The sequence below is a fragment of the Agelaius phoeniceus genome, chromosome 2, assembly GCF_051311805.1.
Source record: "Agelaius phoeniceus isolate bAgePho1 chromosome 2, bAgePho1.hap1, whole genome shotgun sequence".
Taxonomy (NCBI): domain Eukaryota; kingdom Metazoa; phylum Chordata; class Aves; order Passeriformes; family Icteridae; genus Agelaius; species Agelaius phoeniceus.
In genome coordinates, this window is record NC_135266.1 from 103,174,953 (window position 1) to 103,246,552 (window position 71,600).

General features: G+C 42.7%; 2 protein-coding genes across 2 annotated transcripts in view; one reads left to right on the forward strand and one right to left on the reverse strand.

The window, feature by feature from the left end:
• LOC129134761 (somatotropin-like) overlaps positions 1-5,774 on the reverse strand; it is an 8,182-nt gene extending 2,408 nt beyond the window's left edge. The window contains exons 1-4 of the mRNA XM_054654420.2: positions 5,726-5,774; positions 1,622-1,785; positions 884-1,000; positions 355-516 (exon numbers count right to left, since the gene is read on the reverse strand). Of these exons, the coding sequence (XP_054510395.1) occupies positions 355-516; positions 884-1,000; positions 1,622-1,785; positions 5,726-5,774 (492 nt within the window). The remainder of the gene's footprint in view (positions 1-354; positions 517-883; positions 1,001-1,621; positions 1,786-5,725) is intronic.
• A 12,509-nt stretch (positions 5,775-18,283) lies between these two features.
• Positions 18,284-47,879, forward strand: CYYR1 (cysteine and tyrosine rich 1). The gene is made up of 6 exons (XM_077174682.1): positions 18,284-18,374; positions 18,437-18,490; positions 19,515-19,628; positions 20,759-20,864; positions 41,684-41,841; positions 46,370-47,879. Exons 1-6 carry the CDS (start codon positions 18,284-18,286, stop codon positions 46,501-46,503), a joined length of 657 nt encoding a protein of 218 aa, XP_077030797.1. The 3' UTR covers positions 46,504-47,879.
• Positions 47,880-71,600: the final 23,721 nt, after the last annotated feature.

A 71,600-nucleotide genomic window follows, 5' to 3' on the forward strand; every position in this document is an offset into this window, starting at 1 on the left:
TCACCAAATTTGCCACATTTTGAAGTATTTTACATGGAGATGTAGCAAACATTATTTTGCTGTTAGTACAACTGAATATTTTTTTGTTGCTGGGTTTGGGAAGACTTTATGTGTGAATTGTTCTGATTCCTGAGCAGTAGTGCTTTGTGATGGGTGTTTTCTTATCCTCCCTAGTGATGAAACCCAATGTGCAGTATCATGATCTCATTATCTAAAGGTAAACAAAGTCCTAAGGATGCCACTGGTCTTCAGAGTTGGAAGGTGGTGAGATATCTCAAGGATGTGTGAGAGCTGAGTGCCCTCTGTCTAGGAGATCTCTGCAATTCTATAGTCATGCTACATGCTGCAACTTACCCTCATCAGAGCTTGGATCCCTTCTTCCAGGTCCTTTAGTTTTTCATACACTCTGTCTGAGGTGCCAAAAACCAGATTGTTTGTGAACATCTTGCTTAGGTACTGCACCGGGGTCAGCCAGGACTGGATGAGAACCAGGGAAAACTGAAGAAGCTCCATGTCCTGAAATTAGGGCAAGAAAGGGTCAGAGCTGTGCAGGGGTATTTGATAGCATGTCCTGCTCCCTCTGGAACATGTGCTACCACTCCTACTGCTTCAGCAGACACAAATTTTTCTGGCTGAAGAGCACCACCCAGACCTATGTCCTGTGCAGACAATGGTTTTTCTCATGCTTAGGGTGGGAATGTTATTTACAGTGTAGCCCAGAAAAGGATTTCTTTCTTTATGCAGGGTTTAAGTAATCAAAAAGGGAGGAGAGGGATGAAGCACACTCTAGTGTTCACAGATGAAAACACTCTGTTCCTGCAGTGAAGCACAGCTGGGCTCTTCAGGCAGGCCTGTGCTTGTCCTGAGAGTGAAAAAAACTTACTGATTTCTGCTGAGCATCATCCTTCTTCATGGGAGCAGGGATGGTTTCCGAGTAACAAAATGCTACCTGGGAATTCTTGTTTGTGTGTCTTTGGTCCTCTGGAATATAGGTGCGTTCCTATGGAGACATCCCAAATACACACAGATCTATTGCCCATGTTCTGAAGAAGATCTCCAACACTTCCCAAGCTGTTCTGAATGGTTACTCTTTGCAAGAAATAAATTATGAGGTGCCTTTGGACAGGCTTGGCAGGTAGGAATATTGTGTTGGCACGATACCTACTGGGCCTAAAGGTCTTCCTGAGTCAAGATGTTGAGGTGAACAGAAACCACATCTAAATTAGGTTCTCCCAAGGAGTAAATGACCCCAAAGGACAGCTCATGCCAGCTCCTGTCAGCAGAAGAAACTAGATAGAGTTTTAAGCACTCAGACTCTCCCAGGGCCAGAGGTGACCAAGACAGGAAATTTTTGTCACATATCTGTGCCATGTCCCAGCTGATCTTGTGCAGCCATAGTCCTGGGAAGGGGGGATGAGCAGGATCAGAGTAGGGGGGCAGAGGGCTAAGAGGAGGAAACAGGGTCCAGTCTGATGGGACATAACCTGTGCTATCCTGTTTACACCCTCTCTCCTCATCAAAAGAGGACAAAGCAGACAACAGTAGTTGAAAGGTGTCTGTTACACAGTCCTGAAGCCATCAGACTAAAGCAGAGGAGATGACCAAAGACCACAGCACTTACAAACTCCTTGTATGTCTCGGCAGCCAGGAGGTGAAGGTGCTGAGCCCTCAGCACAGCGTTGGCAAACAGGCTGGAAAGGGGCACGGTCGGGAAGGCGGCAGCTTGCTGTGGCCACTGCAGTCCCAGAGTCATCATGGCAATGGTGAGAGGAGAGAACCATGACCCTGCAGCAAAGCACAGCAAAAGGTGTTAGCCATCCTCAGGAAACTGGGTTGAGGAGGGAGTGGCACCTGGGAATTAATTCCCAGTCTCTTCTGTCCATGCTGTCTGAAGGCTCGTCTTCCTTGGTGCCTCTTGGCACCAAGAGTAGGCTTAGCCTTCTCCAAAATTCTTTGAAACCTTTTCACCAAGACCTGCCCCCACCAAGAGCCTGTGCTTCTCCTAGTGTTACCAGCACTGTATTCCTGGGTGGAGTCATGGTTGCTCCATGAAAACTAGTATGTGTCCCAGTGTTTTTCCCTGATACAGTCATGGTTTTCCTTTTCTCATGAAAAGAGCATGGTGCACTCTGGTTACTCGAGCAAGCAGGGGATGATGAGTGCCAGGTGAAGGCCTGGGAGCACCTCGCTGTAGCCATGGTTTATGCTGTACTGCTGATGGGATGCTGGCTGTCTGCCTCGCTGGGGTGAGAGATGGTGGCACAGGATTACCTGTGCTCTGACTGGCTCTCTGGGATATGACTGCAGAATTTGGTGCTCTTTGTCAGCCTGAAATGTTTTCAGCCTTTGACACCTGACTCACACTAGTGTCTGTCTGCTCTGAAGACCACAAACTTAATCTCAGACAAATACCCCTTGGAGGAGAAATGCCCTGGAGCCTGTAGGACTTGGCCTATTCAGACTAAAGATTAATTCATGAATTAAAGTCACATTGCAGGGAAAGGTATTCTTTTTCATTGGTTTATAAATTGCTACATTTAAGTTAGGGCTGTCACAGAGTGTGTGTATCCCACCACATACCACCCCATCATCATCTCCTCTCACCCTACACACATGGCAGCACTGACAAATCCATTAAAACTGTAATAAAAAGTACCTGGAGCCATTTCTGCCTGGTGAGTTGTTCGGGTGTTGCTTGACAGTGAATATTTCCTCCTTTCACCTGTCAAGGGGAACTGTTGAGCCACCCTTTATATAGCAGGGAGTCTGTTTAAAATGGATCTGTGTGTCTACGACCACAACAACTGTGCATCTTCTCCGTGCATAAATGCACAGCTGTTGACAGTGGTGTTGCCTCATTGCAGTAATTTATACACAAATGTACAAGTTGGGAAGGTTGTTTGCCTCAGGATAAAGTCAGTGCTCAATGATTTTGTCATATCCTACTGTTTATCGCAAATAGAAGTTTTCTGGTCATTGGAGTACCCATCCCAAGTCACATCAATGCTTTTTTATGGTGGAATTTGCTTTGTCCACCTGCTCTTTCCTGTCTGGCTCTGCAGCCTTGGCTCACAGTTCACAGGCCTGACTGACCATTTTGGGAGATTTCTGACTTAAAGCAAGTGGCTAGTTGTGCCAGGGGAGGTTCAGGTTGGATATGAGGGAAAATGACTCCTCAAAAGGGTTGTACAGCCCTGGCACAGGCTGTCATGGGCAGTGGTGGAGTCCCCATTACTGGAGGGATTCAGAAGCTTTGTGGATGTGGCACTTGGGGACATAGGTTAGTGGTGTGCTTAGCAGTGCTGGGGGATGGAACAGTTTGTCTCAGTGGGGCTTTTCCAACCTAAACAATTCTGTGATCCTGTCTTTTCCCCTTTATTGTTAGTGGGGATAGAGCTGGATGGATGTTGTCAGATTAATCCTATTTCTTTCAATTTCTACAAAAATATCAAATATTCAGCGAATAGTATTGTTGAGCTGGTTTGCTGTGGGTGTGACAAAGAGCTGCCATGCCTAGGCACTTGTTTGGGTTCCAGCCTACCCACTGCAAATCCAACTGCCAGAGCTCTGGGAAGTTTCCCTCATTCTCAGTCTGTGAGGAGATCTGGTTGTGAACATCTTCCTGCTCCTGAACAGACTAAGCAGAGGCTTGCTGTGGAAAGGAGGTAGAAGAGATAGGGAAGAAAAGGTGGGGAAGAGAATCATAGAATCATGGGATAGTTTGGGTTGAAAGAAACCTTAAAGCTCATCTCATTCCTAGCCCCTGCCATGGCATACCTTCCACTAGACCAGGTTGCTCCAAGCCCAGTCCAGCCTGGCCCCACAGCACACCTACACTTTCTTTTGAGCAAAATGAAACAGAACCTCACGTGGGCAACTACAGGGGGGTCTTAAAGGCCTTTTATTCCTCATAAGGCACTGATTACCCCAAACCACACTGATTTGAACTTTTATTGGGAGTTCAGGGTCTGTTTCTTTCTGGTCAAGTGGTGATTTGTTTTCTCCAGACCCTGTGTTTGCCATGCCTCCCCCAGACCCTGTGTTTGTCATGCCTCCCACTGTGGGTCCAGTTTCCAAGAGGCAGCATCATCCCTGGTGCAGCTGGAGCATAGGGTGGAGAGGTGGTTAATAAACATGCTGTGGAGAGCATGGTCTGTTCTGAAAAGCCCCTGGGGTGGAGATGTGGTGGTGTCACAAGGTAAATGTCAGTCCTTGCACAAGTGGGAATGGCTATCAGGTATCCCGTCACCCAAGAGCCAGCAACATCTGGTTGTGTTTTTCTAGTCCAGGATATGTTTAAATAGATCAGTATTTGTCAGAGATGAGCAGAGCAGCAGCACCTCAGCACAACCCACGCCCTGCTGCCTGTGAATGATGATAATGTACCACTGCAGCACCTTGCACCCATGTTCTGCTGCCTCTCGCTGTCACTGGCTGGCTCTCTAGTTTTGTTAGTGAAAGCTTGGTGCTAAGTCAACGTTTTTTATGTTGTAGCCAAGCATGGAGATGCTGGGATGATCAGCCTGTGGAATTCCCCTGAGCCTTGGATTGTCCCCAATAATTTCTGGGCATTAAATGAGAAAGAAGCATTGTGGGGAAGGCAGTGTGACTGAAGTGTTGGGCTTGGGCACACCACTGGCAAAACTATAGTTGCATAAGCTCTTAAATATCAATTTAGCCTTTTTTTAGATTTCAGACACAGGCATTTGCAACCTAAAGGAGTATCTCTTAAAATCACGTGACATTTTCAAGTTCCTTTTCTTTTTTGAAAGAGAGAAAAACCCCACTTCTCTTCAGCATGTTCACACATCCACCCACCTTATCCTGAGCATCACCTACTCTAACAAGTTTCATTAAAGAAGTGAAACAATTCTCCTTGCAGGTTTACGTGCTCCCTGATTCCCAGAAGCCCCCCATTTTGGGATGGCTGTGTGGAGAAGACCTTCCCAGCCTGGCCTTACCTTCCTACCCCAACCTTCCTTACCTGGACCTTCCCAGATAAGCACAGCTGGTAAGTCCTGACCAAGGAGCCACTGCCAGCCCACAGCCTAGGCTCTATACATTGTAGGACAATGACATGAACTGACAGAGGATTGAAGTGGCAGTTGATACCTCTTCTAGCTCACTGCTCGGAAGGTAAATTCCTTCTGGAATTTATGGATTTTGCTTAATGGAGGTAGGACTGCACAATTTCCCGGAACCCATTTGGAAAGATTTTAGAAACATAAATTCATAGAATGACCAGGATTGAAGGGGACCTTAAAAATGATCTTGTTACAACTCTGTCCACTAGACCAGGTGGCTCCAAGCCCCATCCATTTCGGCCTGGAACACTTCCAAGCAACAGCTTCTCTGGGAAACCTCTGCCAGGGCCTCACCACCCTCACAGCCAAGAATTTCTTCTCAATGTCATCCAACTCATCCCTCTGTCAGTGTGAAACCATTCCCCCTTGTTCTGTCACTACACTGCCTTGTAAATAGTGTCTCTCCATCTTTCTTGTAGTTTCTTTTATGCTAAAGAGGTCCAGGACTGCAACTCAGTCTATGCAAAACCAGCCACCCTTGTTCAAGCAGCCCTGATTCCAGTTTCCAACATGTGGAAATGTATTTTGCAATTATTTTTTTCTGAAAACCCTCCTGTTTTCTGCATCCATAAATGTTGGCTGGAGTTTTTAGCCCGCTTCCTTACTAAACCAATCTAAACCATGCTGTTTTTCTGCCTTACCAGTCAGCCTGGAGGTCTGCTGCTCATGCTCATTTGCCACATGGACCATTACCTCCCTCCCCTGCTTCTGCAATTGTTTTTCCATAATAATTACCCATAAGAAAAATTATATACAGAGAAGTGTGCATAAGCAGTCATTAAGACTGCTATCTATGAAGTGCAATTTCCATGTGACTGGCTTGAGGTTAGGGTTAGATTAAAGGGGTTTCAGGCCCGAGGAATAATCCTACCCATGTCCTGGGGAATCTCACAGTCACTGCCTGTGCCTCAGTTTCTCCATTAGTAAAATGATGGTACTGACACTCATTAGCAACACAGCTGGAAAGCAGGTAATGACTGCATAGACACAGGTAAATTAAAAATAAATCTCGCTGCTTCTGCTGAAAACAAAGCAAAGTCAGTCAATTTTGCCCCTTTCCAGTGATTTTTTAATAAGTCTTTTAAATTGAAATGCAGCAACAGCAAGTTGTCCAGGAACAGGCAGCAGCAGGGAATAAATACAGACTCTGGGAAGAGTAATTCATTTCCATTTTTTAGTTTCTCTCTCCACCAGTGGATCTGACATCATCATGTGTCTCCCAGTATGAGCTGCCACTCAGGAACCTTCAGCCTTAACCCTCCTGGGCTGAATTTCTTGGTCAGTGCCTCTCCAAATGAATGCACTGTCCTAGGAGATGCCAGTGGGGCGGAGAGGGAAGGTGCTGAGGTCAGACCCCAGCTCTAGCTGTGCCACAGTCCCATGGAGATTCCCAAAACAGCTTCTGCTGAAGGGTTTTCTGTAGGGCGTGGAGAGAAGCCATCCCAAGGCACACAGTATGAGGAGGACTGGAGCCTCTCCACTCTGGGGATGGACTGTGAGAGGTGGAATTGTTCAGCCTGGAGAAGAGGAGGCTCTGGGGACAACTTATAGGCCCTTCCAGGGCCTAAGGGGGCTCCAAGAGACCTGGAGAAGCACTTTGGACAAGGCTATGGAGTGACAAGACAAGGGGGAATGGCTTCACACTGACAGAAGGCAGGGTTAGGTGGGATACTGGGGAGAAATTCCTGTCTGTCATGGTGGTGAGGCCCTGGCACAGATTTCCCAGAGGAACTGTGGCTGCCCCATCTCTGGAAGTGTTCCAGGCCAAACTGGATGGGGCTTGAAGTAATTCCAATAGTGAAAGGTGTCCCTGCCCGTGGCAGGAGTGTGGAAGATGTTTTTTAAGGTCTCTTCCAACCCAACCATTCTGTGATTCTATGGCTCAGGGTGTTCAGCACAAGATGTCACAGATCTGCTAACTGCTGGGTGCTCAGTTTTTGGCTTGATCTTGGCTTTCATTCCAAAAAAAGGCACTTTCTACTCCAGTGGTGCTACTGGGGGTGGTCAGCAAATACAGAAACTGCTGGCATGGTTCAACTGCAATTTTATAAGTCTGCAAGAGGGCCTGCTCAGTTTGTAATTTAATTTTGGAAAAGTCATCTTACTGCCTGCCTCAGTTTCCCCATGTATGAAAAGGGGTTTTGAAGAGGAGTCACTTTCAGAAACATTCCCCACTGGTTCAGCTCCCAGCTGGCAGAGTTAGGAAGAACCCTTTTCCTAGGATGCTCAAGAGGTGAATTGGACCAGCCCTGAGATGGGAAAGGATGTTGTGTGACCACGTACCTGACCTCTGTGCATTTCTCAACCCATTTACAACAACAAGCTCAGAGGTAGTCATATATTACCCATTTATTAAAATGTACATTTCTGGGGAAAACCCACAGAAGTCAAAGATTTGGTCCTTCAAACTGTGTTCTGGGTAGACTGCTTCTCAGGGTATTAGGGTTGTGATTCCTTCCTTTTTGTTGTTATGGTTCACTAATGCATGTTCATGGTCTAATATCTGCTTGGTTTTGTGCTCTGATTTTCTTCCTGCTTCCCTGCATCACTGTTTTCAATCTGACTCCATCTCATCAGACAAATTCAATCTGAAATGCTGGCAAATGTTTTCAAGTGAATTAAAAATTTGATTTATTTGGTGTTTCTGCTGCCTCAAGAAAGGCCATATATTCTCCTGATATTATGGGGAAATTGCTCTGAATTTATGAGAAAGCCAAGCTCAAATTATGGTTATTGAATATTTCCATTAGCAAGACTCTGCAACTATGAGATTTTTCTTCTTCTTTGCTTAAGGAGACGCTTGAATGAAAACCCTGGGCTGTTTAGAACTTGACATACTCAAAATTTGGCCCTTCCTGACTCCTCAGGGTTCTCATGCACCCAGCCAAGAGCTCTCAGTTACTCCTCTCTTAAGGCATTATTTATTTATTACATTTAAATCCTTAGCTGAGATTTCCAGGACCTTTAATTGTCTTTATTTTTGCTGAGGGTTTCAACCCAATGTTTAACCCATTCCCCAGGAAGAGGCAAGGAAAACACCCTCTTTTACTGCCTTACACTTCAACCACCATTTCCTGAGCCACTTTCCTCTCTCTTCCTTGCACATCAATATTTCAGTGTGCAGCTCTAATTTCAGTACTAAAATCTTGCAACTACAACCACTAGTCTCCACAGGGAAAAGCTATCTGAATTTGCATGACACTGGCAAATTCTTGGGGCAAACCCACAAGACTACATCACTCAGTGGGGAAACCTGGCTGCTAAATTCTTCTAAGATGCCATCTTTGAAGGAACCATGCAATCACAGAAAGGTTTGGGTGAGAAGGGACATGACAGTTGATCTCATTCCAGTCACTGCCATGGACTGGAGCACCTTCCATTAGACCAGGTTGCTCCTAGCCCTGACCAACCTGGTCATGAATACTTCCAGAGATGGGACATGTGCCATGGACATGTCCTACTCCCACTGTGAATCCCAAATGCATGGCTCATTTCCTCTGGACACGACAACTAAATTGCTTGTGGACTTCGTGCCACTGGCTTCTCTCACCTATTGATCCCTCTTTTAAGTCCTGACTGTGACACTCAGGCTGGGTGGAAGAAGGTGCTTCGTTCAAAAAGTTCTGTAAGGGCATTAGAGATTTCCCAGATGCTTTTCAATCTTAAGAGCATCCAAGCAATTTGGAGATACACTGCACTTTGTGTCTGCTGTTTGGCAATCAATGAAATAGTCTGGATGAATTTGAGGAGAATAAACAGAGTAGTCCCCCTTGGTGGAAATAAGCTTATTGCTATAGAAAAGCATAATTATACAGTGATGATTATTAAAAAATAATTAAATAAGGATAATTAGTACAATGCTACATTAGCTATCAGATACTGATGATAGCCAGGACCAGCTGTTGATGATGTCTCCAGACTTCAGCAATGTATTACTACACAAGACAGGTGGTTTCTGCTCTGTGAAACACCTCATGGTTTTATAGCTCACTAGTGGTCTATTGACCACAGGTTAACACTGGATCAGTGCAGCAGAGCCTGTGCTTCACCACATGAGACACTTCTGCTCACATCTGCTTATTTCTAGGGTAATTTCATTGATGATGTGTCAGAACAGAGTCATAAAGCCATCCAAATGCTATCAAGCACAGCTGACACCTTTATGATGCTTTTTGCAAGTTAATCACTCACAGCTTTAATGACTGAAATGGTCATTGCTTTTATAGTCTGGATTTCCTCTCCCTTTGAAGGAGAGTCTGAGTTGCTTCTACCACCACAAGAGAAGGCAAAAGGGAAGCATTGACCAAGCAGAGGCTTAGGGAAAACCAAGAATCTAATACCTAAATTTTTCCAGAAAAAAAATTACATGACAAAGCAGGGCAGGATTTTCCCAAAAGTGAACTTGGCCCTTGGGGCAACCCCAAGTTGGGAGCTGCTGGTGACTTGTTTGTGCATCCAACATCTTGTAAATGTCAGACAGTGAGCAAATGGAAAGGGAATGCCAACACACGCCCAGTGGCTGGAAAGTCAGGGTGAAACTGGATTGTGGTGTCTAAACATTTCCCCAAAGAGCCTGTATTTACAAGGTTTGTCTTTTTACAGCAACAACTATGAATAACCCTGTTCATTCGGAGTGGAAATTCATGTCACAAGCCCTCTGGTTTGGTTGTGGACTACATGGCCTTTCCATCCCTATCTCCTAATGTAAATCTATTCAGATTGTGTCAGCTGCTTAAGTAGTTGGTCAGTTCTGCTGACATAACTGTCTAATTGTCCTCATTTATCGTGGCTCTTCTGGATGGGATTGCATTGTGAATTTGTAATTCAGTGCATCTCTCAGAGACTGGGGGCAGATGAGTGTCAGATGGGGAATGGACAGACACATAACTGGCTGCAAAAGGAAGTCGTAATTCATTCCCATTACAGCTTCTTGGCTCCATCTAGGCTGGGAGTTTAGGCAGGCAAAAGATCTAGAAAGATTTCCCTTCTAGTAAAACCTGCCATTCCTCATCAGACAAATTACCTTGTTGGATTTAGCAATTTAAGCTTCATCATAAATTACATATGTTTTTCTAAAGGTATTTTATATAGGGTATTTAATAACATTTTATATGTGTTTTTTTAAATCCCATTTCTTAACTGTGCCATGCTTTATTTTTTTCACCTCACAACTTACCTCAATGAACATTGTCTTTCCATCCCATTTCTTTCATACAATTTCCCACAGAGTTAGTTTCAATCATAATGTTTCTCTCAAAATCATCCCTGCAGAAACACTGCCTGCAGGTGAAGGCAGATGCAAGTCAATCATAGAATGGTTTGGGTTGGAAGGGACCTTAAAGACCACCCAGTCCAGACCCATCAGCCTGGGTTACCTTGCGATCCCCTGAGAGGGCTGGTCTGGTGGTCACAGTAGGTCCCTGCCCGGGAGGGGATGGAGTTTAGTCCATCCTCATCATCTCCTTCCAGAAAATAATAATTTTCTGGAAGGAAAATAATAATTTTCTGGAAGGAAAATAATAATTCCAGAAAATAATAATTTATATTGCTCTTAGATGAACTAGTGGCATGAGAAACCAAAGCCTCTCTCACTTTTAGTTTCATTTTGCTGTCAGAGAGCACTAGCAAACTATCCCCATATCCTTTACTTGTCCAGAACAAATACATGAGCAACAAAAACTGTCATAAACAAAGTAAAAGCAAGTGGCTTTGAAAACATGCCATCAACAGTCTCTTTTCCCTTGTGTCATTTCTCAGCATACCCCTGCTACCAAACATGCTCACACACATCTCTTCCGCAGTGGGTTTCCCTGTGTAGGTGCTTCAGGATTCCCGGGTGTATTTGAGACCAATTCCATTTATCTTCCCCATCATAGTAAAACTGAGAGCAATCTGTACCTGGGATGGGGCTTAAACATTGATGAACTTGTGGGTTAAATAACTATTGGAGGTCATGGGTTTTTCCCTATTTGCTTTCCAAACTCATGTTTACATATGAGATACCTGTGCTTGTTCCTGGGTACAATTCGAACAGCCTGTGCAAGCTCAGAGATTAAACAGATGTGCAAGCTCCACCTTTTTAAAAAGTGTAATGCAGTAATTTGGTGGCTGAAAAGACCTTTGTAGACAGGTCCCAAAATTGCAGTCATGCCCATCATGTGAGGAGGAGGAGGCAGTATGTTCTCCCATGCATCCTTGAACCTCTTGGCAACTGCGTGGCTGCATCTTTCCCTTCTCTGTAGAAAAAAACAGCAGAGAGACAGCTTGGTTTCTGCCCAATGTTCTTGATTTTTTCAGGGAATGCTATGGCAAAGGTCTGGGATCTGAACTGGAAAAGCTCTGGAGATTCTTGGTGAAACAGAGCTGCTAAAGAAGGATGGAAATTCCCTCTCAGCTGCATCAGCACTTGGAGCCACCTACCGCAGCCACCCCTATGAGCTCTTCCCTCTCCTTTCTTGCCCCTCTGGTTTGATAGTCACAGGGAAAGGAGCCTTTTAATCTCTGTGTCTCACCCTGCCCATTCCCAAAACATGACTGCAAGTTTTCCTAGGCCATGCTGATGTTCTGTGCCATAACCAGGATATGTAACAGACCTTCACATGGAGGGCAGGTCCTAACTACCACCCCCTGCCTTAATCTTTTTCCTCATTCTGTATTTAGACTCCATAAAATTTTATATTTAATTTATATGGAGAAGTTAGGGAGATGGAAGGAAATAGTGATCAACTCTATAAATAAAGGGATAAAAACCACATGCACCATAAAGGAAGGGATAATCTGGACAGGAGAGGAGGCAATGCCCTAAGGGAAACTTACTAAAGGGAAAATCAAAGCAGAGCTAGCCAAGGCTAGGAGAAGGACTGTGGAGGGGGTTGTAATGAGATGATCCTGAAGTTCCCCTTCCAACCCAAACCATTCTGAGATTTTGTGAGGAAAAAGTAAGTTTTTTGCATTGCAGGAGCTGGCCTGGTTTTGATGTGGTACATAAAGTCCTAGATATTCCATAATGTCATTGCTGGCCAGATGAGAACCACAAAATAAATGATCCACAAAATTATGGCTTTAGCTTGAGGGTGAGATGTGCTGTGACTTCACTGAGGGGTGCCTACTGGGTGGGCACATGATTCACTAAAATTGTTTAGAAGAGAGCAAGTATTTTCTTCAAGGAAAAAAAGACACCACCTTATTCAGAAAGAGTTAAAAGGTTCTGCTGCTTAAGAAATTTAAATCCCTTCACAGTTGTCAAAAGTAAAAAAAAAAAAAAAAGTGGGGGGAAAGGGAGGGAAAATTACTGGTAGGTAGGTTCCTTCTCTTTGGCGTGACTGAGACCCAAGAGAAAGGCTAACACCAGAGTTGCAGAAAGTATCTTTTTCATGTCCAAAGAAATCCCTTCAAGACAGGATACACAACTCTTATGATACAGTTATTAAAGTTATTAGAAATGCCTTTGCCCAAATGAAGGTGCAAACGAGACCATATGCCAAAGTCAGTAGTATGGATTTTACCTGATACTAAATATGAGAGGACACCTGTCTGCACCTCTTGGGATGCAGCTAGAGAGGCTGGGGAGAAGCAGGCTGGCACAGCACCGATCAGGATGGGCTGCGACAGCACAGCATGTTCCCCTTGGCATTCCCTGGTAAAACACCTTCCTGCAAATTTGAGTCCTGTATTTGGTCCAGAAATCACCTCTTGGCTGCAAGAAACCAACATCTGCTTGCTTTCCTTGCCAGCTCCACACATCCTGCCAGGGCATCTTGGTTAGTGAAAGGAAAGACTTGGGCCTCACCAGTGAAGTACCTTTGGGTTGCAAGGCTCCTGAGATTTTGGATGGATGGGAGGTCTGTCAGATTTGCCCAAGATTTGCAGCTTTGGGTCCTTGTGAGGCAGATATCTGCTCAAACATGGTCTGAGCCAGCTCACAAGGGACACAAAACATGGTACAGCTTTCTTCCCCAGAGGGGAAGGATCCCTGTTGCATTTTTCCATTCAAGGACAAGGACATGCTTTTGTCCAAACCCAGTTGTGTTGTTTACTCCTTGCCCAGAGCTTGCTCTGTCATTACCTTTAAGAGAGGACCAGGCAAAAAATGTCCTGTTGTGGAGGAGGCTGGTGACTCAGACAACAGGCACAAGGACAAGGTGTGCAGCCTTTCCGCAGTGCAAATATCCTCATTAATCATCATTACAAAATCCAGGCAGTCACGAGGACCATTGAATGTGACAGAATAAGAGAAGGAAGGGGAGGGAAAGCACAAAGTCAAGGAGGATCCTTGCTCCAAGGCTTCCAAACATCCTTGGGCTGGCCTAGTGCTTTTCTAGTAATACTTGGGGAGTTTGAGGTAATACATGCCCTGATCTTCCTGTTTCATCTTCCTGTTTAATTTTTCCTTTTTCTGATCACTGTTTCTAGGTAGATGTGCTCAGGGCATCCTCTCTGTTTGAGGGATGGCACTGGAAGATCCACATTTTGCTATGGAGCACTTCTGAGCTTTCCTTGAATGCCAAAGGGTCAAAGAAGTAGAGAAGTATCCCATTTTTTTTTCTCTTTTTTTCCCCCAGGAGAGGGAGAAAAAGAGAAATTGTATATGTATTTGAGTATTTCCAACCATCTGCTCCTTCCAGGGACAGCAGTCCAACACATACCCATCTGCCCAGCATGCACTGCCTCACCTGCCTGCTCAGGGTCCTGGTTCAGCTGTTTCCATGACAAGAAACAGTGAGATGTAATTGGAGGCTCTTCCTTCCCAAGTCAGTGGGATGCTGATGAAAACAAATGCAGATGCCATGTTCTGAGATACCTCCCTGCCTCTCTGTCCTGTGATCTGTCCCACCTCAACTGTTAGGGGATTTATTATCATGAAACCTCTATCATAAACATAAATAAACTTGAGGCTTTTTTCAAGGAAAGAGTCTCTGTTGAGCTGTAGATCCTCTTCTCTGCGAGATGCCTACATGCTGCTGTGACAGTCTCTTTTTTGCATGTGAGGACCCATCTGTAATGAGGCTGAGAGTTTTGACCAAGGTGAGATTTGTAGTGGATCTGGGTGATGAGCTTCAGTGCTTCTCCTAGGGGCCCAAAAGCCACCCTTCCTCCTCTCCATGTACCCCTCGTGTTCACCTCTATGTATCTTTAGAAAGATGTAACCAGAGGCGAACTTGATTTGGTTTTGGGAAGGAATCTCGACCCATGTTTAATATTTGGGCTGTAATCAAACACCAGCTTTGACCCCTCTTTTTTCCCACAGTACATCCATGCTCTCATTGCATCCATCTGCTACAAAGCAGGGCCATAAGTCTGCTTCAAACTTTTCTGCTCAAGGTGCTAAAATGCTACAGAAAGAATTCTGTACAGAGAATTCTGTACAGACAGCACAGGGCACCCATGAAGGGTTTTTACATTCACATGTAAACCATTTTCCACCATCTAGTAATCTGGATTAAAACAGACTTGTCTTGGCCACTCTGATCTAAGTTTATTTAAAACAAACTTCATCTGGGATTAAAAAAAAAAAAAAAAGCCCCAAACACACTCTTTTCCCCAGCAGCCATTTCCAGACTTTTGCTGCCATTACCGTGAGTTTCACTGAATCACAGAATGGTTTGGGTTGGAAGGGACTTTTAAAGGTCCCCCAGTTCCAACCCCCCTGCAATGAGCAGGGACACCTCTAACTAGTTCAGAGTGCTCAGAGCCCCAGCCAACTTGACCTGAAATGTTTCCAGGGATGGGACAGCCACAGCTTCTCTGGGTAAACTGTGCCAGTGCCTCACCACCTTCAGAATGAAATAATTTCTTCCTCATGTCTAGTCTGAATATATCCTTTTGCAGTTGAAAACCATTCACACTTGTTCTATTACTGCAGGTCAAATAAAATCTCTGCCTCCATTTCTTACAAGCCTCCTTATTCCCATGCTCCATACTGTACAAACCCAGACTGCTGGACCTCTGCCTGCATTTGCAATTTCAAGGATACTCATAGCAGTAGGGAAAAGAGGACAGCACCTTTATCAAGAAATTCCTATTGGAGAGCACAGCAAGAATAGACTGAAACACAGCCTAGATAAAGCTATAGAGTCCAGGACTGGTGGTTTTAAGATGACACCCAATGGTGTGAAGCAAGACTGCAGCTAAGGTGTTCTGGCCACCAGGCCAGGAATAACCTTAAGTGTGCAAACTGTCCTTAAAAGATATCAGATTTAACTGGAACATCAAAATAATTTTTTTTTAAGTGAATGCAGGTGTAATTTCAGCCTGTGGCTGGTCTGGAACTGCCTATCCCTTCCATCTTCAGAGATGTTCATGGTGGTTTTGTAGTGATTTTTATTTTACTTTATTTTATTTTATTTTATTTCATTTCAGTTCATTTTATTTCATTTTATTGTATTTTATTGTATTTTATTTTGATCAGCGGAATATTTAAAAGACCTAGGCAGGAACAGTGGTCCTCACACTGTCCAATGGGGATAGATGGTCATCCTCTAGTACAAAATAGGGATGTGCTTTCCATTCCTCAGAGGTGGTCTTCTGAAATTCTGGCACTGCCCTTACTTTGGCCAAGGTAAGCACTCTGCATGCTCGGTCTTGGAATGCAGCTGATACAGGCCTGGGGGCAGGGAATGCTTGGTAACAAGTGCTCTGGCACTTTCGTATGGGATCAGTCCCTGGAGGCTGACTGTTTCGGAGGAGAGTATGCCACTTCTTTTGAGAAGGGCTTTGGGAAGTTCTTCTCTTCGATGGATGCAGTTGGATGGGTTTGGTTGAAGTTGTAGGCGGCAAGAGCTTTTTCAGCTGACATATTTGTGAGCTGTTTTTTGCCTGATATGTTCAAGTTTGTAACTGAGTCGGTGAGAGTGACAAGAGTTATTAGCACAAAGGAGTTCGTGTTGCCTTTTGAGTGTGGTGCAAATACAAGTCTGCACTTGGAAGGAGAAGATCAGCGAAATATTTTTGTCCTGACAAAGCTGATTGGAGAACAGTGGCGTTTTCAACTTGGATCTGCACTGGGTGTGGATTAGAGCTAGGCGAGGTGAATGTCCTTTGAAAAATTTGTTTTCTTTTCAAGTGGACAGCGTCATCATGTGGTTGTTTTTATGAGTGCTCATGGCGCCCAGGAAAAAGCCAAGTGTTTTTCTGTCCCGTTACTGTGGGAGCAGTTAGGGTAAGATCTCTATTGTGGATCCTGGCTCTTTGAGACCGAAAGAACATGACCGGGTATAGCGCTGGGAAGGAAAACAAATCATTTTTTTGTTGGCTGAGCAGCTGGTAGGCTGCAAAAAAAAAGGGAATTCTAGCTCGGCTCATTTTCTTCTAGGACTTTTTTCTGTGGGACCAGCTGCTGAATATTTCTACTTTTGTAACTGCTCTTTGGCCTGAGATTTGGATTGTTTGTCCTTGGTCCCCAGCTAGAGAGGAATTGTTTTGTCTACCTACACAATGAAGAGAGCTTCCTAACCCCTACTGTGAAGCTCAGAACTACACACTAAAGCAGTACAGAATTGAAAAATATAAAAGCTAAAACCCAAGGCATAGGCCTACCAACCGAATTCACCGTGGCAGTCATAAGGATTAAAATTCAGCAAGAGCTACTTGTGCTGCTACCTATGCCTCTTCCAACCCCTCTGTGGAAACAATTGTGCCTACCTTTAGGCTCCAGGATCAATGGTAAATGCAGTGGAGAAGGCAAGGACAGGTGAGTTTGGTGTGGTTTATGTGGGGCACGTGAAAGGTGCAGCCCTGCACCTGGCTTTTACTTCTAGAGCCTTTTTCAATTAGAGCAGCTAGTGGATGCTTGCAACAAAGACATGAGAGTGAAAGAAGTGATGGCAGGTCTATCTGGGAAAGAAGATTCATTGTATGTTTCTGTGTCAGCCTTCCCCTCAGAGCAGCCAACAGCAGGAAACCTTTAATGAGCAAAAAAAACCTGTGGATGTTTTTCATTTTTTGTGTGCATATTTCAGCCTTCCAAAGCACATTCTTCAACCTGCAGCTGTTCATGCGAAGTCAGAGCTAACTCTTCTGATTTGTGAGACCACAAAGCAAATATTTTTGGCCTCTGGGCCCCATCTGTGGAAATTTTTACACGGGGGCGAGTTTTGGCAGCATTTAAATAGTTATCAAAAATCACTCCTGAAGAGCACTTAGGAGCATTGTTCTGGCCTGGTCACAGAACATATTCATTGCTGGGCAGCACGGACAAGGCTGTCTGAGGTTTGGGAACACACTGAGGCACAAACAGGCCATGCCTCTGATCTCAGGTCACAAACAACCTGTGAAAAGTACATATTATATGGCTCTACGCAGATATTTACTATATGTATTTTGTTGTATTGATTAGTAGAGCTGTATTAACATTTTAATAGTATGATAAATGTAGTTTTGTAGTTAAAAGGTAACTTTTGTATTTAAAATAGGAACTATGTAAGTGGGATATTTTGTTTCTAAAGAAAGGAATGAGGTACTCGCACCAGATAGCAGCCACAGGACACCTAAATCTTTCAGAGAAAGAATTTATTGCGCCATTATCAGAAGAAGCTGACTTCTTCCTGCCTCGCTCAGGATCGAAGGCGCCGTTGGGATTCAGAGGAAGAAGTCGACACTGACCAGACAGAATCCTTTGTTTGAATGGAATTTATGCATCATGTATGAGGTGTATGAATATGCAACAGGCTATTGTTTTTAAGGGTTAATCCTTTGTTAATGTGTGTCCTTTTTCGGGCTTATGCTGCCCAGAAAAAGGTACCCGGACCGTCCGTAACTCTTTTTTTCTGTTGTCTCATATTGTCCTAATCCAAATAGTCCAAATTATTATTACTCTAATTGTATTACTATTTTTATAACCATTTTATTATTATTAAACTTTTAAAATTTTAAAAACAAGTGATTGGCGTTTTTCACACAACCACAGTTTCAATCCCACTTTAAAGACAATCTCGATTTAAATCACGGCAGGAGCCCCCCTCGAACACCGCATGATCAAAGCGGCGCAAACAACACCGGCGCCGCCTTTCAGCCCTCCGGTGTGACACCGGTACCGGGTCACCCCACGGCTGCCGAGCAGGACAAAGGCAGCGGGAAGGCAGAAAAGAGACGACCGGAGTGAGACACAGGCCGCCACCACTCCAGGAGCCGCCGGCCCCGCTCGGGGGCGGTCGCAGGGGCCGAGGGGCCCCGCCCGGCTCCGCCTGCCCTCTTCCCCCGCCATGGGGCTGACCCGCCCCCGCCATGAGGCGGACGGCGGCTCCGTGCTGCAGCCGGCATGGAGCGGCTGGGGCGGCGCGGCCGGACGGAGAGGTACCCGGCCTTGGAGAGGTTGTTTCCCCCTATCCTCCTCCTCCTCCTCCTCCTTCTGGCAGGTCAGCGGGACGGGCGTGGGGCGGGGGACGGGCGCGGAGCTGCGGGCAGCGGGTGTGAGCGGGGCCGGCGAAGTTTAGCTCCGATGTGGAAGCTTTTCCGATTGAATTGGCATAGGGAGTTGCAAGGGGGTCCCCGGGCTGTCCCAGCAGAGCGGGAGCCCCTCTCTGGCTGCAGGGAGAGTGAACCTCGAGGAGACAGGGCTGAGGGAGGACCTCATTAACGTGTATAAATATCTGTAAATATCTGAAGGGGGTGTGCCAAGAGGATGGAGCAGAGGCTCGGTGGTCCGGAGCAGTGGAGCGGGGAGGGGGGGCAACGTGCAGAAGTTGATGCACGGAAGTAACACCTGATCATGAGGAAGAACTCGACTATGAGGATGTCCACACAATGGAACAGATGGCCCAGAGTGGTTGTGGAGTTTCCCTGAAAAGAGATAGTCAGGAACCGTCTGGATGCAATTCCGTGCCACGTGTGCTCTAGGAGGATTCGGCTTGAGCAGTCAGGTTGGACCAGATGATCTACTGTGGTCCCTTCCCACCTGACCCATTCTACGGTTCTGTGATTCTGTGAACCCACCCGTGTAGAATAGACCCATGATGTGAAGGGTGAAGGCACCTCTGCCCTTTTGCCAGGGCAGAGCCTGGAGGTGTCCTGGCATGGCATAGCTGGAGCCATGAGTACCCATGCCAGAAAGAGGTGACATTGCAAAAGCCTGGAGCTGCTGGCACAGGGCTGTGCCAAAGCCTTGGTATGGGGTGTCCTGAGATGGCAGCCCTGCCAGAGCCATGGTGTGGGGTGTCCTGTGTGGCAGTCATCCTGCATTGCTGCTTCCTATAGAAGTGCCTGTGCTACCCATGGCCTGCTGTTCTCCCTCTGGAGATGGGTGTCCTGCTGGCTGCCCCGACTGACTTGTTGGCAGGGCTGGTTAGTAGGATGATGGGTTGGTTGTTCTGGGTTTTTTCATGTGTTTTTTTAATCCAGCGGTCATCTCACAGGGTTAGGGTGTGTCTGCCTGGGCTGCCCCATGTGCTGTGTTGCACAGCCCTCTTCAGCCCACGCTTGGTGCTCATTTTCAAGTGAAGACCGAGTGTGAGCAGGTTCAGAGAGCTGACCTGCTAAAATCCTGTGAGCAGTCAGGCTGTGAGATTGGTCAGCAGCATGAGTCAGTGAGCAAAGGAGTCTCAGGGCAAGGTGGGAACTTTCACCTGTTTGGGGCAGGAATGGGAGCATGGCAGAAGCCGAGATGAGGAAGGGTTGCCCGGATCCCAGCACACCAACCAAAAGGGTCAGCACAGATGAAAGGCAGTAATGGCAGTGGGAGAATTAGAACCTCTCAGTGAGTTGCAGCCTGGGAAAGGGGAGCTACAGTGCACTGGGAATGCAGAAGCATGGTTTGCCATCTTTGATTTCAAGTCTCTGCCACTGCAGTATGTGACCAAATAGGTCACCAAGGGTGATGGTGTATGGGGCACAGAGTCTCTCTGAATTTATCCAGGGTGCAGCTGAAGCCTTGACTGTGGGGACAGTGATCCCCAAGAATGTTTTTACAGTGCAGTGGCAGTACAGTGTCATCTTCTTGGGGGAACCCGACTTAGGGCTTTGAAACCACTAAATGTCATGACCGCACAAGAGGTAGATACTGTTAAAATAGCTTCTCATAGGAATAAAAAGATAGCTGCTCTTCTGTGTTTCTTAGTTGTAAAGAGCTCTCTTATTGTTGTTTCACAGATTGCTTGGTCCAGCAGAGCATTGTGGCTGGGAGCACTTGTGGCCTCAAGTGCCCTCAGTGGGGCAGGGAGGGCGCTGCTGGCCCCTGTGCCAGGCACTGCCCTGCCACCCTGGCCATGGCCCTGTGCTGGAGCACAGTGAGGGGAGCTGCTGCCACATGGCAAGGGATGAGGGATCCCCAGGCTGGGACTGGGCAGGGACTGGGAGAAACAGCTTGTTCTCAGACAGCTTCATTCTCTCCTGCCACCCTCCAGATCAACAAGAAAAGCAGTCCAGACTCAGGTTTCTTCTGGACTCCTTGCTGGGATGGAAAAAGTTGGTCTGTGGTGTCTTGGCATTTCAAAATGTTCTTTTTCACTTTAAAGGATTAAGTAAAAGGGGGAACTGATATGGCCAGCTATAGAATACTCCATGGAAAGCACCTAAATCTGAAATGCAGAATGAGTGGGAATGGGCTGCCATTAGGATTACAGAGTCAGATCACACCTCAAGGACAGCGCTGTGATTGTATGAAACTGTTAGACTGCATTTTCTTCAAAGCTGTGCTGTATGAGATTTTGATGTTTGACATCATGAGTGTTGTTTTTATTCAGCAGAAGATTGTTTGGCTCAGTGTGATAATGACTGCAAGGCTTACTGCTGTGATGGGACTGCTCCCTACTGCTGTTCATATTATGCCTACATTGGGAATGTCTTTTCGTGAGTATATTTGCACTTTAAAAAAAAAGGTGTGCTGTGTTCATGAAGTCAGTGTAAATTTGCTGTGGCAAAACTATGTTTTGGCAATAAACTGAGGCAGTGTTTCGGTTTGTTGTTTTCAGGTTTGTTTGTTTTTTTCCTTGCTGGTAACAATCTTTGGTATTCCTTTGAGGTCTCATGTTACGTGAATTTTTGAAACATACCAGAAAGCTTGTTAAAATTGTGGGTTCTGTCCTTAGTTTGTGTACAATAATATAATTTCTGAAGCTAAGCTTTAGAGATAGTGAGAACTTTGTTTCAAGCTTGAGCTGAAAAGATCTGTGAATAGAAATCTTGTATGTTTTGTTGAAATGGTTTCTCACACTGAGTTGATAGTGACTGAGTAGTAATTCAAATTACTTGGATTTGGAATTCATATTGCTTTGAGTACTTTTTTTTTCATTTTCACTTTTATTCACTTGTTTGTTTTTGTTAAATAATGTTTTGGCTGTTGGTGGAATTTATTGAACAGATTCTAGGTGAGAATAGTCTGAGTCATGTGTGAAAAACGCCAATCACTTGTTTTTAAAATTTTAAAAGTTTAATGGTAATAAAATGGTAATACAATTAGAGTAATAATAATTTGGGCAATTTGAATTAGGACAATATGAGACAATAAGAACAAAGAGTTACAGATGTCCAGGTACCTTTTTCTGGGCAGCATAAGCCCGAAAAAGGACACACGATAACAGAGGATTAACCCTTAAAAACAACAGCCTGTTGCATATCCATACACCTCATACATGATGCATAAATTCCATTCAAACACAGGATTCTGTCTGGTCAGTGTCAACTTCTTCCTCATAAGCCTAACCCCGAGCGAGGCGGGAAGAAGTTCGTTTCTCCTGACAATGGGGCAATAAATTCTCTTTCTCTGAAAGATTTAGGTGTCCTGTGGCTGCTATCTCCCTGCGAGTCCTTTCTTTAGAAAAAAAATACCCTACATAGCACAGTTCTATTTTAACACTTTTTTATAACCTAAAACTATATTATCCCACTACTTAAGAGAATTAATACAGCATTACTTTCTAACACAAGACATATAATATTTGTTTTAATATTTGTGAAAAGCCAATCATAAAATACATGCATTTTTCACATCACATCTCACAAGTTGTACATTCATGTGCAAGGGCAAACCTAAATGAAAGATAAAATGTGGTTCTTCGTGACAGAGCATCTTATTTTCTGTTGAATCAATTACACTAGTAATTTCCTTAGCCTTTAGCATACAGTCTGTGACTTATTTTTGGTTTGTGAGAAATGGCTACTTACTTTTAATAATTTTAGAAGGGTTTATTAAACCTTATCAAAAAATACAACAGAAGACTGAATAGAGAAAATATTTCAGTGCCAGGAGCAAAGGATTTTTCCCACCATGTGCTCGCCCACACAATGGAGGTTTTGCCTTTAACCCTTTAACCCCTCCCAAAGTTCTGTCCATCCACCCCTTCTTCACTGTCCAGTGGTGGAGATCTCTTCCTCAGACCCTGATTGGAGGTCAGATGTCACCATAGTGACAAGCCAGCCCTCCCAGATGTCCCAACCCCAGCTGTCCCTCGATAACAACGTGAGGGGGTACAACATAACTATAAATCTATAAAACTTTTCTTAACCTATATACACGGTATTTGTCTGTTAATTGTGAGAGTCAGTCATTGCATTACTCATCTATCACAGGTTTATATTCTTGACTAAAACCAGAGAGGATAAAAATGACATGGCATATGGACTGCCTGGTACTTGGGGAAGACTGAGTGGGAAGGTGATAGTTTATTTTTTTTTAGAATGACTCCTCTGATGCAAGTTTTGTTTCAGCCATGGTACCTGGGGAATATTCCAGTGTTCCCATCAGTATATTTTATAGCACTTTGAAGGAGTAGGCGGAGTGATGGTATTTTAATACAGAATTGATCCACAGTTTTTAAAACATATCACATGCTTCCTGGGCTTAAGTAAATAAAATTATGGTAGAACACCAGAATCCTTAATTCATCTGGAAATGACAAAGCATGTATTTAAGATGGATGTTGTAGAATGACAAGTGATTTTTTTTTCCTGATCACCGAGTGAATGTTTGCTTTGACTTGTTTTTCTATTTTTTCATTTCAAAATTGTTTTTTTCCATTTACAAGCATCAAAGGAGTTTCTCATTCTGAGTACCTTGTTCCAGACCACGTGCGGTTAGGAATGATGGACACAAGAGCATAGGACATCACATTGTATGAAGGAGGCTTCCAGTAGAACAAGTGGATTTAATCTCTCACTCCTGTGAGTGCATAGCTCACTAGCATTTGTCTAGCCTGATGTAGAGGGCCTGCTGAAGGCCTTGACCAGGGGGTTCTTTAGAGTGACTGCTGAAATGCTGTAACCATGCCTTCAGCACCAAGCTGGCACCTTGTCTTTGGTATGTTTGTTTAACAAATGTAAATTGATATTGAATTAGAGCCGAGTGTGAGTGGCTCTGACACATTTGGAAGGGTTTGTGTGTATCTGGGTGGATTTGAATCCTAGAGGAGGCTCTTGCAAGTGCTGTTTGCCACAACACAGCTTGAAGAAGACATTTGATAATTCTGACTTTTTATGGCTAAATACTCCAATGCATAGACTTGAAGATCAGTCAGCAGTTGTTATGTTCCTTTGACCCGAAATTTTGCATGACTAAGTCACAGATTTTTTTTTTCCTAAAAGCAGATGAGGACATGTCTTCTTTAAATATGTCATCTCATTTTGAAAACTTTCCCCTTCCCTCCCCTCCTCCCTCAGGCTTTATCCCAGGCTCAATTTCACTCCTCCATCCCCAGCTCCTCTTCTTCCCCACCCTGAGTGGCAGAGGGAGTGGGGAATGTGGGTATGGTCAGTCCATCACAGCCCATCTGCACTGCTCCTCACACTTTTCCTTGGTTCAGTCTGTGCTGGGTTGCAGTGTGATCATCTCCTTGGTACAGTGCTGTAGGAGTTGGAGAAATTATGTCTTCTCTGACTTACCATAGTTTTACATGGACCAAGTATAGTAAGTGTCATTTGAATGCTATGGAGAGGAGAAATTATTTTGAAACTCTCCAAGGGAGATCCTTGTCTGGCAAATATCTGGGTTGATAATTGTCAGCTTTCATAGACTTACATTCTCTCAAGCCAGCTGGTGATCCAAAACAACTTTTTGTCCTCTGGGAAGAAAGAAGAAGCTGTTTTCTGTATTGTGAATGTTGTCACACATGTGTGGTGTTGATCAATTAAAAAGATGTGAAGCTCTTTAGAAATCTGGGAAAGAGATCATCTCTTTCTCTGCCCGTGTCCACTGAGGCTGAGCAGAAGCACGGTGCAGAATGCCAGTGTGGCAATCCAAAGGCAATCCAAAATGCAGCCTTGGTGTTCCTCTGTAGAAATCCAGCACAGCTATAAGGCTAGGAAAAGCAGATTATGTGATCATGACTTCTGTGTTGGAGATGAATTTAAACTCAGACTTAACTGTTTGCCAGTACTCTGAGCTGTCACAGCTTGAGCAGGATTTACATTTTTATTTGGTTGAGTTTGATTCTGTAAGGAACTAAATATGCTAAATGAAACAGCTCTCTGTGCAATTAATAAATGAGGAAAAGGTAAAAATAAAATATAGTTGTTTCCTTTGACAATTAAATAGCAATAAAGGGCCTTTGTGCTTTAAATCTATGAGCTTTCTGCTAAGATGCTCATTACTAATGAAAACCTTTTCCTCTGAAATCTCCTGAACCTTGTTTTTGAAGGGATAAAAATAGGAAAAAGAACTTCATTAAATTGCTCTTTTGAAATGGAAGGATTTCATTTATCTGTTCCTCTGCATCTCAGAGGCTGTTGTTTACAACAGGGTCTTTCTTCATACCACACGTAATCTGGTAATGAGTCTAGCATAACCTTCAGTTTCTAAACTGATGTTTGTTGTTTGAGATTAAGGGCTTAGAAAACATGAAGGCATGTATGTTACTTTATCCAAATGAGTTCTCTGATCAGAAAAAGAGAAGTGGTAAATCTCTTTCTTTTTAATTATCTATGTGATAAAGGACGGTTGAAATAGAATGTGACAAAAAGGATTATTAAATAACTCCTAAGCAAAACCCAACTATAGAAACATTACAATAATTAAGTAGCTAGAAGATCACATACTTCATTACTCACAAGCTGGCAAGTCATAAGAAATGTGCAAGAGCCTTTTTATGACAGGAAATACATCCATTAAATTACTCCATTAATCCATCTACACCAGTCATTTTATTCTCTTTCTCTATGGGTTTTGTATCGACTTTACCTTCTATTCAGTGCTGTAAACAAGAGGGTGCCATTGGAAAAAAGTAAAAATGCCTTTCCATGACTGATAAATCATGGGGTTTTTTGTTCAGACAGACAAATGTAGCTGAAATATGTAATAACAAAACTGCAAAAAAAGCCACTCAGAGTGTAGGCTGTCCATTGGATCCAATTGTACAAGAAGTTTAAAAATTGAACTGTATGATGAAACACTTTCATAGTTTTCCCTGTTTTCTCTAGTTTCTTCATTATACATGGTAATGTTTTGCTTTCCTCCATTCTTTTGAAGTCTTAAATTTTTTTTAGTGTTCCTGGTGGTACTTTGCTCTTGTGCAATGATTATAATTCCTCATATATGCAAGTGATTTATTTGCTAATTAATACAGCTGACACCTTACTCAGCTGGTGTTCCTACTCTCCATCAGTCCTTTTTCAGTCTTTGCCTGGATGTGTTTTTGTCATGTGGCCAAAATATAGTGGCTTCCCATAATGGGATATCATTCTGTGGTGGGAATATGTGTATGCCAGGTGATCAAACCATGACATTCTGCATGTTCTTGTGTCAGGTGTCTGGAACTGACTCCTATCACCCCCACATTGCTGTCCTATTCCTAAAGTGTGCCTGTCCCAAATTTCCTGTTTGGAATGTTAACTGTTATCCTAGGGTGACTTTATGATGCTTACATCTCCATTTGTCTGCCCCAGAAATAAATTTTGCACTTTTGTCTGTTTAGCCCCTCAATAAGTTTTGCATGGTTCCGAGAGCCAAGGGGAGGAGAGAAGTGCAGTTATCAGAAACTGCACTTGCTCCCCACATCCTTCTCCTGGACTGTGATGTCTGCAGCACAGACAGCAAGAGAGAGCTCTCCTTTGCTTTAATTAGTTTTAGCTAGCTGAGGCAGAGAAGTTCCGTGCACTGTGGTTTTTCTTTTTCTTGGAACTGTTTAAACTTGCTCTGCGCTGAACACCCATGTAAGAGATGGTCTGAAGTTTCTCTCATTTGCCTCACAACCGTCATCAAGGTTGGAGATTGAAGCCCTCCCAAGGACTGAGACTGAGACCCCCATAATTCTAACACAGCAGTGCTGGGCTGGCTGAAGCAGGATGTTTGCCAAGTGTTACCTGCAGGTGTGTTCACTGGCCCAAGACTGGTTTCCCATAGAAACCAGTCCTGAAACAATGGGTCCTGCTCACTGCTGGGACTGGTTTCTCCTGTTTCAGAACTGGACTGTCTGTACTTGTTCTCAATGGACTTATTCTCCACTGTCCTGTACCTGTTCCCCTCCCCTGGAGGACTGTAACAGACCCCTGAGTTAACTAAAGACTTTCAGATTCTCCCCAATGTGACAGGACAGATCTGTTGGCTGGACCACGAGGATTTGTCTCTCCATTGGTAGCTACATCCCCCGCTCTTTCTCTCTCTCTCTATCCTTTATCTCCTTTTTAATCCTTCCATCACATTTGCTGTGGGCACTCAGAAAAAGGTGCATTTGTTTTGATACTGAAATCCCCTCTGTGTTGTTTTTGCACTCTGAGATCAGTTAATAAACCATCACGACCCCTGCTTGTACGAGCAGATGGTGACATTACAACCCAGCAGAGCGCCGGCAGCTCACGGACCTGGGCTGTGGCATTTCCAGCACCAGAGGGACTGATAACAGACTGAGTGAGCTGAGCTACAGCCCATAAAGAGGACTTTCTGAGTCTGTCATCTCTTTTGGAGTGGCAAGAGGTTTTATTGTTTAATATTGTTCATTTTTTTGAGCAGGTGAATGCTTTGCCTGTTAAATAAACAGTTTTTTCCACTTTTCTCCCAGGAAATCTTTTTCCCGAACCAGTAGGGAGAGGGACCACTTGAATTTGCTTTCTAGAGGAAACCCCTTTAGAGGTGTTCCTCCACATTGGCCCTAAACCAGGACAACTATCCATATAAAGGATGAGAAACAGTGAGGCTGTTGCTTGAAAATTGAGGCACAATCAAGAGGTGGGGCACCACTGCTCATAAAAACTCTGATTGCTATAGACATGTCAGTGAGCCTCATTAGCTTGACATCAGGATTAGACCTGATTGCATCATCTAGATTGTTGGTTCCTAAAATCCTGTTAATTCTTGCCTCTCTCCCCAGCTCCTTCTGTTTCAGCTGATGTCACATACCAGACTCGGGGTGTTCTGCTGCTTCTGCCAGGTCCAACATACTATCACTAATTTTTCTTTTCTTGCTTTCCTTGTTCCCCTTAAGTGCTTGTCTCAGTTTAGAGACAAGTTCAGGAGAAAATCACTCTAGAATGAGTGTTTCCTCTTATACTGGTTTTGCACAGCCTAGTTTTTGGTAGTGGAATGGCCACAGAGGTGATTTCTATGAGAAGGTGTTGAACACTTCTACCATGCCCAGCAGAGGCAATCCCTGATGGCTTTGAAGATGGACATGCTGCTGGCCAAAACTTGGCCAGTTAGAGAGGCTGGTAATGCCTCTGTGATAACATATATAAGAAGAAAATCAAAACAAAGTTATAGTTGATAGTTTCCTCTGGCCTTGGACCAACCCAGATTGAACAGTCCAGGAAAAAAAACAAAAACAAAGGCCACGGAAGGATTGCTGCTATAGTCTCCAAGGCCAGGGAAAGGGAAAAAACCCAACTTCTTGCCTAAGTTAACAAAAACCCAAGCTAGCTAAGCAGCAAAGTAACTACCGTCCTCACTGCACCATGGCCACTTGGGGAGTGAGGCTTTGAAAAAGCCTGTGCAGGAGCCCCCAAGGCTCCCTTCTTCCCCTGGACCAACCTTAAAGCTACAGCAACCATAGAGCAGATGGTAAGGGAACAGAAAAGCACCCCAAGACAGTGCTGGAGACCCCATGCGACATTTAAACAAGTTCCACTCTTAGTGATGATGTGTTTTGTTGAATCAGGACGTTTGGATTCAGCTTGGCTTTTGAGTGTGACTAGCTTTGAAGTTTGAGAAGCACAAGGAGAAATCTTCAGCAGCACAGAGAGGCTCAATTAATTCTTTCTTTTATTAGCCTCTTTGGTTCTTCAATGTACTTGCTCTTAGATTCCCCTTTTTTACTTTGTACTTATTGTACCATTTGCCTTTTTGCTTCGCATCACTCTATTCTTTCATTTACCACTTGCCTTCCCCAAAGTGGGAAAGCATAATTCTACTTTGTACCTCAGAAAATTTGCAGTACAGTCCAATTAATTTTGTTAAGTTGGCAGTTCAGACTGCCTGATCTGTGACATGCTTCTGGTACCACCAAGGATGCCACTCCTATGCCATGAGACAGGTCTAAGGGTACTATCTCATCTCCCTTGGTCCTGGTGGGACAAAAATATCTGTACTGGAGTAAATATTTGCTTAAGAGTGTTCCTGTGTTTTCTGTGGGACTAATTAGTTAATCCAGTTGCTTTGAAAAAAAAAAGAAAAAAAAATTTAAATTTAGAGACGTTTGGAATGGAGGCTGTTAATCCCTCTCTCAATCTGTGAGCCCAGATGCAACATGTGAGGCACAGTCCCCAGATGTGGTGTGTCTGGAAACCTTTATTAAAAGTGTACATAGCTTTTATAATATTTTTACTGTCAGGCTAGAATAGCATGAGTCTGGATAGCCAATAGTATAAATATTCTGATGACTGTAAGCAATAATATACATGGTTGATTCCCTAAAGAGCAACATCAGCTTTGTTTCTCTAAGACAAGCACTTGTATAACAATTTCTTCTGCAAAACTACTATGCTTCTGCTACTTGTTACACACCTTGTTACATCTCTCCTGCCTTGACTGCATAGTCCTTTCTTTTTTACTAGAAGCTCTTTGTTTCCTTTCCCCACACCCCGAGCTTTGGTGACTTAGCACTGACTCAGAGAGACGCGAGTCCTTTCGATGTCTGTGTATTTTTTTTTCATACCTACTGCAGCTTAGCTCTGAATTCAGAATTTTTGCTTGTATTGCACTGGTAGGTCAGTGCAACCAGGCTCCCACTATCACAGGCAGCCCATCAATGTGCCAAGCTCAATGTTCACAGTTCTCAGTAGCTCACAACTGCTGCATCTACTGGAAAGCTCTTCCAGAGCCATATTTTTCTGGTCATCGAGAATATTTTCTTTCACAAGCTTTTTCTACAAGTCTTCTAATTCTTGTAATATTTTTTAAATTGACCCTTCATTTTGATATGAAATTGTGAAATAACATTTTTCATCCCTTTTCTAAGTGATGGATTGTGGACTGGGTTTGTTTTGGGGAGCTGTTACATGGCAGAGTATACATCTGATGTATGTATCACATGTGATTCTTGGGGTGTCCTGTGCAGGGCCAGGAATTGGGCTTGATGAGATGGATCCCTGATGGATCCCTTCCAACTCATCACATTCTGTGATTCCGTGATTCCCATCCACTGTATTAGTTAACTGTGTACATTTAAGTATATTTCTTGATTCAAAAGTATAACTCTTGTTTAGTGAGTGGGGTATGTGGTTTGCACATACACAGAAGGAAAGGAATTGCTTTCCTGGGTAAACATTGCTTTGTGTTACTTGACTGTGCTGTTGACAAGCCTGTCTGCTCTTTCCAACAGTTGCACATTTTTCTGAAGTGACTATAATGGACTGGGATCCTTGGGGGAAAAAAATTGACATCTTGAGCATATATCTTAATGAAAACGGTATTAATATGTTGTTTAGTGGTTGTGGATGCTTTTGATGTTTTGAATATTTTGCAAGCCATGTAATGGCATTCAGTCACCTCCTTCATGCTGTTGCAAAATGGTGTCAAGTTTAGATTAGTGACAGGTTGTGACATAACAGCAGGATTTACCTCAAGGGAAATGTCACAAAATGTTGTATTTATAGATCTTTCTGTCAAAAGACCTCAGATTGTCACTTCATCTGGTTCTGCTACCAGAGATATTTTCATGGATAGGTCTTCTGGCTTGTGGATCCTATTGTTTCTTCCCATGAGAAACACCAGCTCTGGTGAAGTGCATGGATTTACTAGGGCACACAGGATGGCAAAGGGCAGCTGAAGGCTGGTTGCACTTTGGTGTTCCTGGTTGTGTTTAACTACTGTCAGATGTGGTAAGAGCCTTCTGCCAGGCTTCCTTGTGCTTCAACGAGGAGAGAGCAAAGCATTTCTTTTTGGCTTTGTCTCATTAGCATAAAAAGCAAGGTAACATGTCACCAAAACTGTGAGGAAGGAGCCAGGGTGCAGGGGGTGTCTCTTCTGCACAGCTCTCCAGGAGTAAGGAGTGTCCCATCTCCTGGGAAAGGGGAGGAAGGGCTTGGATCCTCTGTTTGCGTTACCCCACTGCGTGGGGTTTCTGTATCCTCCATGCAGGTAGCTGAGCCAGGATTCCATGCATTTGCCAGGGAAGTTATTGCTGACTCATCAGTACCTGGCTCTTCTCCAGGCCCCACTGATCAGCTGAGGTGGAGGAGGTCAAGCCTAGCTCAACATTACTTAATGTGTGTGTGGATGTCTGTACCGCGTGGTGACTTCTGCATCCTCAGCATAGCTGCACTCAGATAAAGCAACTTTCATCATTTTATGGAACCTGTAGGAGCCACAGCATGTTTCTCTAACTATAGTTTAATTTTCAGGTTTTTTTAGTTTTCTGACTCATAGTCCTCCAGAAGCATAAAATGATTCATATACCCAAGCACTTAGCACCTTTTCCATTTGTAAATGGCATTTCATGCAAGCTTAATGAGGATATTGCAAACCACTAAAACCATAATTTGCTTATGCTTCGTAATAAGGTTTGAATCCTGAAAAGACTTATGTTAATACTTTCAAGTTCATTGTAGGTTTTTGCAAATGGTGATTTAGAATCAGAATGTCCTCTGGCTTAGTCTCAGTGGGTCTTTGTGCCCCTTATAAGCTCTGACACAGCAACTGGGAAGAGGGAATGGGGAAGAAAAATGGAATGGGTGCTGTAAATCTGACAGAAAGAAAAAAATGCAGCAGAGGCTTTTATTGCTTTCACAGGGGTAAGATTTGAGTATTAAAGTACATTAGAAAAAGACAAGATGAAAATCTTTTTTTTCATTTAATCTGCTTTAGAATTTCTAAAATTAAACTCTCAGTGTCTTATTATTTTCATATGAAGATATGAGGGAAAAATCCTTTTCCTGGGTAATTCAAAGCTCAGATAGATTTATTTAGTCTCAAAATATATGTTTCTAGCTAGCACTGCAGTTTTAAAAAGCTATTGCATGGTTGCTCAAGCAATGCACATATTTTATTATTTTAAAATGGAATAAAATAATTTATGATGTTAGGTTTTTAGTGTCCTAATTCACACTTTTTCTGCCAGATCATCCAAGAACCACTCCAGATTATTCAATCATTATTCAATTATTTTTAAAAAAGCACTAAATATTTTTCATTTGTCTAACTCATAGAATTCTAAAAGCAGTAAAATCTTCTGAGTTGAAATTTAATAAATGCATTTAATTAATGCATTTTTGAGTAAAAGTAGATATTCTCAGAATCAGATTTATGAAAAGGTCAAAAGGCATTTTTTTCTGGTTCTTAAGGTAGTGTTACTTGTTTGTATTCAGATATTTTATTACTTTATTTTATTCAATGTTCTTTTCACTTTGTTGTTGTGAAAAGGATTTTTGGTTAAAATTTTCCTCTCCTTTGTTGCATTAAATGGCAAAATTCTCTTCTCTATCTTCCCTCATTCTCCAATAACTTTAAAAAAAAATGGAAGAAAAGTCAGTAAGCTTATCTTTCAGGAGTGATTTATCACTCATTAAAATGTCAATGAAAGAGTCCAACTGAAGCAATGCTAAGAGTTAGGAAAGGACCATGAATTCCAGTTCCTGCAAAGCTCAATGTGTGTTTTGCTTTGTAGAATTGGAAATGGCTTGGCTCCTTGCAATCAAAGCTGTTTTCCACACGTGCAGGTGTTGCCACCGGGGAACTGGAAACAGCCCTGACACTCCTTCAGCAAGTGAGTCCCTGTGCTCCCTCCCTCACCATGCTGGTCTCCATCTTGCACCTTCTGGAAAGACCAGCAATGCTCCTGTTCATTTTAATGGTAAAATGAACAGGAGCATTGCTGGTCTTTCCAGAAGGTGCAAGATGAGCTAAAGCCTCCAGTTTGGTTATTCTCCTGGACTGCTTTTCCAGTGATGTGGGCAGTGCAGGAGCCTCTCAGAGGCGATGATATAGGTGTATAATGTGGTGATGTTTGCAGGGGTCCCAGGATGAGGGAAGAGATACGAATCTTGACTCCATGTTTCAGAAGTCTGATTTATTATTTTTTGATATATATTATATTAAAAGAAAATTATATACTAAAACTACACTAAAAGAATGGAAGAAAAGTTTTCATCAGAAAGCTAGCAAAGAAAAGGAATGGAAAGGAATGAATAATAAAATCTTGTGACTGCTCCCAGCCTCGACACAGGTGACTGTCATTGGTCATCAAGTAAAAACAATTTCACATGCTGGGTAAACAATTCTCCAAATCGCATTCCAAAGCAGCTGAAGCTTCTCAGCTTCTCAGGAGAAAAGATCCTAACGAAAGGATTTTTCATAAAATATATCTGTGACAGTATATACAAAATCACAAACGGGACAGGACTGCTGTGGAACGTGTCTCCAGCTGTTTATTTTCCAGCATCAGTCTCATTACATGGTTAGGACAGTGGGAAGATGCCAGCAGCTCTCATCCTCGGCAGCAGCCAAAGAACTCAATGTTACAACTCACTTTAGAAGTTTTTTAACCAATCACACAAAGCAAAAGCATACTGACAGTAGTTTTATCCAACCACTCTAAGTACGCACACTTTCGGTTAAAACAGTGCTTGCTTATTTTGAATACAATACCTGCTTGTAAGCCTTAAAATACATTTTACCTCTGATTTTAAGGATTCCCACAGCGTACACCCAAGATGGACGACAGTCACGAGATTTTTCAGGCAGATATAAGTTTGGTCTGTTTTCATATCGGGGGTTAATTTTCCAATTGCAGCTTCAGGTCGTTAAGTCACATTCCTCCAGTTTGCTCTCCCCAATTTACTTTTGTTGATACTTTTCAGGCCTGAGGCTGTGATGATAACCTTGGTTCTCAGGCCTGGAAGGGTTGTTTTATCTGACCAAAAGAGAGCTTGCTAACTGTGACAGCTACAGCTGGTCTGTAGCTGCACACATAAATTGGCTATAACAGATACCAACTCAACCAGCCTAGCTCATTAAAGAATGGAAGTAAACAAGTCCCTGGATATGATAATTAATGTTAATAAACTCAAACAGGGAACCTCAGCCAATCCCATTGAATCCTGAATGCAGACGTATCATTGGCCAGTGAGCTGGGCGGTGCTAAGACTCCAACCAATCAGATGTTTAAGTGCAGGAAATTTGAAGCCCCTATAAAAGGGGGCGCCCAACAATAAACCTTAGCTGCTGCTTCATTAACTCGCTGTGTTCTTATTGCATGCCTGTCTCCAAAACTGTGACAACTAACACTCTGTAGGAAGTTCAGAGTTAGACACTAATGCAATACAGCATCTGAAAAATATAAAAGCTAAAAACTTAAGGTGTCACTGCACTTTTGAGCCCCCTGGCTTCTGCTGTGCTAGCACAGACCCTTCTGTGAAATGCCTGGGGGATGCCCTGTCTGGGGATTAGGTCCCGGCTCTAAACAGCTGAGTAAAGTCTAGATTTTTTCACTCTGCCCCCTAAATGAAACTGAGAGAAGAGTGCTGCTGCTTTTTTTTTTTTTTTCCTAGTGTTATTTTTCAGAAACTGCAATAAATAGGTACGATTATCATGTTAGGAGCTGTAGGGTTTTCTGCAAACTGCCATTTAATTCCCTTTCATTGGCTAAGGAACCAATGAAGCAAAGATGTTCCAGGTGAAGGAAATATGGCAGCAGAGGATGGTTAACTCTCAGCTCTGCCAGTGATGACTTAACAAACCTAGAAGTAAAACAACACACTTTCAAGATAATATCAGTATAGGAGGTGATACAAAGGTTGGTCTTTATTAGAGGCCTCCAGAGGCAGATATGGAAGTTTCCACAAAATGCTCAGCCCCACATGGGGTGAATACAGTTTTGTAAGTTTAGCAAATTAGCATAATTGACAAAAATCACCACTTAGAGACATAAGTGCTGATGCAATTTCCCGCAGTTCAACCTTCTCTGAATCCTCCCCCCTCAAATGGAAACTAAATTTTGTTCATGAAAATGTGTCTTGAAGAGCTGGTTTTCAGCCTTAGTTCCCAGAAAGAACCAAGATAGGATATGGGCCTTGTACCCCCTGGGGCTTGGAGCTCTGAAATATGTTTTGTCTTTCTGCCTAGGGAAAAGTACTGGGAAAAGTAGCCACGGATACAACAGTAGATTACAGAGCTACAAATACATGTGTAAAGAATACAGAGAATATATAAAAGGAAAAGACAAAAATTATGTGGCATCACCTGCAGCAACAGCTCATGCCACAATGCTTGCAGTAGTGGCTGGATGGCAAAAGGCTGTGAAGGAATTGGGTTTATGTGGAGAAAATGAAATGCAAGAAGGACCAGTCTTTGTTAGGCAAAACTTTGCAGCTGAAGTTGATTGGAATGGATAGAGAGCTGTGAAACAATGAAGACAAGATAGCTTGCTTGTTGAAACAGCAAGATAATGAAGGGCATCTCTGAAGATGCCTTGAAGCATGGCAGAGTTCTCTGTTGGTTTCCATATCTAGCGTTGACTTCTCTTGTATAGCCCATTGACTTGGAAATCTTGAGGAATTGTGACTTTTTATTACAGCAATTGGAATTTCTTTTTAAAAACTCGGTTAATCTGTGTGTCATTTGCATCCTGCCTTGGTGAAAGCGTTAAAAGCTCCATCTCTTGACCCTTTCTTTGTGTCTGCACAGTTGTCTCACTGACCACTGTCTCACTGTGTCTTGGTGCAGAATGTCCCCTGGCACACCAAAATCATGTAATGTGTGGCTGTTTTGGGGATTTGTTACAGGCATAAGGCAGGCAGCAGATAAGCCAGAAGGTGCTGAACTATCATTCTTTCTGGCAACTGTGACTCTACAGGTTTGCCTTCAGGCTGGGCAAAAATAACATCTAAGATACTCTCCTGGGTAAAACAATGCAGGTTTGACTGCCAATAGGTCAGAGATTCAGGATCTAACTGGTAATATGTCCAGAAGTCAGAATAGTTACTTAGGCTGCTCCAGCAAGAGCTCCCCAGAAGGGGAGCTGCAGGATTCACCTGCATTGAGCTCATGGAGTTTGTAGAAGCTACTATAATTACAATCAGTGTTAGAAAGAATATGTTAAGAATTACTAGAAATACCATTGCCCTGTGATTCTCCTAGGGGACTACACTCCGTAACCCAGCTGCCAAAAGTGATCTGTAACTGGGGTTTAATAACTTTTTGGAAGCCCACTTTGTCATCCTGACTTCTCTTGTGCTTTAATTCTTATAGGGGTGAAAGTTGAGCAGTGCTGCTGCTGCAGTTCTTATTAGTCCAAGTAACCAAGGGGTTTGCCAACCAAATTGGATAAATAGTCCAACACTGCCTCCCTCTGAATCACATTGAGTCTGATTAAGAGTCCAAAGAGTGTTTTTTCCAAACAAGAATATCTGGATCCAAGTACCAAAGATCATTGATTTTTTTTTTTTTGTTTTATTTTATCTCTGAGAGTTTTAAAAAATCACTTATCAGCTTTGTCACAGTTAGACACTGGCACAGTGCTTCTTTTCAAATGCCTTGAAGAGTGAGAAATTAAAGGGCATTTATTAATATTAGCAGTAGTTTTTCAAAGTGTATTGCATGCATTGTTACTAATTTTATTCTAGAGATGCAGTGCCAACAAATCATAAATACAGAGAGTTGGCAATAAATTAATTGGAGAACTAATAAAGTACTGGAATTGGGAAAGATGATGAGATGAAAGAGATCAGCTGAGCGAAGTCTGAGAGTGGCACATCTTTCTTGCAGTAACATGGTGATGAGTATTGTGAAGACAGAGTGAGAATACTGATCCCTGCATGTTTTTAACAACATTCCATACTTGGTCAAATTGTTGTAAAATTGCTAACGTTAGCAATTATGGGATGAAAAGACCTTTATGCCAGTATAAATGCATTTCTGGTGCAGAGCACTGTCCCTTCTGCAATGAGAATTTCTAAATTGATACAGTATTATAAAGTGAGCTGGGCTTTGGCAAGACTGGTAGCTCAAGCTCACCTGTGCTTGAGCCTGTGTCCTGCAGCAGAGGACAGGAGCCCAGACACTGAGGCAGAAAATCCATAAACACTCCATGGTGCATCCAGGGAGAAACAGCCCAAGCTCCGAGAGGGCTTGGTGGGCTCTGGACTGACCTTACTCTCAGAAATGAAACTTGGTAATATAGTAAATAGTGCCAAAAAACCTTATTTCCTGACTCTTTGACAGTCAAGAAAAAACAAATCTAATACCATGTTCTCAGGAAACAGCAAAGGAGGTTGAGAAAAAATGCAGTGAGGAGTGGCCAGGGCTTCAAGGCATGAAGCAGTCCCTGTAGGCAGACCAGCCAAGAGGGACCAGGTTTCTGCAGGGGAAGAGTTGGCTGGCAGGCACGATTCTAAATGTCTGTAAAACCGCATGCAGTGCAGAAGGAAGGGGTAGCTGGTAGGTGATGAGCTGAGGGCTAGGATCCCCAGAGAAAGCTATTGGGCGTTTAATTAAGAATAGTCACACAGGGGACAGTTTGCCAGACACATAATGGCTTTAAACTGACAGAAGGCAGGCTTAGATTAGATGTTAGGGAAAAATTCTTTACTGAGAAGATGCCAAAGTAATAGAATAAGTTGTCCAGAGAAGTCCCATCCCTGGAGGTGTTCAAGGCCAGCTTGGATGGGCTTGGAGCTATCTGGTCTAGTAAGAGACATCCCTACCAATGGCAGGGAGGTTGGAACTAGATGGTCTTTGAGGTCCCTTCCAACATAAACCATTTTGTGACTATATGACTCTTTTATAGTTAAGCCAGGAAATTCTTTGCCACCTGAGGCTGTGGGTCCTAAAATTTACCTGAGCTTAGGTCAAGGCTGGACAGGTTTGCAGAAAAGAAATCCATCAAGTGATACAGTAAAAAACTAACCACCTGTCTGGGACAGAAATGTTAAGCTAGGAATGAGATTTATATTCTTTCCAGTGGGATGTTGCTAAAAACAGGAGAAAAGCTTCTTCTTTAAATAGCTGATTTTTATCTTGACAGTGTCTCTTGACATTTCTACAGCTTTAAAATTACTTTTCCCCTCTCAGTCTTTACTTTCCCATGTGTTATTTTTCTGTGGCAGTCCTCTTCATTGGCTTTGTTTCTGTGAAGGACTTTGTAGGCACACAGTTTGTGGAAATTGGGAGTGGGGCTGCAGCTGAACCTCATCCCTCATGGGCCACAGCTGTGCAGGACAGGTGAACAGCATTGCAGGTAATGAGACATGGAGTGCCAAGGTGCCCTGACCAACCACCACAGGGTACAGGGGGCACACAGGTGTAATACATGTAGGATGAAGGGTATAAAAGGTTGTACTGAAGAACTATAAAGAGCTGATGCTTGAAGCCTTCTTCAGTGTAAGTTATACCTTCTCTGTCAGGACTTTGCATAATGTTTTCCTTCAAAATGTTCCCTTTTTTTAAAGCTTCCTAGTTGCTCTGTGATTCTGTTGTGTAGTTTCCAAGTCTTCTTTTGCTTTAGTCTTCTTTTGCAGAAAGTGTCACTTTTCTCTTGGGCCCTTTCCCTTGAACAGCTCTAAACCCCACCGTATCCCTCTGTGTCTCTATACAGAATTCTAAAATATCAATGAGAGAAAGAGGGAGAAAGCAAGCAGGTTTTAATAAAAAGGCATATTTGCTTATAGTATATTTGTTTTCAAAAATTCTGTAACAGGACAAAGAGAAACCTGAACATTTCAGAAAAAATACATGCTTATTTTTCTTCATATATGTGAGAAATGGAGTTGTAAAGGATTCTCAGAACCTCACTGAAAGCTCACAAAGCTTTTGTACATTTGCATGCAAACTCTGAGATAAGGTGTGCTGACTCAGAAAGGCCATGGAATAGAGATGACATTGTTGAGAGAGAGATTGAACTAGAAACAAGTTTCAAATAATGGCCTTGCAAAAAGACTAGATATTTTGGAGAATTAGAACTGTGAAAGATGCATTGTAGCAAGACCACATGGTGTAAATAATAGGTGATTGGTCTTAGAAGTATTAGCAGCATTGTGTGGCGAAGGCTAATAGGCTGAAAATTATTTATAAGGTATTATAACCAGGAAATAGGTTGGCTTCTGATAGAATGGCATTGAGTTTTACATCTCTTATGTCTCACCCTTCAACAAGACTGATACTGGAATAAAATCTTTTAAAATGCCTTTCTGTTGCCCTGTCTCTGTAAAGCTGGGATTTTCTAACACGTATAATGTAGTCATAGGCTTTCCACAAAAAGAACAAACATTTCTCTTGCCACTCTCTTGCCAGGATTTGATGCTGAGAAGATGCAGCCTGGTAAGTGGAGGCAATGAGCTCCTGGTTTCACTGGGGCCATTGTGAGGGGCTTTAAGGGCAGATCTCTGAGTCAGAGTGAGTTCACATTCTGACTCACCATTAGCTACTGGTATGGACTTACATGTATTCTGTTAAATACATTTGAAAGAGTAAATTTCCTTTAGTCCTCTCAATCAATATAGTTGTGCTGAGGCTCAGAGGCCTTTTCCAACAGAGGATTTCAGCCCTTTTTGAGTTTCAGGTGGAGGCAGATGCAGAGGGGTTTTCTACAGCTGTGTCATGCCAATGAAGAGTGCAGCCCACTTCTCAGCACAAATGGAGTATGGAATCTGGCTGAACATTTCTGGAGTAAATGGGATGCCTTTGAAAACATTGAAGGTGAACTATTTAAACTGTGTTATACAATGGGCTTTATTAATACAGGAATTTTAATTTAACACTGGGAAGTTAATGTGTACTGTGTGTTACATGCTTCTAGGATGGAGGTTCAGTTTTCCTCAGGGTGCAGCTGGTTGGAAGCACAAGGAGCTGTTGTGGTTTCTGGGGTTTGAGCAGATCAGCCAGGCAGAGTGTACCAGGGATGTGGGAGCTGGGCAGCAGTGGGCCATGAACAAAGCAATGCAGGACTGGAGGGCAGTGGTCAGCAGTGACTGGTTCTGCTGCTGGGAATCCAGATGGGAGGGGGATTATTTCTGCCTAAGGGAGTTCCCTGCTACTCTGATGCAGTGCTCTCACCAAGTGAATGTAGCAAAAGCAATAGGGAATCACTTGTTTGTAAAAGGGGTACCATAGTTTTTTAATTGTGATATGATTAGAGAGTCTTTTGGAATAAAGAGAGTAAAGTTTTAAAGCATCTTCTGAATCGAACTATTGTCTCCTATGACACTTTCTGTCAAGGCAGTGATGATGTTGGTCACATCTTCCAAGAGCATCTTTGAAAGGAAAAGACTTCTTTTTTCTTAGATGCCAGTTATGCTAGTTGTGTTTCTCAGTTATTCATGGTGGTTAATAAAAAGCACTTGATCTCATCGGCATTTTCAGCTGCTGGTTTTACAGCCAGGTGTTTGCTGTCATGAGTTAGGCTTCTGTTAATTAGGGCTTCATACATTCTGCAAAGCATTAACAGATTTGTTCTCCCTGCACACTCTTCATTCATTGCTGCAGAACAGCAGAAAACAATTTAGCTCTCTGGCAGTGTATTTATTACAACACCATATGTTCTGTGTTTACTTATGCTGTACAATTAAGTGATTGTACTGCAAATCATGGCCAAGTTCCTGAATAGCTGGGGCCTAAAAACAAGCTCTTAAATTCATATTTAGATTCCCAAATAGATGATCTTATTTTCAAGTATTGAGTCCATCCTGATTCTTGCTGAGTTTTTTGAGGTGAGCAAACAATCAGCATTTTGAAAAACAGGCCTGCTATATTTTCCCATGCTTCTGAGGGGAATCTAAACTATGGTTTAGACTCCTCTTGATATCTGTGGTATTGCAGTGCCTGTTATATTCTCTACATTGCAATAGTTCCTAATGAGGCTTGTTCATGCTGACAAACTATGAATTTGGATTGCTTAAAATATTCAGTAGAAAGGTTGCCAGCAAGGTTCCAATTTGGAGTCTTTGCTGAAAGATGAGGAGAGGCACAAAGTAAGAATATTTCTGTCAAGTCACTGGGCTTTTTTCATGAAATGGTAGGCTATAAATACCATCTTTCATATAACATGCTTAACTGCCTGTAGCTGGCAACTAACCTGAGTGAAGTAGGGTTCATCAAAAAGTCTGATTTTGCTCTCAGTATTATTGCAAGCTCTTCAGTATGTCTTAGTAAGGTTCTTTTTTTTTTGAGGTTTTCCAAGGTTTTTCTCCAACGTGTGAGTACAATAAAGCTTTCTTTCTTTTCTCTATATTAAAATTTCAAGGAAATTCTGATTCATTATTTCAGGAGCTGAGTTAAATTCTTTCCTCTGGATCATTTTAAAAGAAATTGTTTAAGACTCAAATATGTGTGCTGGCTAAAGCAGCAAATGTGTGAAATGGTGGTGTTGCTTTGCTTTATGCTGCTAATCCTTGAGAAGAGGATGCTGTCCTTACTCTGTGGGCTCAGAAGCACAGCAGAAGGACTTCTTGACCTAGAACAAAACAATGACAATGTTCTGTGAAAGTACATCATGCACATGGATGCTTCTGAAATATATTGCTGGGGATAACTTAGGCTTTCTTTCCAAAAGAAAATCATACCAATATGTCACTGTGATATTTTCTGAAAAATCCCTTTGCCAGGATTTTTCTCCTGAGAAGCTGAGAAGCCTCAGAAAAGAAATGTAAACAATAATTATCTGATTGCTTTGGAATGTGGTCTGGAGGTTGTTTACCCACAGGTGCATCTTTGGTTCCATGTGGATTGTTTTTAATTAATGACCAATCACCATCAGTTGTGTCAGGCTCTGAGGAGTCAGTCACAAGCTTTCATTATCATTCTTTTCTAGCCTTCTGATGTAGCCTTTCTCTTTCTTTAGCATAGTTTTAGTATGTAATTTCTTTTAATATAATATCATAAAATAATAAATCAGCCTTCTGAGAACATGGAGTCAAATTCTCGTCTCTCACCTTGTGCTGGGGACCTCACAGCACCACACCAATGCTTTTCAGAAAAAAAAGAGAGCTTACATGATGAGGGGAAAAGGAAAGAATTATTCCTCATAATGTAAGTAAAAGTAGATAAATTTAGATGGTCCTAAAACAGGAGGATTTAATATATGATAAATCAGCCGAGTGATCTGGCACAATTGCAAAGGTGACTTTGAAAGAATTTCTCATTTTCTTTTCAGATGTCTTTCATTTTTCATATTCACGTTGCCTTGATGGATCAAAATTTGAGGCATTTTCAATAATTAATATGCATTTTTTCCCACATAGAGGCTGCTCTTGAGAAAATAATTTTGCTTTGTAAACGTTACTTGTCTGAGTGTGACTGCATGTTTCCATTCCCCTTGCAGAGGCACAGCGATAGCTGGAATAGTTTTTGGCATAGTATTTATGATGGGAGTGCTTGCTGGGATTGCCATCTGTATCTGCATGTGCGTGAAAAGCACCCGTGAGACTCGAGTAGGGGTCATCCGAGCAACGCACATCAACACCATCAACACATACCCAGGTAAGGAGGCAAAGGGACAGCCCTGCAGGAGTGCCTGTGGTCATGGCAGGAGCGTTATCCTTGGATAGTTACAGCTCCACACTCGTGATCTGGTTATTAAAAGTCTTAGAAATGCCTCTGCCCAAATTAAGATGCAAGCGAGACCATATGCCAGTGACAATAGTATGGGTTTGGTCTGACACGAGAGAGAAAGAAATAGAAAATAGGTGGGGGGACGGAAAGGTAGGTGACAGAGACAGAATAAGGAAAATATCATCACTCCGGGGGTCCCAGCGATGTTCCATTGATCCTCTCCAGCTGGTCTTCTTGGTGGTGATGGTCCCCCCTGAAAGTATAGAATCCAATGGGATAATATGGCTCAGGCCAGGAAGGAAAACCCAGGCACTTTCCTGGGGCAGGGGGAGTTTTCCATTGTCCCTTACAACAGACTGGGTTCATTGCATCACATGCAGTCCTGTGGTACAAGGCTTCAGGAATGACTCTGGGGGGCACTTTGGTGGGGAGGGGGTCTTTGATGGATTATGGCACTCCCTCAGCTGCCTCTCCCATGTCCCATGGATGTCACCTGTGGGGCTGGGGGTTCCACAGCTATAATGAAGCCTCTAATCTGGCCTTATTATCAAGCAGAGCAAGATAGCCTGGGAGCCCAGTCCTCAGGGAGACTGGCCAATGCAAGGAGCCAGCTGCACATGAACAAGAACAAATACAAACACCAGAACACTAAAGAAGAAAGTGGGTGCCCAAAAGCTGGGCTAGCTCGAGGCTGATCGCTGCAGGCTGCCCTCTAGCAAGCTTGGTGATTATCAGCTCTTTAGTGATTGCAAGCTCTCTTAGGATCTCAGCTCTTGCTTGCTAGGTAGGGTGCCCTTGGCTGAGGCTGCAGCAGAGGCGAGAGAGGAGAAGGAGAGGTCCTGGCATTCCACAGTGATGGTTTTGTTGGGGGAGTCTGTGAAGGGTCCCAGTGGCAGCTCTTCTGTCGAATGGGCTAAAGTAGGCCCCTTTTATAGGGTTAAGGGGAATCCAAACTTGACCAATAGTAAGGGTTAAGTAACATAGCCTATAGGGTTACAGAGATAAGCTTTGGGGCAGGGGTCAGGGAACTTATGTTGCTGTCTCAGCAGTTCCTATTGTTTGATTCTCCATGGGGCCTTAGCCAGGTCCATGGGATTTACTACACACAGCTGAGCTGGCTTGTGTAAGGGAGGATGGGTGTTCACTGCCTCTGACCAGAGGTTACACCCAAAACCTCCTGCCCCTCCTCATTTTGGGGGGGGGAAACCTGGCTTCTGTGGGCTGTGGTCTCCCCCACCCCAAACTCTGCCAGGGAAGAATCTATGCTGGGTTTGGCTTTCTTGTGGATACATTCCCTCAGCCATGTTTGTTTTTCCCTCAGCCTGAGATGATTGAACAATAGCATCTTATCTAGGTGGTTTAGCTTCCAGTCTAAAGTTTCAGTCAGGTTTCTTCAGGGAGGCTTCTTTGGTTATAGCTTCTTTATACAGTTTTTGTTATAATGGGCAAAACTCTTTGATATCAGTGTTTGAGGCATGAACTATTTCAGTCTCTGACACAAAGTAAATGGGGAATGTGACTACAGCAAGAGGCTCTTCTCAGTCTGGAGGGGAGCAGCACAGCTCCTGCTGAGAAAGGCAGGACAGCTCAGCATGCAGTGTCTGGCAGCACAGCTCTGTCTGGGAGGGTTTATTCAGCTGCTGAGAGGGCTAAGGAGATCTGGCCAAGGTGACACACTTCACAGATGGGTGGCTCATGGTGCCTGCAGGAGTTTGTCAAACCCTTGCTCAGGGCAGTGCTGCATTTTACAGGACAAACCATTTCCCTGTGCTGGAGGCTCTCTGGCTATAGATCAGTTGTTCTTCTTTAGTGTTCTGGTGTTTGTATTTGTTCTTGTTCATGTGCAGCTGGCTCCTTGCATTGGCCAATGTAATGGAGGCCAGGCATATCACAGAAGGGGGAGAACCTGGGCAATAAGGTCTGTGGACCATAGTGCAAAGGCTTTGAGTGGTGGTGTGGAGTCTAATGCACCCTGAGCTGTTTTTTTCCCAGAGCTCACAAGCACTGCTGGGTGCTGCAGGATCCCAGGTGAATTCTACAAAAGCACATGGGCATCTCTGCAGGATGTTCTGTACTGCATGTCCCAGCAGGAGGGACTGCTGGCCAGGATGCAGTGCTCGATCTCTGCATCCATCTGGCATCATGCCTGAACTGGAATTTGGAATACAAATTTGGACAATGGTTGTAAAATCATAGAATGCACTGGGTTAGGGTGGACCTTAGAGATCACCTAGTTCCACCCCCCCAGTCCCAGGTGGGGACATGGTGCTGAGGTACCTCTTTGTGCCTTAGTCAAAGTTAGCTGAGTATTGGACCTGCTCAGTGCAAGCTTCTCTGTGAGTTAAAATTGTTTTGATGTAATTTTTTTGAGGTGCAGGCAGCAGCAGGAAGGCACAGGGTCTAAGGCAGAGGTGTCACAGGGTCTGCAGCATCCCAGGGGACAGTAGGGACCCCTTGTGCCTCTGGGGCAGTGCAGTTGTGTCCAGAGTAAGTGTGAGCTGGTACATATGGCTGTGTATGAGCCAGCTTGGTGTAGAGTCACCCACTGCACCGCACTTGTCAACTTGCACCACTCTAGGAGCACCAAAAGAGGTGGCACCAAGCCAGCTGGGGTCTGCAAGGCACATTTGCCTCAATTCCACATCTACCATATGAAAATGGCCATATTGTTGAAGAGAAAAGCAGACCCTGGATGCAGCATAATGGTGTTTGTGCAATTCAGTGACATTGTTAATTACAAATTCAGGAGCAATTGCCTTGGGATAACTTTGGGAGTTCATTGTTATAAAACGCAGAGGTGTTCCATGCATGAAGTCTTGTCATCCCACTCCTAGAGATCCCTACTTTTATATTCCCTCCTGTTGCAAAGGTTGCAGAGAACCTGAGTTGTGTTATGTATATTTATCAATAAGCTATGCAATACTTTTTATGTATTCCTTTATTGTACCAGCTCTAATGTCTGTTTTCTCCCTCACAGCATTAGGTTCCATTTAGAATGAAAGCATCTGTAATCATCCTTATAATTTCAACATTATTTTGTGTACAGAGATGGGTATGAAAGAAAATGGCATTATTAACCATGAATTGCTGAAGAGCTACTTCAAAAATAAATAGTTGCTGCAAGCTGTAAAAACAACAGCAAAATGAAAAAACTCCAGGGCTGTAACCTTTTCCTCCCCAAGTCTGTTCCTGCAATGACAGACACACCCTTATCTCTCAATCTCCAGGCAGTTTGACTCTATACCTCAAGGCTCTAGTTCAAGCATCAGTTTGAGCAGCTCTTCCTCTCAGCAGCAGCAGCAGCAGCAGGTTTTGGAGGATGGGGAAGCTTGGAAATGTTTTCTGTGTTCCCTGCTGTCATGAACACTTCTGGAATACTGACTGACCTGGTTTGGCTGCGTGGCTTGTGGCCAACACTGCCCTGCCATTACCTGCTTTGGACAGGAACAGCAAGTGTGAGGATGCTCTTGCTTCTGCCTCAGCCACAGCAGCGGTGTAGTGTTCAAGAGAGCAGAGCATGCTTTTCATGGCACAGTGGGATTTAAGTCTCTTCCCCCCATCACAAACATCCTTGGTTTCTGTTTCCACTCTTTGCTAGTACTGTTTTGTTGTCAGTCTGCCTGAGACATCTACAGAAGGGATAGGAGAGCATCTGTGGTGACATAAATGGACACATGAGCAGACTCTGGACCTTAAAGTTTGTAGAGACTACTCTATTTGGATGCTGACACAGAGCCCTTAGTTCTTACCTGCTATCATTCTGCAGCATTCACTGTCTTTTTTTTGTCAGTGAATGAATCCTTTTTCTTAAACATTATTAGAAGTAATTGAGGAAAAGTTTTCAGCTACTTCTGAATATTTTTGTTGCCTCCTAAATGCCTAATCCAGTTTATGAATGCTCGGCTCTCCTCAGATGTCCCCATTGGTGTGAACAAGGTGAAAGCTTTGCTCTTTCTCAGCCCAAGCTATGCTAAGATGTCTTGCCCTGGGAAGTGTGATGCTGCTGTGTTTGCCATGGTGTGGCACCTGGAGATCCAGAGGGTGTTTGAGGTGTCTGTGGAGATCAAGAGCCCTGACTGTTTCATTTTGACATGACATAAATGCCTGTTGCTGCTGAAGGAAGTGGAAGGGAATGGATCTGATAAACTCAGCCTTTCTCTCCTGAAAATGTTTAGCTCTACCACGTTTGCCTGGTATCATCTGCCATACAGGCACTCAAACCCTGTTACTGGCACAGCCTATTGGTAGGCACACAGCTAAGGAGGGAAGTAAAGGGCAATAAACAATGACTCACATTGATATAAATTGACTGTATAATGGCAGCCTGGAAAAAACTGAATGAATTGCCAGGAGGTTTATATCAGTTGCATGCAAGTCTGGATATCAGCAAGAAAATAATTGAAGGCTGCATCGGAAAAACAGTTTTTTAACTGTGTTCTTTTTTCTCCCATTTCAGTGGCTCCACCACCATACAGTTATGAACATGAAATGGAGCACCCAGCTGACCTACCTCCACGTTATACTCCAGCCCCACAGACTGTGATACAATATCCCCCACCCCCTCCATACCCTGGATATTCAGGGAAATAATTAACATGGCTTCACATGGATATTGACTGCCTCTTGAAATAGCCAGCACTGCTGGGACAATGCTATTGGCTCAGGGACAAATAGGATTGGGTTTTGCATCAACACATGTGGCCAGGTGTTGAAATAAACTGGAAAGGTTGTCAAGGCTCAGGATGAATAAAAATACTGTCCACTCTGGACCATCATGTTTCATGATTAAGTAACATGTGACCAAAGAAACAGTTCCTAAAAGTTAGTGTTTGATGAGTAGTGCTTAACACCAGTTCTTAGCTTCACCTGCAGCACATGGGAGTGGGGGTTTTCCCACAAAGGAATGTGCAAGTGGTGCAAACAGTTCAACAAAATGTTTCAAAAGCACAAGAGGGTGCTGGGGCTTATTCTGGAGGAAAGCATCAACTGTTGTCTTGAGGTAACCACTATGCCCTTCCTTGAAACAAGGGGAATAAGCAACAAGAAAGATTGAAGGTGTTTTCTGTTTCTACTTCCAGCTGATAATGCCCAATGATCACTGTGCATATTGGTCTGATAACCATGTTACAAGGAGAAGTGCTGGTAGAGTTTTCTAGTAATTAAAAATTTATGGGTAGTATTTTTGGCCAAGTGCAGATTTTTTTTTAAGTGCCTCTTTTTAAGCAGTTTGTGTCTAGTTTATGAACTGAAATGTTAACATAAGGAGAAGTTTTGTATGTGAAATACGCTAATTTATAGCTGATCTATTTTTACATGGACTTAAAACCTCTATACATTGAAAATATGCTAAAATGCCTTTTATACCAGCAAATGATGTTTTGATTTTCGTATAAAAATACTGAACCAGCAGAAATCACAAATAGTAGAAAAAATGCAAAACAAATATTAAAATGTCCTAGATTTTACATCAGTTCAATTGGATAAAGCCAAGGTTTAAGAATTTTTTTACCATTTATGAGGATATCCAGCCTTAGCAAAGAGATGAGGGTGGAGACTGTGAGCATCTGATTACTTTTGAATGTGTCTTGGGCAATTTAAAACTGTACGTCATCAAGTAATATTTTTACATTTGCCATGCATGCTGTTCAAACTTAATTATTCTCCACTATATGCAGTCCAGATCTTCATGACTTAAAATATTCCATGTACTTATGCAGGTAACTATAACTCTGCAGCAGCTATTTGACTTCAGAATAGCGTATTCAATTACCTAAAGCATCATCTTTCAGTGTTGAGACTATTGTTTTTCTCAGGTCTATATGCAAACCACAAAGAGTGGGTCTCTTCAAAAATTTAAAAGTGCTGAATGCTCTTGGTTTGAGTTGGGTGTCTGAGCAGTTTGAGAATGCTACAGCTGTGGCATCAACTGCAGGTTACTGCTGGTTCACAGAGATCAGAATGCATTTAAATGTTTTCCAGTGTAGCCTTTCTCTTCAAGTGTATTGATGTAGTAACAAATAAAAAAGCAACTTGCAAAAAAGGAGTTACTGTATCCCAGTGAAATCAGCCTCTCATAATCCCTGAAGTCTGGTGGTTTTGGTATTTAGTCCTGATTCAGGGAAGAATTGAAGCAACATTTAACTGAGCATAAAATTTATTCAGAGGCATTCTTGAAACAAGGCATTACTGACTGTTCTTGCTCAGATTTTGCAGTTGTATTTATCCTTCCCAAGCTGACTAAACTTACCCCCTTCAAACTCCTCTTAAAAGTGCAAATGGCCTCAGTCCCTGCCAGTGTAAATTCAGAGGATCTGTGTTGTGGCCATTGCCCACACTGAGTCCCCAAGGTACTTGTGACCTAGTCAGAGGAAAACTGAGCTGCGTCTCAGGTGTTTGGTTGCTGTTTGGTTACTCCTTGGAGTCTTCTCTGAGAAAGGAGAGTTGCATTCTCATTTCTGTTTTGCTGCTCAGAGGTGACAAGTCCTGAGCTGGCTTATCGTTACAATTACTTCTGCTCTGGGTATGTCCTGTGGCATTTCAGCTGTTACCCTGACCTGTCAAGAGATCCCAGGTGAAATCCTCCCATGAAGAGCAACCCCTTGTGTGTGGTGTTTTGGCAGTCCCTACTCAAAACCATATGCTGGGGTGTTGGTGTGCCTGCCAACATCATGACCAGCATGAAGAACAGATCAAACATAGCTTTTCCTGCAGAGAACCCTGTTTCTGCTGCATCATTCTATGCTAGTACATCAACACTTTGTAGTTTTGAATAATATTTTGGTGCCAAAAAGTTACCTATAGATAATGAGTATTGTCACTTTCCCATTCCTGTATTTCATTTCTTTGTGCTGAACATGAAGACACACAAATCAAAGAGGGGTTTGTATTTGAGTAATTCAGTCTTCTGGAAAATACAGAGAAAGGAAACTATCCTATAGATCATAAATCTTCCCTTAGAGAAAGAATTTTTCCACCCGTGACATTTGTCAGAACAAGTTAGGGAACAGATTTCTTGCATAAGAAGGAATTTCCAAGACTAAAAGTCTTTGATCACAGTTTTCTGTTTTTCAGCTTTGTGATTGCATGGTTCCTCTGATGATGTTACATAAAGGACATAGTGACCAAAGTACCTGCAAGGTTTAGGTTACTTATTCCAGGGAATATTATGGAAATGAGAAGTTGAGAATGTAGTAGTGATTGAGAGCTATTGTTTTTAATTAAAACAGCAGTGGGAATGTTCATTTTTGTATGTTAGTTAATGCTGTGCAGATCTGCATACCAGACAGTGATTTTAATCTCAAAGGACAACACATCTCTTTTCCTTGCTATAATGGCATAAAACAAAGGTATTGCCCTTTCAGCAAACCAGACAAAATTAGTATAGAGTAGCCTAAAAGAGGTGATGATTCCATTGAAAAGAAGTAAAACTGAGAGAAATGGAGAGCAGGATGGAGCCTAAGCGATTTATAAAACTGAAAGAATAGAACAAAAAAGTTGCTGTGTAACAAATGGAATCATTTGACAATAGTAAAGTTCTATTATTTGAGTTTAGTTGAAAAAATGGAAGTGTTCAGTGCCTGAAAGGTACTGCAACAAGGCTGGAGTGGCACTTGTATTTACAAGAGCATGTAGGAGAAAATGGGGAAGTTTTGCTACAATACACAAAAGTCCTTCATGAAGATGTTTAAGCCATAAATTAAAACATTTCAGTCTCTGACATATGGGAATTCTTCAAATGCTGTAGTAACTCTAAAAATAATTTTTTTAGAGACCATGGAATAAAACACAGCAGGTACTTAACAGCACACAGTAATAGCATCTAATACCCTGAGGCAAAAATTGCACCAAAGAATTAATGGAAGTTTAATTTATTTCTCGTGCTTCCCTAAGATATCAATGTTTGGACAAAAAACCTTGACAAAATAATGACCAGGACTTCATATCAAGTGGCTTCTATGATTACACCCAGAAAAGTGGTCGTAGCTTTTACATTGCAGCAATGTATGAGATCCAAAAAGCAGAGCCCTTGCCCAAGCCTGACTTGTGGTACACCCGTTCTAAATCCTGTTCCCACCCTGTTGAGACATTGGTGTACAGCAAGCAGAGGACTGAAAAAAAGAGATGTGATGGTCCATCACTTCAAAAAGAGAAAAAGAAATGCAGAAAAATATAATGGTGAAGATTTTTCTTGTTCTGTATGAATTTCATAGGACAGCTCACTGTCACTGTATGAAGGGAGCAATGAGCTGGAAGTGTGTTAAAGAGCTGCCATGCAGTAAGGAAAATAGCTGAGAGAAGGATCTGGGGAGCTCCAGCTCCAGGACCATGTCACTTAAGGTTCTGGAGGCAATAACTAGAGCAGAAACATTTATCTGTCTGGTCTGTGAAGATTAGGCAGTCAATATTTACACAGCTCTGGAAATGGAAAACATTAGTTATTTTTCTTGCCATACTACGCACCATTAGTGTTTACGTCATTAGTGAAGAGTAGAAGAGAGCAGGCTTTGGATGCCATTGCTACCACAATGATGACTCAGAGGGGACTAAAGCCAACAGAAACAAAAGGAAAGCCAAAGACAAGCAGTTCTGAAGAAAGTGTCTTTTTTTTGGTGAAACTTGCATATGGAGCTGGTTCCTTCACAGAGGTGAGTTGGCCTGCTGCCAGCAAAGGCAGCTGGTTTTGGACAGCTATGGTTGTGGATGATGAACACTGATGAATTCCAGGGACTGTTCGTGGATGTGATGTGACCTTGCTGTAATTCCTCCTTCGCCCATCTTTTTAGGATATTTAATTTTTTCTCTGTTAAAGGCCATTGATCAATCCATACAAGATGATCAGTTTTGCAGTTCAGCTTTAAAGTGGTAGGTTTTTGATGTGGTTTCCATCACAGGCCCACTTCCAGTTTTGCTCCCCATTTGGACAGGATGTCTCCCCCAGACAATGAGAGGCTTCTGAACAACAAAGGGACGTACCATTGCTGTCCTTCCTTCAGGACCTGTAATGTTAATCATGGATGCACTTTGCAAACACACCGTAGCACTTCCAATCCCAGTGAGGGAGCCTGCAGGAGCTACCAAATCCCAATCACTGGGCCAAAACATGTGAGAAATTACTGTGACATCTACACCAGTGTCCGGTATGCCTGTAATGTAAATCATTTTACCACAGTGAGTCAGGCTGCAAATCAGTTCTGGTTGGTTGGGGTCTAAAAATTGCACCCAAAAGACCTCAGGACCTGAGGTTCCAAATGGCACAGACATAATTGAATTAGCTGGAAAGTTGTTTTGCTTGGGTGTATCATGGTGAAAAATATCGTGGATTTACATCATTTCGACCATATCATACAGATAAGGCAAGGAATTGTTCATTTGAATCCAATTTTTTTTCTAAATTTTGATCAATATTAGACCAATTAGTTAGTGGAAATGGAGGATTTACCTCTGCTTTAGATTGTGTTTTGCTTTTCTCTCTCACCACTGCTGCATCTGACACAGAGGAAAAAGGAGTGCTGTCACAGCAACCAGCTATCCCAGGAGCCCTGCCAAGAAGGGTGGGAGAGCTCCACATTCCTCCTAGCCCCCCTGGATGCAGTAAAAGACTCTCCAGGACTTTCTCATGGCGCTGGCTGGGGCTGTGTGGAGGGTTGGGGCAGCCCCCTGTGGCCCGGAGTGGCCGGCTGCCTGCTGAAATTCTGCATTGCGCAGGATGCGTCCCAGAGCCAAGCTGGCACCAGTGCTAACTCGGGCTGGTTTGAAAGTGCCAAGTGCCTCCTGCAATCTGCCATCAGGAACCTGGGATGGTGAGTTTTGTTTGTTTCCCAGGGAAAAGGGCCAGCATTGGTGTTCAGGGTCCTGTGGTGCTAAGTGGCTGGCCCTCTGCTAGGGTTCTGAAAACCAGGCTACCCCTGCCCCATTTGTCACTCCGCCCTTCACCCCTCTCCATCCCACCCCTGCCCCGTCTATTACTGCCCCCACCACCCACCAGTGACTCCCTGCAGCAGCACGTGGGATCTCAAACACAGGCTTTGGGTGACACACAGACATTGTGGGCTGAGGGGCAAAGATGGGGTGGCTTGACAGGTGGAAAGCTGACACTGATGGTTAGGGGTACAAAGGACACAGGATACCAGGCAGGGTTAGAGTACAGGTGCAACCCTAATGTGGGACAGCCCCAGAACCCTCCCAGCAGGAGCAGGCAGTTACTCCAATTAAAAGGTAGGGATGATGTTTGTCAGCTAGGGAGTTACAGGTAGGGTCTGGGGGCTGAGCAGGTTTTTAGGGGTTTTTTTCAGGGCTTTAAAAAGGTATTTTAGGGTTGTTTTTTTTTTTTTGCAGGAGTTTTTTAGGAAGTCTCTGGGAATGTTTAAGATACCTACAGGGTTTTTTCAGGGCTTTAAAACAATTTTTTTTAGGGTGTTTTAAGGGCTGTCTTACTACTAATTAGAATTGTTAGGGGTGCTTTTGGGTATTCTTGGGGCTTTTTTAGGACTACTTAAAAGTTTTTAGGGATTTTTGAGGAGAATTGAGGGTATATGGAAGACTTTTTTAGGACAAGGGTACTTCTAAGGTTTTTGAGGGAATTTTTTAGGGTTTCTTTTAAGGTCTTATCAGGGCATTTTAAAGATTTTTGGGGTATTCTTAGAGCTCTTTTAGGACTATTTAGAGATTTTTAAAAGGTTCTTTGGGGATTTTTAGGGGTGTTTTAGGGGCTTTTTAAAAGTTGGATATTTTTAGTGTATTCTGAGGCTATTTTTAGGTTTTTGTGGGTGGTTTAGGACACTTTGAAAACCAGGGCTTTTTTTGGGAATTGATAGGGGTTTTTTTAGGGTCCTTTCAGGGCACGACAGAGGCTGAGGAGCACTGTGGGGGCTTGAGGGTGGCAGAGGCTGGGAACTGAGGGAGGAACAGGGAAAGGGGACAGTGGGTGACACACAGCGAGGCTGAGGGTGGAGGGGCAGCTGGAGGGTCACAGAGAAGCTGGGGACTGAGGGGCAAAGGAGAGGGATTAAGGGTGACACACAGGAGCTGAGGGGCAGCTGACAGGGGGCTTGAGGGTGACAGACAGAGCCTGAGGGGTAAAGGGAGAGGGCTTGAGGGCTGGAGAGTCCAGTGGAAATCAGGCCTACAGGGTACAGCTTAGGAGGCAAGTTATGGTACAGCTGCACCACCCCTTAGCCCAGCCCTAACCAGCCACCCTAACAACAGCCTTTTCCCCCAAGAGCAGCACAACACAGCAACCCTAACAGTGAGACCAGACAGGAACCCTCCTAGTGGGACAAGACAGCAATCCTCATACCAGGACAATGACAGAACTCAAAGATCCACTGCAACGACAATGAAGATCCACTGCAAAAAGGTAGGGAAGACATCTGAGGGTTAGAGAGCAACAGGTAGGGCTTGGAGACTTAGCAGATTTTTTTTCAGGATTTTTTCCACAACTTTTAAGGATATATATAGGGGATTCTTGAAGGTTTCTTAGGACATTTTTGGCCTTTCAGTGTATTGTAAGGGGTTTTTAAAGGCTATTTTGTGGAGGGATAGAATGTGAGAAAATAAAGATAGTGCAGAAGGTAATCTCCCACCTGAGGAGTTGCAGCTGTACTAATCACCAAAGATTAGGAACAGGCCTGCCCTTAATAGGCCACAGCTGTGTCCAATAAGAAGAGTGCTACAAAAGAGTGGGTTAGCTGGTTGAGGAGAGAGCTAGAGTTTGTTGACTCTGCTGTGAGGAAGAAGGAGTCAGTGCTGTGAGGAGCTGCACGTGAGAAATCACCAAGAAGGTATGGAGCTTTTGAGATAAGAGGACAACACTATTTCAGGATATTTTGGAGCATTGTTATGGTCAGGATCAGAGGGGATGCTCAATGAAAATGTGGAGTTTTAGGACTGCAGTGGAATGCATTTGAAAAGGGCCATTGGTGACAGAGGGATTAGGTAAGACATTGCTGGTCTGAAGGCTGTGAGTTCTAGGAGCAGAGTGTGGCTAGGGTCACCTATTGTGGCTAGGGTCAGATGCTGGCAGCTTTATAATGGAGAAATCCAGGACAGTAAAACTCACCACCCCACCAGTTTGCCACATGTAAAGTGACACCAGGAACCTGGGCTGCTGAGTTTTGTTTCCCATGGAAAAGGGTGTTGTTGTTCAGGGGTAGTGGCCCTGAGTGGCTGATCGTTTGCTAGGGTACTGAAAACCACAAAGCCCAGAGCTCCAGGCACACTGCAGCTGCAAAAGGCATCCCAAGCGTAACACAAAACTGCCACAACTTGGTTTCCTCCACAGCCTTTTCTGGGAAATCAGCCTTAGCCTAAGCCTGCATTTACTGCCTATGGTTAGGGTTCGGGCTACACCTAGGGTCAGGGTTTTGAAAACCACAAAGCCCAGAGTTCCAGGCACACTGCAGCTGCAAAAGGCATCCCAAGGGCAACACGAAACTGCCACAATGTGGCTTCCACCACAGCCTTTTCCTTGGAAACAGCTTTTGACCAAAGCTGCGTTTACTGCCAAGGGTTAGGGTTACACCTAGCACTAGGGTTTTTAAAACCACAAAGCCCAGAGCTCCAGGCACACTGCAGCTGCAATATGCGTCCTGAGGGGAACAAAAAACTGCCACAACATGGCTTCCTCCGCAGCTTTTTCCTTGGAATCAGCCATAGCCCAGGCCTGGGTTTACTGCCTTGTTTTGTTTCCCGGGGAAAAAGGCTGGCGTTGGTGTTCAGGGGCCTGTGGCCGAAAATGGCTGGCTGAGTGCTGGAATTCTGCAATGTGCAGGATGCCTCCCAGACCCCAGCCGCCACCACTGCCCACTTGAGCTGCTTTGATAGTGCCAAGTGCCTCCTGCAAACTGACACCAGGAACCTGGGCTGGTGAGTTTTGTTCCCCAGGGAAAAGGGCCAGCGCTGGTGTTCAGGATCCTGTGGCCCATCGTGGCCAGCTGCCTACTGGAATTCCACATTGTGCAGGATGCATCCCCTCCACTAGCTGCCATCAGTGCCAACTCAAGCTGCTTTGATAGTGCCAAGTGCCTCCTGCAAACTGACACCAGGAACCTGGATGGGGATGGGGAGTTTTGTTTCCCTGGGAAACTGGCTGGCAGTGGTTTTCAGGGGCCTGTGTCCCGGAGTGGCCGGCTGCCTGCTGGAATTTCGTATTGTGCAGGATGCCTCCTAAAACCAAGCTGCCACCTGTGCCAACTTCAGCTGGTTTGACAGTGCCAAAACTCTCCTGTAATCTGCTATTGGGAACCTGAGCTGGTGAATTTTGTTTGCCACAGAAAAGGGCCGGCTTTCGTGTCCAGGCACCAGAGCTGAGATCCCCCTGGAGCCCATGGTTAGGCAGCTGTGCCTTTGTAGAGCACTGAAGTCCGTGATGGAGCAGAGATCCACCTGTAGCTCCTGGAGGATCCCATGCCTGTGCAGGGGGATTCGTGAAGGTGGCTGTGACTCCATGGGATGTTTATACTTAAGCAGGGACCCACACTGGAGCAGTTGATTAAGAACTGTGTCCCATGGTAAAACTCAAGTTGGAGAAGTTTCTCCTATGAGAGGAACCCCACACTGGAGCAGGGTCGTGGCAGAGCATGCACTGGGTCTGGGCTTCCCGACAGCAGATTTGCAAAGGAAGCCCAGCTGGCAAGCTCAGTCAGAGTCACAGTGCCGAAGCAAACAAAAACCAAAAACAACCAAAACCAAACCAAAAGAAGCAAGCAAATCCCACGGAACCAGCAGGATCCCTGGTCAGAGGTACCAGCCGTATGAGTCTGGTCGAAGCAGCAGAGCCAGAGAGAGAGAGCCTGCCCTGCCTCTCCTGCCTCTCGCCCCACCCCAACTCCCCCTGGAAGCCGCGGCTCAGCTCCCCTCCATCGCCACAGCCCCGGAGCCAGGGAGGATGGATGGGGCATGGGGCAGGGACAGCCACCGCCCCTGGGCACAAAACAAAACAGATCAAAGACCCCAAAAATGGGATAGGATAATAAATCATTCCCAAGACACAGGCATTCATCAAAGAAGTGCTGTCGTAGAGCAGTCTCAACTATTAAGCCTTAGCTGAGACCCTATGAGCTAAATTATTGAGGTTTACGAATGAACCTACATACATATGTGCTGCATCGTTCCTTGTTTGGTGATACTCTTTCCCTGAAGTGGAGGCTGGGGTATCAGGCCTCTGATTCACGCTTGGGAAATCAGCTGATAGCGGTGTGCACATAATGAACCTTGAGATAAAACGTAAGAGGCTTCTTAGCAACAGATTCTGGACCTTTGTGTAAGATACCTGCCACAGCTATGCCATTGCAGTATATTCACCTTCATCTTCAAGAGGCTGTAGTGAGTTATAAATGGTTCCTGATGTATCTGGGAGACTGTGAGAATGAAACGAAGTTTTCAGCAGGTTTTGCTATGTGATACACTCAAACTAGGGCAGTTGAGGAAGCCTTCCCTACTGGAGTGGTCTCCCTCTCCCCAGCCATGAGTCTTCCCCACTGTACCAGTGGCTGCTCCCTGGTTCTGCTAGGTTGGTGTGTGGCACCCATAGGATGGCAAAATGAATGGGGGACAGTGAGACAGGGTTGGCAAGAGTCAATACTGACTGCCACTGAAGAATCTAATGTTAAAATCCACATTCCCCTTTGGTTGCTGGTGTTCATAGTTGAGCCTAATTTCTGGTTAGCTTCTGTGAGTGAACTTGCAGGCAAACTGACTGGTGGTGTGATGCAGAGAGGGAATGCAGAGAGTCCCAAGGATTGGAATCTTTCAGAAAGTCAGTATTGACCCGTTGATCAGGAATCCTGGGAAAAGTCACAACATACACATGAAAGTTTATTGATGCTTATCTTTGAAGCCAGAAGAGTGCATCCTGATGTTCCCATACCTTCCACACCTGTCATGAATATTTAAAAAAGATCAGGAGCCCAACCTATGTTTGTTCTCTCTCTAGCTGCTGCAGACAGTTCCTTTTGAAGCCTGATCTTCAGAAGTGGAAGCTGGGATGGAGTTCCTTCTGACACAAATAAGGAAAATAAAAGAGGCTGATTGAGAGCTCAGATCTTGGCTTTATGGGAAATGAGAGAAAACAAAGCATCCCACTAGTTGGAGCTCAAGATTCACTGATGTTTTAGAGCACTTCTCTGTCCAGGGGTAATAAAGAGTCTTTTTGATCTTGATAGTTCAGACAAGAGTTACGGTGAGAGATATGTTATGATACTTGGGGAGAGTTTTCATAAATGAAATAGGACAACTGTGATTGGTTATGTCTGCAACCAAACAATAATTCTGGCCTAGAATCAAGCATGATGAAGTTGGGTAAACAAAGTGGGATCTACTGAATAAAAAAAATCTTCTGAAATATACCTACTCATTTTATATCAATTTGATGAGCTGGTATTTTCAACCTTTGCAATTTAAAAAGGCAATTAAGTCTCTGCCATTTGCTTCTTCAATGCCTCACAGGTAAGAAAGGGGAGTGCAGGCCAACCTTTAGCAGCAGCTCTGCCTGTCCTTGCTCTCCTGCAGAGTAAGGTGACAGCATAGGTGCAGCCTGCAAGGAATGGACGCAGCTCTGAGCATCTGCATCCAGCTTTGGGAACTGTTAGGACATCAAAATGGTCAGCTCTACAATCTCTAGATGGTAAACTTTTGAGACAGTGTAATTAATTTGCCTAAGTTGTCTATAACACACATCTGGCAGGTACCTCATGCATTCCCGTGTCTGTTGAAACATATGCATATCCATGCCTCAAAACATGGGTCCTGCTGCAAAACTCTTGAATTTTGCAGTCCCTGGTTTTCTGCGTAAGACCTCCAGGCTGATTCAAACATCATATATTGCACTGGACTATGGAGTATGGAGCATATATTCATATATATTTCACTGGAGTATATGGAGCATATTGCTTCAAATCATAGGGTGTTAATTCACTAGCAGTTATAAATCAAAGGAGAGCTTTGAGGTCCTAGCATAGGAAGGACATGAATCTGTTGGAGCCAGCCTAGAGGAGGCCACCAGGCAGATCAGAGGGATGGAACACTTCTTGTATGAAGAATGGCTGAGAGAATTTGGATTGTTCAGCCTGGAGAAGAGAAGGCTTTGGGGTGACCTGATTGTGGCCTTCCAGTACCTGAAGGGAGCCGAAAAGAATGATGGAGAGACACTATTATTTACAAGGGCTGGGGTGACAAGGCAAGGGGGAACAGCTTCAAACTGACAAACAGTAGGTTTAGATCAGATATTAGGAGCAACCTAGTCTGGTGGAAAGTGTCCCTGCCCATGGCAGGGGGATTGAAACAAGATGAGCTTTAACGTCACTTCCAACCCAGGTTATTCTATGATTCTATGATTCATTGCCTTAAACATTGTTTAGCTCTTCTAGTGAAAACAGTGAAAAAATAACTAGGAGCTCTCAAAGAATTTCAGAAACAAAGGACTGTATTTGTTGTCACAGCAATTTGTTGCTGCTTTTTTTGTGTGTGTAAGTTCCCCATTCCCAGTGCTGTGAGGAGGTTGGTGAGGGTCAGTGGTGCCAGGGCAAAAGGCAAGTACCAGAGTAGGTAGGATCCCTATGTTCCTCTGGAGAGGTATGTGTCTTGTTTGCAGTTCAAATTCACATGGTTATTTGAACTAGATAATCTTTAAGGTCCATTCCAACCCAGGCTATTCTCTGATTCTATGATCTCTTCTTCCAGAGCCAGCTCAAAGCCTCCTTTCATTGGCTTTGATTTGATATGACAGATGAGATCTTGTCCCCAAACACAAGTTAAGGCACCACAGCAAGCATAATATAAGGATTTAAATATAATTATAATACAGTTTATATCTATTTTTCTTAATAACAAGAATGTTCTCTTAACATTTTTCAAGGAGTACTTACATTTTTATTAGCAGGTGTTTTCTAAAGAGCAAAATGTTGCATCGTTACCTCTAGGCAGCAGCTTTTTCTCTGTTGTATGAAACTTTGGAGAAACACCAGGGCTAAACAGAAGTTCCTAGCAGAAGCTCTGTGTTTTTAGAGGACATGGGCAGGCCTTGCTCACCACAAGGGAATGGAAAGAGTGCCTTTTGCAGGACAAGGAACAGATGCTGTACAGCACAGTCTGCCTCCCAGATCTGAATAAAAACCCAGTGTGTTTATTTTACTAATCTTTCTAGGAGGAACAGTTAGCTCCATGACTTGAAAAAAAGCACTTCTAAAATTCAGAGGATGAGGAGTTTCTCTCATGCTTGACCCTATTCTTGTCACCTAAGAATAATGGTGCTTTTCAGGATCTCTGCAGAGCCTGGCAAAACAAAGTGTTCTTCAGCTAATGAAAAGGAGAGATATTTCTGTAAATGCCACGTAAACATGAAGTTTTATCCCCTCTCTGCATTTTGAAGAGAAAGTTAATATTTCAGAACCTTCTTCTTAAATTTTTTTTAAATATTGATTCCTTGTAATGTTTCTAGGATAGCAGGGATTCTTAGAAACAAACTGCTAATGAAGCTTTCCTTGACTACACCCACAAGGACAAAAGTTTTTGGTGTGAGAGTTGGCTGGTAGTGTGGTGATGATCTCCTTAGCCCTGATCCACAACAGCTCTGGGATCAACACTTCTCTCTGGCATTAGAGCTGGGGCTGCCTGCCTGCTTCTACTCCTGATGGTGTCTCTGCTCCCACACCCCATCCTCAGAGAGCTCCTTCATCTCTCCCACCTGCTCTTACCCTGGTGCTGGGCCATTGCTCCAAGACCAGTAATCCTCCTGGTTACCCATCCTACATAGATCATGCCTCAGCAACATGACCCCTCTGAGGATTCTGATCCATTCCTTGCTCTCCTCAGCAGACTAGAGTATTAAGTCAAGGTTGAGGCATTCAAAGGCATGAAGGTGGAGTCACTACTGGGCTGTTGGTGGCTTCAGGAGGGGCTTGGGAAGGCACATGAAGACTGTCAGCATTATGGACGTGAATTTTTTTGCCACCCCAGAGAAAACAACTTTCTTGAGGCAGCCTGCAGCAAATTCCTCCAGAGCCTAGGGCCTTCACAAACTGTTTCCATTATGGGCAAAATGTTTCTGTGTTAAAGAACTGGCTCCTAGCAGGCAGTGTTAGCCAAAGAGCGGAATGGCCCAGCTCTGGGAACACTGGCTTGTGCTACCCTGTTGAGGGCTCTCTCCCGAGCTGCACAAGAAAATGGCACATTCCACCAAAATTGGTGTAAATACTCTCATGGAAAGAGACAGAGCTCTCACCTTGGTCCTTCATCTATGAGAACCCATGGTTATTGCATTGCTTTCTTGATGGCTATTTTATTTTACATCAATTATTTGAAATGTATCATTCCCCCAGCAGTAATACACTAAGTCCTTTCTCTTCAGCATACAATTTCTCAGCATTTCAGATCAAATACACTTTTGCAATAAAAAATTATTAATGACATTTGTATTACATGGTGATGTAAAGCCTAATTACTCTGCAGCACAGAGGAGAGATGGAATAGTTAATATCCCCTTGCTCCAGGAAAGGCTGCAGAATAATAAAATGGGAAGTTGAAATAATCATTCTGCCATCAGTTGTTCTCCCCTGGGCCTGCACACAAGGAGTCATATGGAGAACTGTTAGAGGCAGGCATCACTGAAGATTTCCTGCTCATTTTACTGCCTGTAAAATAATTTGTTTATTCAGGAGATGTGTTCTATCTTCTCTGTGATTCAGAAGAATCTTAATCTCACATGATTGCTTTAATACTCTCACCTCAGTAATTAATACTGCAGCACAAAATTGGAAACTTACTCTTTATTGTGAGCAATATACTATGAAGTTATTCTTTTTGCTCAAGAAAGCATAGGTTATACATTATTATTAGCTCTCTAAATCTGCTTTTTCTATATTATAATAGTGTTGTCTTGGAAGATGGTAGTTAAATGTCTATATTTTTGGGGTTTATTGCAAAAGAAAACTTGGTTAAAATGGGAGCAGGAACAGTCTAATTAGTTATTATATATATATAAAAATATATAAAAAGTATAATTAATATAGCTATTTAAACACAGCTTTTTTTTTTTTTTTTTGAGTTTCAAAGGTGTCTGTTGATAACCCCATTTATGAGATACACAAGGGACTGTGGCTCTAGTTCACTTTGCAGGATGGCCAGTTATTTTCCTCTTTTCTGTTTTGGATTTTTTGTGTGCGTGTGTTCTATTTGAGTTGGCCTGAGTTTTTGAAACCTACATGCCTGAAACTGTGAGCTGTTTCCCTAGAACAGAAATCTGAGTCCCAGAGCCTCAGTTTGAGTTTAGCAGTGCCTGGAGCTACCTATGCTCACACTGTTCAGAAGCAGCTGCCCAGGGATCAGTGTTCAACCTATTTACAGGACATGTTTTCAAACCAGTAACCAGAGGTTTTTATCTCACTCTCCTCTGTATTGGGTGTTTCTCCCTCATCAAGTAGCACTTCCCATTCCCAAATAACTCCCATTTACTGCAGCAGTAATAAATTATGAAAATGTGCACCAAATGCCAATTTAGCTATGCATCAGGGGAGACTTTCAAGCAGGTAAAATGGAAAACAATTGCCTGGTTACACAGTAAAATCAGTACAATTTTACACAGTAAAATTGATGATAAATCTTTCTTTTCCACGGTCCCTTTCTTTCTATTACTATCTCCTTCCCTCAATATTTTACCCTCATTTTCCTCACCAAATATATGATTGTTAATAGGATAGTTGAATGAATAGGGCAATCACCTGGGATGTGATTTGCCTTTGCTCATAACTCTGCTACAGCTGTGATTTCCAACAACTAATCTTTGCCAAGCTTCAGTTCCCTGGCAGGGATGGCATTTCTCCATAAGATTGTGTGTTGGTTTTGCACGGCCTGGTTTTTGGTTGGTGGAGTGGTTGGAGGGAGGTAATGCTGCTGAGATGTGTCCCACCCACAGGCAGGTCACTTGGCCAAGCAGGTTGGCACAAATTCCATGGGAGATCATTTCCAAGGAGGATGTTCTTACCAAGAAGTCTGAAATTGTGGAAGGTAGGCAGAACTGGTGTCATCATCTGAACTCTTTTGAGTTTTCAAGGAGCACTATTTTTCTGTTTCTCTGCCACCAAATTAGGCTCAAAGAGGTGGGAGGCCAGCTTGCAGACTTCTCTTGAACAGTGCATTCCTTTTTATGCAGTTTTTTTTCAGGTTCTCCTAGCTTTTGGTGAAAGGCCATCTTTTCTTCTCCTTCCTACTGAGATTTTCAAAAGAATTTCCAATAAAACTGTACAAATAGAACTGCAATAATTGCATCTGGCTTGATAAAAATGAAGGGTTGTTTTCTGCCTTCCCCAGAAAAAGCAATAAAGGTGATGCCTTCCTAGAAATTTGTGATCATTATGCATCCATGTACCCTTGACCTCCCATTTGCCCTCAACTGAAGATTGCTGAGACAGGAATGAAGAATAAATAATTTTTTTTAAGTGTGCAAGTACCTGAAATGCTCCTGCCACAAGCAGCCCCCAGAGAAAATACTGTGACAGGAAAATTTTGCATTACAGTGGATTTTATTTAATTGGCATAATTCTTCATACAGTTTAAGCAGGGAGTAAATAACTACAGAAGCTTAATTCTAAGTAAAACATGGCTTATATTTGCATAAATCTTTCTTTCCTGGGATTCCAAAAGTTTGTGTTCCTGCTAGTTTTATCTGTTGTCTTCAAAGGAAGACAAAATGTCCTTTCTTGTCCCTGACCTGTGAGGCTCAGCTGATGTCCCCACAGCTAAATTACTTCCCAGTGTAGGTCTGCCCCATCCTTTCCAAGCTAAAGGCTATCTTCCCCATAAAACTAGGAAAGAAGCCAACTTCTTCCTTCTCTTTTAGATCCTTATTAACCTGAGCATCGCTTAATGGTTCAGTTGTATGTTTATGCTGCATGAAGGTTAAACCACTAAAATCTCAGCTGAACGGGGCATTGCCTGCCTGCACTGAAGCTGTGTTTGCAGCTTTTTAATGACTGCAGTTTCATGTTTTGGCAACATGAATTAATAGCAGTGCTGCCAATGGAAGTGGCTATAGTTAATGATGTTCTTGTTTTGTTTTGTTTTGTTTTTCTTCTGATTATCAGTCCTGAAAGACTTTTAGCTTTCTTAACATTAAAAAATTTTGTGTCTGGACTCTCTGAAATTTCATCAAGCTGAATCTTACACTATAATTTGTCAGTCTTTTTGTGAAGAGAAGATTGCTTTCTTGGGGACACAGGGACAGCCAGGCTCTTGACCCCTCTGTGGAAAGGCAGGCAGACAACAAGATCCTGGCTCACACTAAACCAGGTCTAAAAGCCAGGTCTCAGATTTATCTCTGTGGATCCAGAGGACATGGACCTGGTTAGAGCAGCTCAGGAACCTTGACTCTGAAAGCCTTCAGTCTCTATACAATGCTGTGGTAGAGCTGATGTACTGTGTGAAATATTTTCCGATAAACCAGATCTAAACCTGAGCTGCTCAAACTCTGTCACTTGAACTGTGATCTGAAGAGAAAGAGACAGTGTTTATGTGACTTCTGTTTTGTGCCATAAATTAAAACAAGACAAAACTCAGATTCTCATAGCCAAAATGACACACAGGATTTGTAGTATTCAGTAGTAAAGAAAACTTTGTTTCCTCATTTTTTTCTGTCTTGTCTGATTCAGGAAATTCTATTTTGGAAGCTAATTAAGTAGCTTAACTTCTTATAGGCCTGAGAGTGAGTGAGCATATATAAGTCTAATATCCTAATTATACTCAGAGAGACAATCCAGTGTGTCAGCTAGTGATCAAAGTGTGTATTTATATTTACTATGCTATATTCAAAATTATTTCATTTCAACATCTAGTTTTTGGGGTTTTTTTTTTCAGCCAGAAATGATTATGTGGTAAATTATTTGGAACCCAAAAGAGTAGGATCATGGTAAGAATCTCTCCTTGTCTTAACTTACTTACCAAGGAATGTTGAAAATCTGGGAAGTGATGACACAAAATGGTTCCTTTGGCTGCTTAAGAAAGAGTAATTATATAGGGTATCTTTACTAGAGATTTTATTTACTACATTTTTGAAGAGACATATAAAGAAGGAACAATATTAGAAGTAATCCTGCTGTTCCCTGTCCTCCCTGAAGTTGTTCTCCAAACATAGGCATTTTTGTATTTTTGCTTTATACTGTAAACCTTGTTTTAAACAAAGAACCCAAGGAACCGAGAGCTCTTATGGCCAGCCTTTGCTTTGTACAGTCTCTTTAAAATAACTGGGCCTCTTTTCTGAAAAAGGTTTCACACTTATAGCAGAAGGCATCAGTCTTAAACATTGCATTTCTGTGAATTCTGGGATAAAGTACTGTAAAATAACACTGGCTCTTTCTTGGCTGTTTCATGGTTAAATGAAACACCATATTTCCTAAACACATCCAGCATTTTTTTTAGTCTTATAGCCAGCATTTGCCCCCAAATCCCAATTTCAGTAAGAAAAAATCAGTCAGTGCAGCTCCTACCCATGAAAATCTTTTGTTGGCTAGGTTGGTATTCTTGTGCTCACATGTAGCCAGAGCTGGGATTATTAATGTTTAACAGGAGAAGCTATAGAAAGATTAATGAAAAGTCTTCAAACAACCCAAAGGCCTCTTGAGATATGAGCGCTTCTATAAAATATTGAAGACAAATGTGAATCTTTCTTCAAACTAGCCACAGGTTTAATTCAAAATTTAAATTTTTTAATCTTACTTTGAATCACTAAAGCTGAGGATCGTGGACAAAGACCCTCTAACTAGTTAAAGTTAGAAAATAATTATGTTTATTACACCAGCCGGTGGCACGGGGGGGATGTCATCCCCAAAATGTGTCACCTCACCACACAAAGGCAAAGGTTCTTTGCCTTCTATTTATTTCCCAAAATAATACATATGCATAACCCCAGCACCTCCCACCCCCACTTTGTATTAAAATGAAGTTATTAGTCCTTCACGTTTGTGCAATTCTTCTCTTGAGTTGGGCCGATGGTCTCAAATTGGGTCAGTAGTCCCAGGGATGAAGTCAGGAAGGTCTTCATCAGGTCTCTGTGACCCTCTAGCATGATCCAAGGCCCCCTGCTTCATGATGGATTAACACAGAGTCCAGGTGTTGGGCATTGTTCTACTGGTTTTAATATGTTCCTCTAATGGTTCACTTGCTCCACTTCTTTCTAGAAATAAGCTCATAATATAACAATTAGCTTTAGCATCTAATAATCATTAACCTATCACTGGTATACCTAACTTCAGGATGAATTTGTTCTAACCCTCAGCTAAAATCTTAACCCTTTAAAATCATGATTCAGTTTGTCATCTCTGACTACAGACAGCATCTGTGGTAGTTTTTTGCTGGCTTCCCATCCGTTGTGGATGTCGGAACAGTGATGCAGATTTTGGGTAGTGCCAGTCTGAGTCACAGGTTGTGCAGAACTTTCTGTTTCCCCAGCATACAGCTCTCTACCATTTGTACAACTGGATCCTCATTTTCCTCAGGAGAAATCTCACTGCTCAGTTTCCAGATGCTCCTGCAAGAGCTTCCTTGCTCCCGTTGCAGATGTGGAACTGCTTTGAGACAGTATTTGTAGGAATGGGGAACAAAACCAGAGGGACCTCTTTCCTTGCTCTGAAAAAGAGCATTTGTTGCAACAAACTGGGCCTTTTTCTGTTCTAAAGGTGACCCAAAGAAGCACTCATTGGCTGCCTGGCACTGCAGTGTCGCTGTTCGTGCGTGCCTTTACCCAATCAGCTCTCTGATCCCATGATGCCGTGCGTCTCCACAACCAATCACTGGCTCACCCACCGGGCAATAGGTGCCAGCCATACAACCTGTTCTCTGCCTACATCACCTGGTTTTTACCTCTCTGTTAGCTGAACCTTTCCCAGAGGGCTTTCTGGGGAGCAGGAGTGAACCAGATTTCTCGTCTCCCACATTCTTCTCTTGAGATGCAGAATTATCTTGTCTTCTCTTCTGCGTTGGTGTTACATGGTGTCCTACATGGGCTGTGTGGGTGATGTTAAAAGGCACAAAATGTAGATAATGCACTTGGTTGTGTGTGAAAATCAAACACTGAATAGCCAAACATGGCCTGGAAAGAGACTGAAGGACAATTTAAAACTAGAATAAGTTGTTCATAATCATCTCTTTGACTTTCTGAAGTGACTTGGTCAATCCTTGCTTCTTACCGTAGGCCTTTTTTGGCCTCTCTACCAAGCTCAGCAGAATCATTACATCCAGTTATACTCTTCCATTTTAAGTTTACTTCATACTGTGTAAACAAGAAATATAGCTTAAAATAAAAGCTAGCTTGTATAATAGAGTGTATTCCTTTGGCAAGAAGCAAAATGGATCTTGTGGCAAATTTTACAAACATGAATTCTTATCATAAAAGAAACTGAATACAGTGTTACCCCAGCCTTGGCAATGGCAGTGTCTTCTTGCAGAACAGAAAGCACATGATAGGTAAAGCTCAGTTATAACTGCTTTTAAATATTTTTTTTTACTTTGTGGTTTTATTTTACTGGCAGGGCAAGAGGCAGAGATGTTGTTTCAATTCATCCCTAAAAGATAAAGTGTAGTAGATGGGAGTGGCTGAACACCAGTACGGAGAATAATGTGGAAGTGTTGAAATACAATAAGTGAAACAACTAAATAAGTTTTAGGGATAAATCAAGGGCACCAATTTATTTTTATGTTCTTCCAGGGAGTCTTAAGCCAGTCCAGCTCTCAGTGATTTTTGCCCCGCATACAAATGAATTCATCTGTGTGTGTCCACATCCTGCCAAGTGGAAATGCAGGATAACATTATAACAATGCTGGTAACAACCTGTGAAGCTCCCCTTCGCTTCCCTTTCATGGGCCACTGAGAATGCTGTGCCTCACATTTGTTGCTGTCCCTTTTGCTAATACTGTGAGGAGCAACTCTAGTGAAATAGGCATTAACAATGGCAAATTGACTTTCAAATGTCTGTCAGACATCTGGAAACCCACAGCTTCTCTTTAATGGCAGAACAATGACAATGCTGTGAAATCCTAAAGCTAGAGTTACAAATATGACCCTGTCATATTGAGATACAAAACCACCACATTTGGAGCCAGGTTTGCCATCAAACTCACAGCATAGCTCAGTGTTTGAGTTACAGACGATTTAATCCTTCTAAGCATTAGTAGTAGGAGCACAGAAAAGGGAACCTCTTACCTTCATTATAAGATGTTATAAAATAACTTCCCAGAAAAACTTGCCTTTGCTACATCCCTGGAATCTAACAAAAGAAATATTTTAGTCTTTGACACAGCATGGCTTCAGCCACTGATGAGATCTGTCTGTATCTGCATGCATAAAATGCAGTGATAAGAATGGATATGCTTTTCCAGTAGAAATTGTATTGTTTTGTTAATGCTAATTTATTTATTTTTAGCATATGGTGCCATAAGCCTTTGTTTGGTTTACCTTAACTATTAAACCAAAACAGATACAAAATGTGTGCCAATGTCTTACCTTATTCCTTTAAAAAAAAAATCTCTTGGAACATTAATCTTTCCACTGACTATGTCTCCGTCCCGAGCTCAGCAGGAGGAAGTGATACCTGTGGAAAGCCTTGCAGGTGTCAAACCTGCATGTTCTCAGTGTAAGCTTTACTGAGGGTTTTCTCTCATGGATATTGATTGCAAATAATAGGACTCTGGGGAAAAGGGAAAACACTGAGGAACTGGAAAATAACAAAATCATAATTCAGCTTTTCCAGCAGTGCTCATAAGGCTGAAGAGAAGAAGAATTCCATAAAACAACACCAAAAAGAATTATTTTATCATTATGTTAATCCTTCTTACAGTGGACTTTTTTTTCCCAAATACCATAATATTTTAAAAAGGCTCAAAATCCCAAACAGCACGACACAACACTCCAAGGTTCATGTGGCGACAGCAAAACCTTATTTTTCACAATTCCCATTTATGTGGTTATCAAAAATCACCTGCTTGATCCCCGTTGGCAAGTAACCTGTTACCAGCAGTTCACTGACCAACAGCTGCCTGCATATGTGCTCGCCAAAGGTTGGCAAGGTCTGTTCTCTGCAGCTCAGTCCCTCTGCCCTTCAGTGCCCTTCTCCCCAAAGAAGTCACTTCTTTTCTTTCATGGGTACAGGCTGATCAAGTTAAGGTTGGGGTTGCTTGTGTCTGTGAGGCCTTCAGGCCAGCTGTTAAGCCATCACATTTTTTGGAGGCCCCTCTTGGGCACTCTCTTCAGGAGATGCTGAGAAAAATATATTTGGTGAAATTCTTTCCAGAGAAGAATATATTTGGTGAAATCTTGGTTTTTTGTTACCCCAAATGAGCTGTGCATTATGGTTAAATCAAAATAGTTTGCTCAGGGTGGGTAGGAGGAGGGAAGGGTAGAAACAGAAAAATGATCTAAGTCAACAGACCTCAAGGGAATAGTAGTGTTGCCTTTCCCTCCAGTACAACAAATTTCCCTCTGAATTATCTAACCCTGTGCTTCTGGGTAATACAGAGTCAGTGGTAACAAGCTTGGATGTCTAGGGATTCCAACAGAGTCAAGTGGCATATTTTGAATGAAATGAAATGTACCGTGGAAGATTTTCATTCCCAAAAAGAAAATACTTCAAGTTCTTAAATTTTATCTTCTTTATGTCTGCATGCAACTTTTTGCTGCTCCCACTGTCCAACTGAAAATAAAACTAGTTTTGCACAGCCAAACAGAGATGTTGCTAGAAAGGTCTTACATTCTTGGACATTTTCTTAGAATAAGTTTTAAAATACCTTGCTGATGATCTGTCTGTTCATGCTATGAAATGCCAAATACGTATATAAAAGGGGTAGCAGAGAGAGGTAAGATTCTTTGAATATGACCTTGTTAGGGCTTCTGTGAATGCCAGACTTCTAGGAAATCTTGATAAAAATAATAGCCTTCAAGCAGCATCCTAGTTACTCTTCTAAGAGAAAGCAGGGAGATGAAAATAGGAAAAAGCAAAAACAATTCTACAGCAAATACAGAGCTGTTGAGATCACAATAAATTTTTTTATGGAGTACTTTGTGAATTTTATGCTATAGCTTTCAGAAAATGCAGTCCCTCTCTTGCTCATTCAGTTCCATCCAAAAGGAAATAGGATTTAGTCTGTTCTTTGCAAAACAAACAAAAAATGTCAGTCAGGTGTTGCATAAATAAGGATGGACACAAGCCATGTACACCAGGAACCCAAAACAAGTTTGTCCCTTTTCTAGAAGCAAGATTTGGAGAAGACTTCAGTGTTAGTCCTTCTCTAAACACATGAAGCATAAGTGTGTCTTTCATTTTCAAACTGCAGTTATAAAAACCAAAATTGCTAAGTTGTGTTATAATTAAATAACTTTAGAATATTGTTGATATTCAAACAAAAGCCTAAGCCAAATTTAGGAGTAAAAACTCTTTCAGCCCATTTAAATGCAGTATAAGACATTTGTTTTCATTAAAGTGGTTGTGATCATTGCAGGTTCTACCTGTCCCTAGGTATTGTGTCTTACTACCTCTCTAGCCTAAAACTGAAGCTCTTGAGGGTCAGTGGTCTCTAAGAACTGAGTTTATTTCTAAATATACACACGCCAGGACTGAACTGGCTGAAAATGTTGTTTCCCCATGTGGAACACATAGGGAGAAAAAATTGCTTCTCTTACGGATTTCTTTTCTCCTTTGGGATCATTCTAACAATTTGTTTTCTGTTTGGGTGGAAAAATCTCTATCTGCCCTTCATCCCAGCCAGTTTTAATTCCCACATCACCTAGGAAAGTGGTGGATCAGGAGGGCCTGGTGTGAAATGGCAGCAGAGGGCAGGAAAAACACTGATTTTATCCAATCCTACGATTGTGTCCCTGTGGTTGGATGGGGATGATTGGTTTGTAAGGCACACCAGAGGGAAGGTAAATCAATAAAAGCTGTTTTCACAAGTTTGAAATTAAATACTGATAAAATGCTGAAAGAAATCAGGTTTTGTCTAAAAATTTTTTCACCAACCAAAATTCAGTGGAAACCCTCTTTTTTGTTGTTTTGGTTTTTTTTTTTTTTTTTTTTTTTGCTTGTGAAAAAAAAATGGGGGGTTTTAATTTTTTTTTAAATTGTTCTGGACATGACTTTCAAAATTGGCCATTTATTTTGATTGGGAAAAAAACTGTGATGTGCCTTCAAGGTAATGGTTAAGAAATGATGAGTTCCTGTGTTGTAAACATATAGATTTTTCTTGCTATCATATTGATGTCAGATAATTTAATGACTGGTCCTTCTACGGGACAGAAACACAGCCTTGGAATGAGTTTCCTTTAATATCTGTCAAATGCCAATTAAAATGTTTTCATTAATGCAGTAATCTCTCCTATCATATAAACTGTATTGTCTGATTCTGATAAACTTAATTAAACATGTTCATTAACTGGAAGTCTGAGGGACTGCTGATGAGAAAAATATTTGATGAGGTATCCTTTGAGTCAATCAGCATTATTCCATTGGCAAAAAAGCTATAAACCACTTATTTGGACTAACTTGTTTACTTGAAAAAAACCCCCACCTTCCAATATTATTTATTGTAATTTAAATATTGGTTTTTTTGAGGAGAAAAAGCTGAAGAATGAGGATCTGGAAAGAGGATAGTCTCAGACTACCCTATCCAAAAAAAACAGTGTCTTGGAGAAAGGAAGTCTATGCTTCTTGTTTTCAGGAAAAGTACTTTCAGTGTTTGGTAGATGGGTAATAGTACAGGTACTTGGAATAGTATCTTGGACAAGTCACTTAATTTAAGTCAAAACAACTGTAGCATTTTCATTTTCTTCTTTTTTTTTTACCGTAGGTTAAGATCAAGTCTCTTGACCTTGCTAAATGGATGCAAATATATGTTTGCAAAACAGCAATGCTTTAGATTTTGACAACAAAGCTGGTAAGTCATATCAGCATCAGGATGAAAAACACCCCACTCCAACTCTGTTGATTAATTAAAAAAAATCACTGGGTTCCAAGGTAAAAGATGAATCCTTGAGGCATCTAGTTACACATAGGAAAATAACGTCCTGTGGCTCAATTCCTTTGATTTTCAAATATTAACCTATGCAAAAACCAGACTAATATTTACTTTCATTGGCTTCATTGCTCTTAATGTTCTGACTGTAACACTTGATGTGTGTTCTTTAAATATTGTATCTCCCTTGTTTAAAATCCAGCCTTGTTTGGATTTTTGGGTTTGGAGGCATACAGGTTGAAATTCACTTCCATTTATTATACAGAAAACATCTCTGGTAATAGATCTAATCGAGGGTCTAAACATACATGGCATAAACAAGTGACAAAGAGCATAGAACATGAAGGGTTAAGTGATGATATTAGCAGAGACTAAGCTCCAGATTGGAGCTTTTATAAATTGAGAAAACTACATAGCTCCAAGGTGTTTTAAGACTTAAAAGCTATTAATTCTTTACACGATGTTTTTTGTAATAGTTGCCTGGGTAGGTTGTATTAAAATAAAGCTGAGGGTTAACTGAAGCTAACATTTTATAGGTGCATGTTTAATTAAATTGTATGTTTTATCTGTAGTAATAAAATTTGAGACTCATCTGAGTTAACACAGTTTTACAGTTTGAAGGTCTGAACCATCTCCAGCATCTCTGTGCAGGGCTGTTTGGTATATGAGCCATAACAGCCATTCAGGAAAAGTGCTATTCTCTG

What these genes read in the sequence shown, in the direction of transcription:
- CYYR1 (XM_077174682.1), top strand. Translation starts at nt 18,284, where the DNA reads ATGGGGCTGACCCGCCCCCGCCATGAGGCGGACGGCGGCTCCGTGCTG. An exon ending in CGGCGCGGCCGGACGGAGAG is followed by an intron (nt 18,375 to 18,436) that starts GTACCCGGCCTT and finishes TCCTTCTGGCAG; the next exon opens with GTCAGCGGGACGGGCGTGGG. An exon ending in CACCATCAACACATACCCAG is followed by an intron (nt 41,842 to 46,369) that starts GTAAGGAGGCAA and finishes CTCCCATTTCAG; the next exon opens with TGGCTCCACCACCATACAGT.